Here is a 72089-nt window from a genome sequence, read left to right on the forward strand (position 1 = left end):
AGTACTTCGAAATTTATATCATATCCGAAGGGTGTCCCGGAATGATGGGGATATTCTTATATATGCATCTTGTTAATGTCGGTTACCAGGTGTTCACCATATGAATGATTTTTATCTCTATGTATGGGATGTGTATTGAAATATGAAATCTTGTGGTCTATTGTTACGATTTGATATATATAGGTTAAACCTATAACTCACCAACATTTTTGTTGACATTTAAAGCATGTTTATTCTCAGGTGAATACTAAGAGCTTCCGCTGTTGCATGCTAAAATAAGGACAAGATTTGGAGTCCATGTTTGTATGATATTGTGTAAAAACTGTATTCAAGAAACTGATTTCGATGTAACATATTTGTATTGTAAACCATTATGTAATGGTCGTGTGTAAACAGGATATTTTAGATTATCATTATTTGATAATCTACGTAAAGCTTTTTAAACCTTTATTTATGAAATAAAGGTTATGGTTTATTTTAAAATGAATGCAGTCTTTGAAAAACGTCTCATATAGAGGTCAAAACATCGCAACGAAATCAATTAATACGGAACGTTTTTAATCAATAAGAACGGGACATTTCAGTTGGTATCCGAGCGTTGGTCTTAGAGAACCAGAATTTTGCATTAGTGTGTCTTATCGAGTTTGTTAGGATGCATTAGTGAGTCTGGACTTCGACCGTGTTTACTTGAAAAATGATTGCTTAACAAATTTTGTTGGAAACTATATATTTTTAACATGTGAATATTATGTGATATATTAATCTCTTAACGTGTTTGATATTATGTGATAGATGTCTACCTCTATAACAAGTCCCATTGACTCACCTAATAATAATGAAGAGTCAAATATAAATTGGAATGATTCGTGGACTGATTCACAAGTTCCCGAAGAGGAACCGGAAGAAGAGTCGGAATCGGAAGAAGAATCAGAACCGGAAGAGGAACCGGAGGAGGAAATAGAACCGGTAGGGGAAATTATAAAACGGTTAAGTAAAAGATAATCCTCAACCAACCGACCAAGGTTAATTATGGTCAATGGTGTTTCCGCCAAGGAAGCAAAATATTGGGAGGATTACCAATTCTCCGATGAATCGGATTCCGACGAGAATTCCGATAATGTTATAGAAATTACCCCAACTGAATTTAAAAAGGCAAAAGAAAATAATAAGGGAAAGGGCATAAAAATAGAGAAATCTAATTCCAACCCCAATGAACTTTATATGTATCGTCAACCCCCGAAGCCCTTAAGTTGTAACAATGACCCGGGAACCTCTAAACCACCAGGTTTTTCTAAACCAATGTGGAAAATGACGGCTCATATTAGGGGAACATCATATATCCCTAGAAACTTGGCAAAACGAACCAAAACCGAAGAAGAAGAAATGAGAGAGTCGGAATAAGATAGTTGTATTCGTGTGGTGTAATATATGTAATATAGTGTGCTTATGCTTTATTATATATGTAAAAATTGCTTGTATTAATAAGTAATTTTTTTTATGAATCTAACTCTTGTCTATTTTACAGTTTAAAAACACATAATGGATAGACAACCCAATATTTTAAGAGACCTACCCGGAGACATGATTGATGAAATCTTGTCTAGAGTCGGCCAGAATTCCTCGGCACAACTATTTAAGGCGAAATCAGTTTGTAAGACATTCGAAGAACGTTCCAAGAATGTCTTGGTTTATAAGAGACTTTCGTTTGAAAGATGGGGGATATCACATTGGGAAACCCATAAGTTACGATGTGTTTACTTTGACGCATATATTGCGGGGAACCCAAATGCTATTTTACGCAACGGGTTAAGAAATTATTTTGACTCAATGTATCCGAATGTAGGACTTCATGATTTAGAAAAAGCGGCTAATATGCAACATAAAGAAGCATGCTATGCTTACAGTTTAGTAATGTTCGCTTCTCACCAAAGTGAGAATAAGAACATCGGGCTATAACTATTAAACAAAACGTTCCCACAAGTAACGGAGTCGGTAATTGGGGTAAGAAATGAGATTTTTAGATTGTTACGGGACTGTTGGACATTACGTAACCCTCGTCCCTTTGACGACGTTACAACACGCTGTCTTATCAACGACCATAACGGTTATGTTCCACAAGACCAAGGATGGGAAGTAGTCCTAGTAAAACCAGAATGCATGACTTGTTTCTGGACGTATGAATTACGTGTCTTTATTGCCTTTGCTGAACGACTTGTGTACTAGCTAGAATTATCTTCACAACTATCTTGTATCAAAGTTATTGTATGCTATATTTCATGCTTTATGTAAAATAAGCGGTATTGTAAGTTTGTAAAATATTGTATAAAAGTTTGAACGCGAAATATTATTATAATCAGTTTTTCATATAGAATTGTAGTAGTTGAATTGCATATTAGCTACTAAGTATGAACTTAACGGGTAGGTACTACCCGAATTTAAACTTATAAAACGCTAATATGAAGAAAAAGCTTTTATAAATGAGTTCATATTATGCTACGAAATACTATTAACTACTCTTAATATTCTGTATGATTAACTTGTTCCATTTGATTATTTTGAAGGAAATGGCACCGACTACTCGACACACCGTGAATATGAATGAAGAGGAATTCCGTACTTTTCTAGCTTCAAACATAGCCGCAGTACAGGCTGCGCTACATACCAACAATAACCTTGGATCTAGCAGTACAGGAAGTCGTGTAGGATGCACCTACAAAGAATTCACTGCCTGCAAACCTTTGGAATTTGATGGAACCGAAGGACCGATCGGATTGAAACGGTGGACCGAGAAGGTCGAATCGGTGTTTGCCATAAGTAAGTGTACTGAAGAGGACAAAGTAAAGTACGCTACGCATACCTTCACAGGTTCTGCGTTAACATGGTGGAATACCTATCTAGAGCAAGTGGGACAAGACGATGCGTACGCACTACCGTGGTCAGCATTCAAGCACTTGATGAACGAGAAGTACCGTCCCAGAACCGAGGTCAATAAGCTCAAGACAGAACTTAGAGGGTTACGAACCCAAGGATTTGATATTACCACGTATGAAAGACGATTCACAGAATTGTGCCTATTGTGTCCGGGAGCGTTCTAAGATGAGGAAGAGAATATCGACGCGTTTGTGAAAGGATTACCGGAAAGAATCCAAGAAGATATAAGTTCACACGAGCCCGCCTCCATACAACAGGCATGTAGAATGACTCACAAACTAGTGAACCAGATTGAGGAAAGAATTAAAGAACAGACGGCTGAAGAGGCCAATGTGAAGCAAGTCAAAAGAAAGTGGGAGGAAAACGGTGATAAGAATCACCAATACAACAACAACAGCAATTACAATAATAATCGCAACAATTATCCCAACAATCGCAACATCAATCGCAACTACAACAAACGGCCCAACAACAACAACAAAAACAACAACAACAGCAACTGCAACTACAACAATCATCCCAACAACAATAACAACCGCAACAACAACAACAATCAGAAGCAGCTATGCCAAAGGTGTGAAAAGTATCACTCGGGGTTCTGCACCAAATTTTGCAACAAGTGTAAAAGAAATGGTCATAGCACGGCGAAGTGTGAGGTCTACAGACCAGGGGTTAACAGAACGAAAGGAACAAATGGTGTCGGAATGAGTAATGGCAGAGCAAGTAGTGTCGGAGCAAGTTATGCCAATGTAGTTTGTTATAAATGTGGAAAACCGGGCCACATTATTAGAAATTGCCCCAACCAGGAGAACACGAATGGACAAGGCCGCAGAAGAGTTTTCAATATTAATGCGGCAGAGGCACAGGAAGACCCGGAGCTTGTTACGGGTACGTTTCTTATTGACAATAAAACTGCTTACGTTTTATTTGATTCGGGTGCGGATAAAAGCTATATGAGTAGAGATTTTTGTGCTAAATTAAGTTGTCCATTGACGCCGTTGGATAGTAAATTTTTACTCGAATTAGCAAACGGTAAATTAATTTCAGCCGATAATATATGCCGGAATCGAGAAATTAAACTGGGTAGCGAAATATTTAAGATTGATTTGATACCAGTAGAGTTAGGGAGTTTTGATGTAATAGTTGGCATGGACTGGCTGAAGAAGGTAAAAACAGAGATCGTATGTTATAAAAATGCAATTCGCATTGTACGAGAAGAAGGAGAACCCTTAATGGTGTACGGAGAAAAGGGCAACATGAAGCTACATCTTATTGGTAATTTGAAGGCACAAAAACTAATAAGAAAAGGTTGCTATGCTGTTCTATCACACGTCGAGAAAGTACAAACTGAAGAAAAGAGCATCAATGATGTTCCCGTCGCAAAATAATTTCCCGATGTATTTCCGAAAGAATTACTGGGACTACCTCCACATCGATCTGTTGAATTTCAAATAGATCTTGTACCAGGAGCTGCACCAATAGCTCGTGCTCCTTATAGACTCGCACCCAGCGAGATGAAAGAACTGCAAAGCCAAGTGCAAGAACTATTAGAACGTGGTTTCATTCGACCAAGCACATCACCATGGGGAGCTCCTGTTTTGTTTGTCAAGAAGAAGGATGGTACATTTAGGTTGTGTATTGACTACAGAGAGTTGAACAAACTTACCATCAAAAACCGTTATCCACTGCCGAGAATTGATGACTTATTTGATCAACTACAAGGCTCGTCGGTTTATTCGAAGATCGATTTACGTTCTGGATATCATCAAATACGAGTAAAGGAGGATGATATTACAAAAACTGCTTTTAGGACGCGTTATGGTCATTACGAGTTTATGGTTATGCCATTTGGATTGACTAACGCACCAGCTGTGTTCATGGACCTTATGAACCGAGTGTGTGGGCCATATCTTGACAAGTTTGTCATTGTTTTCATCGATGACATACTTATTTACTCAAAGAATGATCAAGAGCACGAGAGAAAAGTGCTAGAAGTATTGAGGAAAGAAAAACTGTACGCTAAGTTTTCAAAGTGTGCATTTTGGTTGGAAGAAGTTCAATTCCTCGGTCACATAGTGAACAAAGAAGGTATCCAGGTGGACCCGGCAAAGATCGAAACCGTTGAAAAGTGGGAAACCCCAAAAACTCCGAAGCATATACGTCAATTTTTAGGATTGGCTGGTTACTACAGAAGATTCATCCAAGATTTCTCCAAAATAGCAAAACCCTTGACTGCATTAACGCATAAAGGGAAGAAATTTGAATGGAAGGATGTACAAGAAAAGGCGTTTCAATTATTGAAGAAAAAGCTAACTACGGTACCTATATTGTCATTGCCTGAAGGGAATGATGATTTTGTGATTTATTGTGATGCATCAAAGCAAGGTCTCGGTTGTGTATTAATGCAACGGACGAAGGTGATTGCTTATGCGTCTAGACAATTGAAGATTCATGAGCAAAATTATACGACGCATGATTTGGAATTAGGCGCGGTTGTTTTTGCATTAAAGACTTGGAGGCACTACTTATATGGGGTCAAAAGTATTATATATACCGACCACAAAAGTCTTCAACACATATTTAATCAGAAACAACTGAATATGAGGCAGCGTAGGTGGATTGAATTATTGAATGATTACGACTTTGAGATTCGTTACCACCCGGGGAAGGCAAATGTGGTAACCGACGCCTTGAGCAGAAAGGACAGAGAACCCATTCGAGTAAAATCTATGAATATAATGATTCACACTAACCTTACTACTCAAATAAAGGAGGCGCAACAAGGAGTTTTAAAAGAGGGAAATTTAAAGGATGAAATACCCAAAGGATCGTAGAAGCATCTTAATATTCGGGAAGACGGAACCCGGTATAGGGCTGAAAGAATTTGGGTACCAAAATTTAGGGATATGAGAGAAATGGTACTTAGAGAAGCTCATAAAACCAGATACTCAATACATCCTGGAACGGGGAAGATGTACAAGGATCTCAAGAAACATTTTTGGTGGCCGGGTATGAAAGCCGATGTTGCTAAATACGTAGGAGAATGTTTGACGTGTTCTAAGGTCAAATCTGAGCATCAGAAACCATCAGGTCTACTTCAACAACCCGAAATCCCGGAATGGAAATGGGAAAATATTACCATGGATTTCATCACTAAATTTCCAAGGACTGCAAGTGGTTTTGATACTATTTGGGTAATAGTTGATCGTCTCACCAAATCAGCATACTTCCTACCAATAAGAGAAGATGACAAGATGGAAAAGTTAGCACGACTGTATTTGAAGGAAGTCGTCTCCAGACATGGAATACCAATCTCTATTATCTCTGATAGGGATGACAGATTTATTTCAAGATTCTGGCAGACATTACAGCAAGCATTAGGAACTCGTCTAGACATGAGTACTGCCTATCATCCACAAACTGATGGACAGAGTGAAAGGACGATACAAACGCTTGAAGACATGCTACGAGCATGTGTTATTGATTTCGGAAACAGTTGGGATCGACATCTACCGTTAGCAGAATTTTCCTACAACAAAAGCTACCATTCAAGCATTGAGATGGCGCCGTTTGAAGCACTTTATGGTAGAAAGTGCAGGTCTCTGATTTGTTGGAGTGAAGTGGGGGATAGACAGATTACGGGTCCGGAGATAATACAAGAAACTACCTAGAAAATCATCCAAATTCAACAAAGATTGAAAACCGCCCAGAGTCGACAAAAGAGCTACGTGGACAGTAAAAGAAAAGATATAGAGTTTGAAATTGTAGAAATGGTCATGCTTAAGGTTTCACCTTGGAAAGGCGTTGTTCGATTTGGTAAACGGGGGAAACTAAATCCAAGGTACATTGGACCATTCAAGATTATAGATCGTGTCGGACCAGTAGCTTACCAACTGGAGCTACCTCAACAACTCGCGGCTGTACATAACACTTTCCACGTCTCAAATTTAAAGAAATGTTTTGCTAAAGAAGATCTCACTATTCCGTTGGACGAAATCCAAATCAATGAAAAACTTCAATTCATTGAAGAACCCGTCGAAATAATGGATCGTGAGGTTAAGAGACTTAAACAAAACAAGATACCGATTGTTAAGGTTCGATGGAATGCTCGTAGAGGACCCGAGTTCACCTAGGAGCATGAAGATCAGATGAAGAAGAAATACCCACATTTATTTCCAGAAGATACGTCAACACCTCCAACTGCTTAAAATTTCGGGACGAAATTTATTTAACGGGTAGGTACTGTAGTGACCCGAACTTTTCCATGTTTATATATATATTAAATGAAATTGTTATTTACATGATTAACTGTTTCCAACATGTTAAGCAATCAAACTTGTTAAGACTTGATTAATTGAAATAGGTTTCATATAGACAATTGACCACCCAAGTTGACCGGTGATTCACGAACATTAAAACTTGTAAAAACTATATGATGACATATATATGGATATATATATAGTTAACATGATATTATGATAAGTAAACATATCATTAAGTATATTAACAATGAACTACATATGTAAAAACAAGACTACTAACTTAATGATTTTGAAACGAGACATATATGTAACGATTATCGTTGTAACGACATTTAATGTATATATATATATATATATATATATATATATATATATATATATCATATTAAGAGATATTCATACATCATAATATCATGATAATATAATAATTTAAAATCTCATTTGATATTATAAACATTGGGTTAACAACACTTAACAAGATCGTTAACCTAAAGGTTTCAAAACAACATTTACATGTAACGACTAACGATGACTTAACGACTCAGTCAAAACGTATATACATGTAGTTTTTTAGTATGTATTCATACACTTTTGAAAGAATTCAAGACACTTATCAAAATACTTCTACTTAACAAAAATGCTTACAATTACATCCTCGTTCAGTTTCATCAACAATTCTACTCGTATGCACCCGTATTCGTACTCGTATAATACACAGCTTTTAGATGTATGTACTATTGGTATATACACTCCAATTGTAGTGACCCGAACTTTTCCATGTTTATATATATTAATTGAGATTGATATTTACATGATTAAATGTTTCCAACATGTTAAGCAATCAAACTTGTTAAGACTTGATTAATTGAAATATGTTTCATATAGACAATTGACCACCCAAGTTGACAGGCGATTCACGAACGTTAAAACTTGTAAAAACGACATAACGATATATATATGGATATACATATGGTTAACATGAGATTATGATAAGTAAGTATCTCCATAAGTATATTAACAATGAGTTATATACATATAAACAAGACTATTAACTTAAGGATTTCGAAACGAGACATATATGTAACGATTATCGTTGTAACGACATTTAAATGTATATATATCATATTAAGATATATTAATATATCATAATATCATGATAATATAATAATTTAACATCTCATTAGATATAATAAACAATGGGTTAACAACATTAATTGAGATCGTTAACTTAAAGGTTTCAAAACAACACTTACATGTAACGACTAACGATGACTTAACGACTCAGTTAAAATGTATATACATGTAGTGTATTTAGATGTATTAAAATACTTTTGGAAGACTTCAAGACATATATCAAAACACTCATACTTAACGAAAATGGTTACAGTTACTTTTCCATTCTTTTCTTTCATCAAGAATTCTAGTCGTATTCTTACCCGTATTATACACAGCTTCAAAACGTACTTACTATGAGTATATACCAATAGGAACTAGCATGGGATTCCACTCTTGATTATTTCATGTATGACTAATAAATTTTAACTTCTACCATGAGCTAGTCAACTAACTAGAACTCCTTTTAACCCCACTCACCACTCACCAATTACCACTCATCATTCACTCCATTTCACTTCCAATTCTCTTTCTAATTCTCTCTCAACACACACACACTATTATGAACGTATTTTTCCAGTAGTTAATCATCATCTTCATCAAAAATCACTTCAAGAATCAAGCTATAATCATCATAGGAAGAACACTTCAAGAACACTTCAAAAATCCCTTCAAGTTTACTAATTTACTTCCAAGCTTTCTAATTCATTCCAAGTAATCATCTAAGATCAAGAAACCTTTGTTATATACAGTAGGTTATCTTTCTTATTCAAGGTAATATTCATATTCAAACTTTGATTCAATTTCTATAACTATAAACTATCTTAATTCGAGTAAAAATCTTACTTGAACTTGTTTTTGTGTCATGATCCTACTTCAAGAACTTTCAAGCCATCCAAGATCCTTTGAAGCTAGATCATTTCTTGTCACTTTAAGTAGGTTTACCTACTAAACTTGAGGTAGTAATGATGTTCATAACATCATTCGATTCATATATATAAAACTATCTTATTCGAAGGTTTAAACTCGTAATCACTAGAACATAGTTTAGTTAATTCTAAACTTGTTCGCAAACAAAAGTTAATCCTTCTAACTTGACTTTTAAAATTAACTACACACCTGTTCTATATCTATATGATATGCTAACTTAATGATTTAAAACCTGGAAACACGAAAAACACCGTAAAACCGGATTTATGCCGTCGTAGTAACACCGCGGGCTGTTTTGGGTTAGTTAATTAAAAACTATGATAAACTTTGATTTAAAAGTTGTTATTCTGAGAAAATGATTTTTATTATGAACATGAAACTATTTCCAAAAATTATGGTTAAACTCAAAGTGGAAGTATGTTTTCTAAAATGGTCATCTAGACGTCGTTCTTTCGACTGAAATGACTACCTTTACAAAAACGACTTGTAACTTATTTTCCGACTATAAACCTATACTTTTCTGTTTAGATTCATAAAATAGAGTTCAATATGAAACCATAGCAATTTGATTCACTCAAAACGGATTTAAAATGAAGAAGTTATGGGTAAAACAAGATTGGATAATTTTTCTCATTTTAGCTACGTGAAAATTGGTAACAAATCTATTCCAACCATAACTTAATCAACTTGTATTGTATATTATGTAATCTTGAGATACCATAGACATGTATACAATGTTTCGACCTATCATGTCGACACATCTATATATATTTCGGAACAACCATAGACACTCTATATGTGAATGTTGGAGTTAGCTATACAGGGTTGAGGTTGATTCCAAAATATATATAGTTTGAGTTGTGATCAATACTGAGATACGTATACACTGGGTCGTGGATTGATTCAAGATAATATTTATCGATTTATTTCTGTACATCTAACTGTGGACAACTAGTTGTAGGTTACTAACGAGGATAGCTGACTTAATAAACTTAAAACATCAAAATATATTAAAAGTGTTGTAAATATATTTTAAACATACTTTGATATATATGTATATATTGTTATAGGTTCGTGAATCAACCAGTGGCCAAGTCTTACTTCCCGACGAAGTAAAAATCTGTGAAAGTGAGTTATAGTCCCACTTTTAAAATCTAATATTTTTGGGACTGAGAATACATGCGCTGCTTTTATAAATGCTTTACAAAATAGACACAAGTGATCGAAACTACATTCTATGGTTGAATTATTGAAATCGAATATGCCCCTTTTTATTTAGTCTGGTAATCTAAGAATTAGGGAACAGACACCCTAATTGACGCGAATCCTAAAGATAGATCTATTGGGCCTAACAAACCCCATCCAAAGTACCGGATGCTTTAGTACTTCGAAATTTATATCATATCCGAAGGGTGTCCCGGAATGATGGGGATATTCTTATATATATGCATCTTGTTAATGTCGGTTACCAGGTGTTCACCATATAAATGATTTTTATCTCTATGTATGGGATGTGTATTGAAATATGAAATCTTGTGGTCTATTGTTACGATTTGATATATATAGGTTAAACCTATAACTCACCAACATTTTTGTTGATATTTTAAGCATGTTTATTCTCAGGTGATTATTAAGAGCTTCCGCTGTCGCATACTTAAATAAGGACGAGATTTGGAGTCCATGCTTGTATGATATTGTGTAAAAACTGCATTCAAGAAACTTATTTTGTTGTAACATATTTGTATTGTAAACCATTATGTAATGGTCGTGTGTAAACAGGATATTTTAGATTATCATTATTTTATAATCTACGTAAAGCTTTTTAAACCTTTATTGATGAAATAAAGGTTATGGTTTGTTTTAAAATGAATGCAGTCTTTGAAAAACGTCTCATATAGAGGTCAAAACCTCGCAACGAAATCAATTAATATGGAACGTTTTTAATCAATAAGAACGGGACATTTCAGTTGGTATCCGAGCGTTGGTCTTAGAGAACCAGAAAATTTGCATTAGTGTGTCTTATCGAGTTTGTTAGGATGCATTAGTGAGTCTGGACTTCGACCGTGTTTTCTTTAAAAATGATTGCTTAACATTTTTGTTGGAAACTATATATTTTTAACATATGAATATTATGTGATATATTAATCTCTTAACGTGTTTGATATTATGTGATAGATGTCTACCTCTAGAACAAGTCTCATTGACTCACCTAATAATAATGAAGAGTCAAATGTAAATTGGAATTATTCGTGGACTGATTCACAAGTTCCCGAAGAGGAACCGGAAGAAGAGTCGGAATCGGAACCGGAAGAAGAATCGGAACCGGAAGAAGAAATAGAACCGGTGGGGGAAATAATAAAACGGTTAAGTAAAAGAGAATCCTCAACCAACCGACCAAGGTTAATTATGGTCAATGGTGTTTCCGCCAAGGAAGCAAAATATTGGGAGGATTACCAATTCTCCGATGAATCGGATTCCGACGAGAATTCCGATGATGTTATAGAAATTACCCCAACTGAATTTAAAAAGGCAAAAGAAAATAATAAGAGAAAGGGCATAAAAATAGAGAAATCTAATTCCAACGCCGATGAACTTTATATGTATCGTCAACCCCCGAAGTCCTTAAGTTGTAACAATGACCCGGGAACCTCTAAACCACCAGGTTTTTCTAAACCAATGTGGATAACGACGGCTCGTATTAGGGGAACATCATATATCCCTAGAAACTTGGCAAAACGAACCAAAACCGAAGAAGAAGAAACAAGCGAGTCGGAATAAGATAGTTGTATTCGTGTGGTGTAATATAAGTAATATAGTGTGCTTATGCTTTATGATATATGTAAAAATTGCTTGTATTAATAAGTATTTTTTTTTATGAATCTAACTCTTGTCTATTTTATAGTATAAAAACACAAAATGGATAGACAACCCAATATTTTAAGAGACCTACCCGGAGACATGATTGATGAAATCTTGTCTAGAGTCGGTCAGAATTCTTCGGCACAACTATTTAAGGCGAGATCAGTTTGTAAGACATTCGAAGAACGTTCCAAGAATACCTTGGTTTATAAAAGGCTTTCGTTCGAAAGATGGGGGATATCACATTGGGAAATCCATAAGTTACGATGTGTTTACTTTGACGCATATATTGCGGGAAACCCAAATGCTATTTTACGCAATGGGTTAAGAAGTTATTTTGACTCAATATATCCGAATATTGGACTTCGTGATTTAGAAAAAGCGGCTAACATGCAACATAAAGAAGCATGTTATGCTTACGGATTAGTAATGTTCGCTTCTCACCAAAGTGAGAACAAGAACATCGGGCTACAACTATTAAACAAAACGTTCCCACAAGTGACGGAGTCGGTAATTGGGGTAAGAAATGAGGTTTTTAGATTGTTACGGGACTGTTGGACATTACGTAACCCTCGTCCCTTTGACGACGTTACAACACGCTGTCTTATCAACGGCCATAACGGTTATGTTCCACAAGACCAAGGATGAGAAGTAGTCCTAGTAAAACCAGAATGCATGACTTGTTTCTGGACGTATGAATTACGTGTCTTTATTGACTTTGCTGAACGACTTGTGTACTAGCTAGAATTATCTTCATAACTATCTTGTATCAAAGTTATTGTGTGCTATATTTCATGCTTTATGTAAAATAAGCGGTATTGTAAGTTTGTAAAATATTGTATAAAAGTTTGAACGCGAAATATTATTATAATCAGTTTTTCATATAGAATTGTAGTAGTTGAATTGTATATTAGCTACTAAGTATGAACTTAACGGGTAGGTACTACCCGAATTTAAACTTATAAAACGCTAATATGAAGAAAAAGCTTTTATAAATGAGTTCATATTATGCTACAAAATACTATTAACTACTCTTAATATTCTGTATGATTAACTTGTTCCATTTGACTATTTTGAAGGAAATGGCACCGACTACTCGACACACCGTGAATATGAATGAAGAGGAATTCCGTACTTTTCTAGCTTCAAACATAGCCGCAGTACAGGCTGCGCTACATACCAACAATAACCTTGGATCTAGCAGTACAGGAAATCGTGTAGGATGCACCTACAAAGAATTCACTGCCTGCAAACCTTTGGAATTTGATGGAACCGAAGGACCGATCGGATTGAAACGGTGGACCGAGAAGGTCGAATCGGTGTTTGCCATAAGTAAGTGTACTGAAGAGGACAAAGTAAAGTACGCTACGCATACCTTCACAGGTTCTGCGTTAACATGGTGGAATACCTATCTAGAGCAAGTGGGACAAGATGATGCGTACGCACTACCGTGGTCAGCATTCAAGCACTTGATGAACGAGAAGTACCGTCCCAGAACCGAGGTCAATAAGCTCAAGACAGAACTTAGAGGGTTACGAACCCAAGGATTTGATATTACCACATACGAAAGACGATTCACAGAATTGTGCCTATTGTGTCCGGGAGCATTCGAAGATGAGGAAGAGAAGATCGACGCGTTTGTGAAAGGATTACCGGAAAAAATCCAAGAAGATATAAGTTCACACGAGCCCGCCTCCACACAACAGGCATGTAGAATGGCTCACAAACTAGTGAACCAGATTGAAGAAAGAATTAAAGAACAGACTGCTGAAGAGGCCAATGTGAAGCAAGTCAAAAGAAAGTGGGAGGAAAACGGTGATAAGAATCACCAATACAACAACAACAGCAATTACAACAATAATCGCAACAATTATCCCAACAATCGCAACATCAATCGCAACTACAACAAACGGCCCAACAACAACAACAACAACAACAATAACAACAACAACAACAACAACAACAACAACAACAATAACTACAACAATCATCCCAACAATAATAATAACCGCAACAACAACAATCAGAAGCAGCTATGCCAAAGGTGTGAAAAGTATCACTCGGGGTTCTGCACCAAATTTTGCAACAAGTGTAAAAGAAATGGTCATAGCGCGGCGAAGTGTGAGGTCTACGGACCAGGGGTTAATAGAACGAAAGGAACAAATGGTGTCGGAACGAGTAATGGCGGAGCAAGTAGTGTCGGAGCAAGTTATACCAATGTAGTTTGTTATAAATGTGGAAAACCGGGCCACATTATTAGAAATTGCCCGAACCAGGAGAACACGAATGGACAAGGCCGCGGAAGAGTTTTCAATATTAATGCGGCAGAGGTACAGGAAGACCCGGAGCTTGTTACGGGTACGTTTCTTATTGACAATAAATCTGCTTACGTTTAATTTGATTCGGGTGCGGATAGAAGCTATATGAGTAGAGATTTTTGTGCTAAATTAAGTTGTCCATTGACGCCTTTGGATAGTAAATTTTTACTCGAATTAGCAAATGGTAAATTAATTTCAGCAGATAATATATGTCGGAATCGAGAAATTAAACTGGTTAGCGAAACATTTAAGATTGATTTGATACCAGTAGAGTTAGGGAGTTTTGATGTGATAATCGGTATGGACTGGTTGAAAGAAGTGAAAGCAGAGATCGTTTGTTACAAAAATGCAATTCGCATTATACGAGAAAAAGGAAAACCCTTAATGGTGTACGGAGAAAAGGGCAACACGAAGCTACATCTTATTAGTAATTTGAAGGCACAAAAACTAATAAGAAAAGGTTGCTATGCTGTTCTAGCACACGTCGAGAAAGTACAAACTGAAGAAAAGAGCATCAATGATGTTCCCATTGCAAAAGAATTTCCCGATGTATTTCCGAAAGAATTACCGGGATTACCCCCACATCGATCCGTTGAATTTCAAATAGATCTTGTACCAGGAGCTGCACCAATAGCTCGTGCTCCTTACAGACTCGCACCCAGCGAGATGAAAGAACTGCAAAGCCAATTACAAGAACTTTTAGAGCGTGGTTTCATTCGACCAAGCACATCACCGTGGGGAGCTCCTGTTTTGTTTGTCAAGAAGAAAGATGGTACATTCAGGTTGTGTATCGACTACCGAGAGTTGAACAAACTTACCATCAAGAACCGCTACCCACTACCGAGAATCGACGACTTATTTGATCAACTACAAGGCTCGTCTGTTTATTCAAAGATTGACTTACGTTCCGGGTATCATCAAATGCGGGTGAAAGAAGATGATATTCCAAAGACTGCTTTCAGAACACGTTACAGTCATTACGAGTTTATGGTCATGCCGTTTGGTTTAACTAATGCACCAGCTGTGTTCATGGACCTTATGAACCGAGTGTGTGGACCATACCTTGACAAGTTTGTCATTGTTTTCATTGATGACATACTTATTTACTCAAAGAATGACCAAGAACACGGTGAACATTTAAGAAAGGTGTTAGAAGTATTGAGGAAGGAAGAATTGTACGCTAAGTTTTCAAAGTGTGCATTTTGGTTGGAAGAAGTTCAATTCCTCGGTCACATAGTGAACAAAGAAGGTATTAAGGTGGATCCGGCAAAGATAGAAACTGTTGAAAAGTGGGAAACCCCGAAAACTCCGAAACACATACGCCAGTTTTTAGGACTAGCTGGTTACTACAGAAGGTTCATCCAAGACTTTTCCAGAATAGCAAAACCCTTGACTGCATTAACGCATAAAGGGAAGAAATTTGAATGGAATGATGAACAAGAGAAAGCGTTTTAGTTATTGAAGAAAAAGCTAACTACGGCACCTATATTGTCATTGCCTGAAGGGAATGATGATTTTGTGATTTATTGTGACGCATCAAAGCAAGGTCTCGGTTGTGTATTAATGCAACGAACGAAGGTGATTGCTTATGCGTCTAGACAATTGAAGATTCACGAACAAAATTATACGACGCATGATTTGGAATTAGGCGCGGTTGTTTTTGCATTAAAGACTTGGAGGCACTACTTATATGGGGTCAAAAGTATTATATATACCGACCACAAAAGTCTTCAACACATATTTAATCAGAAACAACTGAATATGAGGCAGCGTAGGTGGATTGAATTGTTGAATGATTACGACTTTGAGATTCGTTACCACCCGGGGAAGGCAAATGTGGTAGCCGATGCCTTGAGCAGGAAGGACAGAGAACCCATTCGAGTAAAATCTATGAATATAATGATTCATAATAACCTTACTACTCAAATAAAGGAGGCGCAACAAGGAGTTTTAAAAGAGGGAAATTTAAAGGATGAAATACCCAAAGGATCGGAGAAGCATCTTAATATTAGGGAAGACGAAACTCGGTATAGGGCTGAAAGGATTTGGGTACCAAAATTTGGAAATATGAGAGAAATGGTACTTAGAGAAGCTCATAAAACCAGATACTCAATACATCCTGGAATGGGGAAGATGTACAAGGATCTCAAGAAACATTTTTGGTGGCCGGGTATGAAAGCCGATGTTGCTAAATACGTAGGAGAATGTTTGACATGTTCTAAGGTCAAAGCTGAACATCAGAAACCATCAGGTCTACTTCAACAACCCGAAATCCCGGAATGGAAATGGGAAAACATTACCATGGATTTCATCACTAAATTGCCAAGGACTGCAAGTGGTTTTGATACTATTTGGGTAATAGTTGATCGTCTCACCAAATCAGCACACTTCTTGCCAATAAGAGAAGATGACAAGATGGAGAAGTTAGCACGACTGTATTTGAAGGAAGTCGTCTCCAGACATGGAATACCAATCTCTATTATCTCTGATAGGGATGGCAGATTTATTTCAAGATTCTGGCAGACATTACAGCAAGCATTAGGAACTCGTCTAGACATGAGTACTGCCTATCATCCACAAACTGATGGGCAGAGCGAAAGGACGATACAAACGCTTGAAGACATGCTACGAGCATGTGTTATTGATTTCAGAAATAGTTGGGATCGACATCTACCGTTAGCAGAATTTTCCTACAACAACAGCTACCATTCAAGCATTGAGATGGCGCCGTTTGAAGCACTTTATGGTAGAAAGTGCAGGTCTCCGATTTGTTGGAGTGAAGTGGGGGATAGACAGATTACGGGTCCGGAGATAATACAAGAAACTACCGAGAAGATCATCCAAATTCAACAACGGTTGAAAACCGCCCAAAGTCGACAAAAGAGCTACGCTGACATTAAAAGAAAAGATATAGAATTTGAAATTGGAGAGATGGTCATGCTTAAAGTTGCACCTTGGAAAGGCGTTGTTCAATTTGGTAAACGAGGGAAATTAAATCCAAGGTATATTGGACCATTCAAGATTATTGATCGTGTCGGACCAGTAGCTTACCGACTTGAGTTACCTCAACAACTCGCGGCTGTACATAACACTTTCCACGTCTCGAATTTGAAGAAATGTTTTACTAAAGAAGATCTCACTATTCCGTTAGATGAAATCCAAATCAACGAAAAACTCCAATTCATCGAAGAACCCGTCGAAATAATGGATCGTGAGGTTAAAAGACTTAAGCAAAACAAGATACCAATTGTTAAGGTTCGATGGAATGATCGTAGAGGACCCGAGTTCACCTGGGAGCGTGAAGATCAGATGAAGAAGAAATATCCGCATCTATTTCCAGAAGATTCGTCAACACCTTCAACAGCTTAAAATTTCGGGACGAAATTTATTTAACGGGTAGGTACTGTAGTGACCCGAACTTTTCCATGTTTATATATATTAATTGAAATTGATATTTACATGATTAAATGTTTCCAACATGTTAAGCAATCAAACTTGTTAAGACTTGATTAATTGAAATATGTTTCATATAGACAATTGACCACCCAAGTTGACCGGCGATTCACGAACGTTAAAACTTGTAAAAATGACATGACGATATATATATGGATATACATATGGTTAACATGAGATTATGATAAGTAAGTATCTCCATAAGTATATTAACAATGAGTTATACACATATAAACAAGACTACTAACTTAAGGATTTCGAAACGAGACATATATGTAACGATTATCGTTGTAACGACATTTAAATGTATATATATCATATTAAGATATATTAATATATCATAATATCATGATAATATAATAATTTAACATCTCATTATATATAATAAACAATGGGTTAACAACATTAATTGAGATCGTTAACTTAAAGGTTTCAAAACAACACTTACATGTAACGACTAACGATGACTTAACGACTCAGTTAAAATGTATATACATGTAGTGTATTTAGATGTATTAAAATACTTTTGGAAGACTTCAAGACATATATCAAAACACTCATACTTAACGAAAATGGTTACTGTTACTTTTCCATTCTTTTCTTTCATCAAGAATTCTAGTCGTATTCTTGCCCGTATTATACACAGCTTCAAAACGTACTTACTATGAGTATATACCAATAGGAACTAGCATGGGATTCCACTCTTGATTATGTCATGTATGACTAATCAATTTTAACTTCTACCATGAGCTAGTCAACTAACTAGAACTCCTTTTAACCCCACTCACCACTCACCAATTACCACTCATCATTCACTCCATTTCACTTCCAATTCTCTTTCTAATTCTCTCTCAACACACACACACTATTATGAACGTATTTTTACAGTATTTAATCATCATCTTCATCAAAAATCACTTCAAGAATCAAGCTATAATCATCATAGGAAGAACACTTCAAGAACACTTCAAAAATCCCTTCAAGTTTACTAATTTACTTCCAAGCTTTCTAATTCATTCCAAGTAATCATCTAAGATCAAGAAACCTTTGTTATATACAGTAGGTTATCTTTCTTATTCAAGGTAATATTCATATTCAAACTTTGATTCAATTTCTATAACTATAAACTATCTTAATTCGAGTAAAAATCTTACTTGAACTTGTTTTTGTGTCATGATCCTACTTCAAGAACTTTCAAGCCATCCAAGATCCTTTGAAGCTAGATCATTTCTTGTCACTTCCAGTAGGTTTACCTACTAAACTTGAGGTAGTAATGATGTTCATAACATCATTCAATTCATATATATAAAACTATCTTATTCGAAGGTTTAAACTCGTAATCACTAGAACATAGTTTAGTTAATTCTAAACTTGTTCGCAAACAAAAGTTAATCCTTCTAACTTGACTTTTAAAATTAACTACACACCTGTTCTATATCTATATGATATGCTAACTTAATGATTTAAAACCTGGAAACACGAAAAACACCGTAAAACTAGATTTACGCCGTCGTAGTAACACCGCGGGCTGTTTTGGGTTAGTTAATTAAAAACTATGATAAACTTTGATTTAAAAGTTGTTATTCTGAGAAAATGATTTTTATTATGAACATGAAACTATATCCAAAAATTATGGTTAAACTCAAAGTGGAAGTATGTTTTCTAAAATGGTCATCTAGACGTCGTTCTTTCGACTGAAATGACTACCTTTATAAAAATGACTTGTAACTTATTTTCCGACTATAAACCTATACTTTTCTGTTTAGATTCATAAAATAGAGTTCAATATGAAACCATAGCAATTTGATTCACTCAAAACGGATTTAAAATGAAGAAGTTATGGGTAAAACAAGATTGGATAATTTTTCTCATTTTAGCTACGTGAAAATTGGTAACAAATCTATTCCAACCATAACTTAATCAACTTGTATTGTATATTATGTAATCTTGAGATACCATAGACACGTATACAATGTTTCGACCTATCATGTCGACACATCTATATATATTTCGGAACAACCATAGACACTCTATATGTGAATGTTGGAGTTAGCTATACAGGGTTGAGGTTGATTCCAAAATATATATAGTTTGAGTTGTGATCAATACTGAGATACGTATACACTGGGTCGTGGATTGATTCAAGATAATATTTATCGATTTATTTCTGTACATCTAACTGTGGACAACTAGTTGTAGGTTACTAACGAGGACAGCTGACTTAATAAACTTAAAACATCAAAATATATTAAAAGTGTTGTAAATATATTTTAAACATACTTTGATATATATGTATATATTGTTATAGGTTCGTGAATCAACCAGTGGCCAAGTCTTACTTCCCGACGAAGTAAAAATCTGTGAAAGTGAGTTATAGTCCCACTTTTAAAATCTAATATTTTTGGGACTGAGAATACATGCGCTGCTTTTATAAATGCTTTACAAAATAGACACAAGTGATCGAAACTACATTCTATGGTTGAATTATTAAAATCGAATATGCCCCTTTTTATTATGTCTGGTAATCTAAGAATTAGGGAACAGACACCCTAATTGACGCGAATCCTAAAGATAGATCTATTGGGCCTAACAAACCCCATCCAAAGTACCGGATGCTTTAGTACTTCGAAATTTATATCATATCCGAAGGGTGTCCCGGAATGATGGGGATATTCTTATATATATGCATCTTGTTAATGTCGGTTACCAGGTGTTCACCATATAAATGATTTTTATCTCTATGTATGGGATGTGTATTGAAATATGAAATCTTGTGGTCTATTGTTACGATTTGATATATATAGGTTAAACCTATAACTCACCAACATTTTTGTTGACGTTTTAAGCATGTTTATTCTCAGGTGATTATTAAGAGCTTCCGCTGTCGCATACTTAAATAAGGACGAGATTTGGAGTCCATGCTTGTATGATATTGTGTAAAAACTGCATTCAAGAAACTTATTTTGTTGTAACATATTTGTATTGTAAACCATTATGTAATGGTCGTGTGTAAACATGATATTTTAGATTATCATTATTTGATAATCTACGTAAAGCTTTTTAAACCTTTATTGATGAAATAAAGGTTATGGTTTGTTTTAAAATGAATGCAGTCTTTGAAAAACGTCTCATATAGAGGTCAAAACCTCGCAACGAAATCAATTAATATGGAACGTTTTTAATCAATAAGAACGGGACATTTCACCAATGATCAGCTCTTAGCAGCCCATGTGAGTCACCTAACACATGTGGGAACCATCATTTGGAAACTAGCATGAAATATCTCATAAAATTACAAAAATATGAGTAATCATTCATGACTTATTTACATGAAAACAAAATTACATATCCTTTATATCTAATCCATACACCAACGACCAAAAACACCTACAAACACTTTCATTCTTCAATTTTCTTCATCTAATTGATCTCTCTCAAGTTCTATCTTCAAGTTCTAAGTGTTCTTCATAAATTCCAAAAGTTCTAGTTTCATAATATCAAGAATACTTCCAAGATTGCAAGTTTACTTCAAAGTTTTCTAAATCCATTCCAAGTAATCATCCAAGATCAAGAAACCTTTGTTAATTACAGTAGGTTATCTTTCTAATACAAGGTAATAATCATATTCAAACTTTAATTCAATTTCTATAACTATAACAATCTTATTTCGAGTTGAAATCTTACTTGAAATTGTTTTCGTGTCATGATTCTGCTTCAAGAACTTTCAAGCCATCCAAGGATCCTTTGAAGCTAGATCTATTTTTCTCATTTCCAGTAGGTTTATCCAAGGAACTTAAGGTAGTAATGATGTTCATAACATCATTCGATTCATACATATAAAGCTATCTTATTCGAAGGTTTAAACTTGTAATCACTAGAACATAGTTTAGTTAATTCTAAACTTGTTCGCAAACAAAAGTTAATCCTTCTAACTTGACTTTTAAAATCAACTAAACACATGTTCTATATCTATATGATATGCTAACTTAATGATTTAAAACCTGAAAACACGAAAACACCGTAAAACCGGATTTACGCCGTCGTAGTAACACCGCGGGCTGTTTTGGGTTAGTTAATTAAAAACTATGATAAACTTTGATTTAAAAGTTGTTATTCTGGGAAAATGATTTTTATTATTAACATGAAACTATATCCAAAAATTATGGTTAAACTCAAAGTGGAAGTATGTTTTCTAAAATGGTCATCTAGACGTCGTTCTTTCGACTGAAATGACTACCTTTACAAAAACGACTTGTAACTTATTTTTCCGACTATAAACCTATACTTTTTCTGTTTAGATTCATAAAATAGAGTTCAATATGAAACCATAGCAATTTGATTCACTCAAAACGAATTTAAAATGAAGAAGTTATGGGTAAAACAAGATTGGATAATTTTTCTCATTTTAGCTACGTGAAAATTGGTAACAAATCTATTCCAACCATAACTTAATCAACTTGTATTGTATATTATGTAATCTTGAGATACCATAGACACGTATACAATGTTTCGACCTATCATGTCGACACATCTATATATATTTCGGAACAACCATAGACACTCTATATGTGAATGTTGGAGTTAGCTATACAGGGTTGAGGTTGATTCCAAAATATATATAGTTTGAGTTGTGATCAATACTGAGATACGTATACACTGGGTCGTGGATTGATTCAAGATAATATTTATCGATTTATTTCTGTACATCTAACTGTGGACAACTAGTTGTAGGTTACTAACGAGGACAGCTGACTTAATAAACTTAAAACATCAAAATATATTAAAAGTGTTGTAAATATATTTTGAACATACTTTGATATATATGTATATATTATTATAGGTTCGTGAATCAACCAGTGGCCAAGTCTTACTTCCCGACGAAGTAAAAATCTGTGAAAGTGAGTTATAGTCCCACTTTTAAAATCTAATATTTTTGGGATGATAATACATGCAGGTTTTATAAATGATTTACAAAATAGACACAGGTACGTGAAACTACATTCTATTGTTGAATTATCGAAATCGAATATGCCCCTTTTTATTATGTCTGGTAATCTAAGAATTAGGGAACAGACACCCTAATTGACGCGAATCCTAAAGATAGATCTATTGGGCCTAACAAACCCCATCCAAAGTACCGGATGCTTTAGTACTTCGAAATTTATATCATATTCGAAGGGTGTCCCGGAATGATGGGGATATTCTTATATATGCATCTTGTTAATGTCGGTTACCAGGTGTTCACCATATGAATGATTTTTATCTCTATGTATGGGATGTGTATTGAAATATGAAATCTTGTGGTCTATTGTTACGATTTGATATATATAGGTTAAACCTATAACTCACCAACATTTTTGTTGACGTTTAAAGCATGTTTATTCTCAGGTGAATACTAAGAGCTTCCGCTGTTGCATACTAAAATAAGGACAAGATTTGGAGTCCATGTTTGTATGATATTGTGTAAAAACTGCATTCAAGAAACTGATTTCGATGTAACATATTTGTATTGTAAACCATTATGTAATGGTCGTGTGTAAACAGGATATTTTAGATTATCATTATTTGATAATCTACGTAAAGCTTTTTAAACCTTTATTTATGAAATAAAGATTATGGTTTATTTTAAAATGAATGCAGTCTTTGAAAAACGTCTCATATAGAGGTCAAAACCTCGCAACGAAATCAATTAATATGGAACGTTTTTAATCAATAAGAACGGGACATTTCATGTACCAGGCCGACAACTGTCTCAGGAAGCACGTGGTCTCCCTTTTCTTCTTTGATAGCTAATAGCAGGTACACCCCTTTGGACATTCGTTTTAATTAAACAAATAGAATGTGGGGTTCCCTAAGCGTTGACAAAGCTTTTACGATGAACTGCACATGGTTAATCTCCTGCATTCCTTCGTTGTCATGTAAGGTCACTTGTCAGCCGCCGACTCGTGTCCTTCTCTGTTCAACTTCTTCTTCAATGTCAGTTGAATAGTGCCAATTAATGTAGACAACACAGATTACGATCATGCTTATAATGGAGCACGGTTTGTGTATGTGTTGCGTGTTGCTCCAGCCTCCTGCTGGTTCTTCTATGATTGATCTTGTTGGTTCTGCATACATCCTATGATGGTTAGAAGTAACCTTAAAACTTGAACTATTTGTGCTGATAGTGAAGGCAATATAGTGAATACTTAGACACAACAAACATTGCTGTTAACAAATAAACAAACTTATGTTGGTCTGCACATTACAACTAGTGTTTATAACTATGTTTTGTCATAATTAAATCCTTAATACTACAGGGGAGTGATCAATCTACTTTCTTATCTCTCTCTTCTAATTTTATTTATTTTCATTTTTACAAATCTCCTAAATTTAGGATATTACATGGGGTAAACTAATACGGAATATCAGAACTCAAATTATCTCATCAATTACCTTAGATTTCGGATATTACATGAATACTTTTAAGACATACATGTTGCAATAAAGCAATAAAAACTAAAAATCAAGAAGAAAAGTTAAAGATAGAAAAGGAATCAAGTCTAAAACTTATTCACTTTTTTCCTTTTTCATCTTTTTCTCTCTTTCTTTTCCTACCCCCACGTCCACATAGAGAAATAAAAGGCCCCCACCACCACCCGTCTTCAACTGTCTTTATCATACATATAGACTATACTTCACATACCTTATATACAAATACACCCATACCTTATTCTCTCAATCTAGCTTCATCTTTCACCTTTAAACACAAAAACCCCATACATATCTTGATTATAAACCTAACAACTTTGAATCAAGATTCAAGATCAAGAAAAAAGTTCACACCTTTACTTGTGAAAATGGATTTCTTTCCACCACAACCAGACCTATCTCTCAGAATTAGCCCACCCAACACACAACCCACTTCAAAATCATGGATAACATCAACCCCAAATGATCAAAATCAAGACTTGGATTTGGGTGATCATTTCTGGAACAAAGCTTTAACCTCTCAAAACCCAACTCATTCAAATGAGTCTGATTTGACCCACATCACAAACACACCAAATATTCAACAACAAGGACTAAATTCACAACTAGGGTTGTTGTTGACACCAATTAGAGGAGTTCCTATATGTTACCAAAATACACATAATCCTAATAGTTTCCAAATACTAACTCAATATCATGATCATCATCAAAAAATCCAGCAGCCTGCTAGTAGTAGTTCTTCTTCTTTAAGTTATAGCAATCGTATTAATAACAACATAGCGCGATCTAGATCGATCTTTTCATCGCGGTTTCCTTCGAAGCGTAACGTTCGAGCTCCTAGGATGCGATGGACTACAACCTTACATGCTAGATTTGTACATGCTGTTGAGCTTTTAGGTGGCCATGAAAGTATGTTTAATTAGCTAGAGCTAATTAGTCTTACTTAATTAAACAAAATAATATTATATGTGAAAAAATTCTTTGGCTTTTGTTATTTTATTTCTATTTTTCATTTAATCAATTAGTAATATTGTAGGAGCAACACCCAAGTCAGTTCTTGAGCTAATGGATGTGAAGGATCTCACATTAGCACATGTTAAATCTCATTTACAGGTAAATTTGATAACCCTAATTTCTTTTTTCTTCCAATTATTCAAATAGGGTTGTATCACAATTTATCTTATCTTTTATAATTTTATAGTCACTTTCAATATTTGCCATTTTTGAGACTTTTATTTGACAGTTTGTTGCTATTCAATGAAAAAAGCACATCGGTGTATATAACATTAGCTAATTAGCTAATAACTCCATTTGAAAACAAATCGTCTTATTTATCACCGTTTTTAGTCCATTAACTTTAGGATTTTGATAACCAACAATCCTTAGGGATGTGTTAGTGTGCATAAATTTATTGTACCGAACGGTCTTACAGACCCAAAAAAAAAAAAAAATTTAAAATGTACTCCGTACAAATATTTTATGTACGTTAACTATCGTCATAAGAACTGTAATTAGCAAAATCCTATTAACTTTAGTCAACGCATGGAAGGTACTAATTTTCATTCAATTTCGGTTGATCCAGTATAACATCTGCCATTACTATACTAACTGTCATCAGCTCTAGTGTTTATCTTCTCATCTTTTAACAATTTTAGAACACATTCATTGTTATGAAAAGTAAAATACAAAAATGCCTAATCTTTGTTAGCTAATGAGATATAGTTTACTCCCTCCATCCAGAAACTTTTGTTCATTATTCCTTTTATGAATATCCCAATTTCATTGTCCATTATTAAATAGATAAGAATACAAATTTAATTATACACTTATAACAAAAGATCGGTAAAAGATAAATGATAAAACTGTAAAGAAAAGATAAATGATAAAACTGTAAAGAAAAGAAAAGCTGAAGTGTACCTTTTTTAAAATGTTTTTTAATTTATGAACAATAGAATTGAGACGGAGAAAGTATAGTTTTCTGGATTGATTGTCTATGAAATATAACTTACATATAGTATAATACATAATATAATATAATATGTATATGTATATAATATGTATGTTAATATATATACATAGTGCTAAAGGGGAACCTTCAAATTAACTGAAGTCTGTAAAATTATATGCAGGCAAAGACCTCTTTTGATGTATGTTCACTTTTGACTTTTTGATTGCAACAGCAACTTTGTATTATCAGAATAAAAAAAGTACTCTTAATAGAAATATTTATTCAAATGAATTCAGAAAATACACATCTCTAATCTTTAATACTTATTCTTGTTCTTCTTTCTTCTCCTCTGCTGCTACTAGATCAGATAGTTCTGTATAGCTATAGCTATGATAAAATTGATATCCAGGATACATGTTTTTATATTTTATTTCATCTCGTACATAAATAATATAATGTACGTGTATCCAGTATTACACTATTATACATATATAAACCTAATACTCCCTCCGTCATTAAATTATTGTTCGCTATTTTATTTTAAGATATCTCAAATTAATTGTACACTTACACCAATACATAAAAAATAAAATGTAAAGTTTATTATATCATGGCTTAATATTATATGTATATAAGATAAAAAGATAGTAAAAATTAAGGGTAAAACATGAAAGATGACAAGAATTAGACAATCACTTTTAGTTAACTATGTGATTTTTATTTAGGAATGATAAAATTGAGAAGTAGAAGTAGTTGAATAAATAAAGAGAGAGAGCACAAGTTATATATATAGAATATAATTAATCCAATGTGTAATTGTGCAACATTATTAATAATTCTCTCCTTTTCAGAGGGAAACTTAATATGATGGGAAGTACAAAAAAAAACTATCATTTCTCAATGATATGTGTATGTGTATATAGAATGGTCATCACATGTGGTTTCTTAACCTCATATGTTAACTATGGTTAAAATCCAGCGGTTAAACAGTTTTTCACTCATATAGACATGCAGCCTACAATAGATTCGATTTTTAATATATGCTTTCTTTATGCATGGTCACATATATTCACAGTCTGTGTTCATTTATTCATATTTGTACTTCACCTTTTCATGATTCATCAATTATCAAACACCTTCACTTTTTTTTTTTTCTTCACTGCCACACTATGGTAAAATATTACAGTACTTGTTAGTACCCCTTATATGGAGTAATATATACGGAGTAATATATGATTTATATCATACTTACTTATATATTATATTATATAGTATAATTATAATTATAATACAAAAAATTATACTACGTAGTACTTATTTGGAGACGATGTAGTCTTACATTGGTTTCGTTAGACTCTTCTAGTAATAGCACTAATTTGTATCATACTGTTGATGAAATTGTATAGAATAATTAAAGCATTTAAACTATAATGAAATAAGTAGTTTATAGAAATATATAAGAGATTTTGTTTTGTTACTTCCTATTTGACAGATGTATCGAACTGTAAAAACAACTGACAAACCGCTAGATGTTGGCATTCATAATCAAAGCAGAACGGAATTATCAGCTGAACATGAAGGACATTGTTCTAGTATTTGTCAAACTAAAGATTTTCAGCATTGTCGTTGGAGCAATTCGTCAAGGTGAATACTTATACTGATTAAGTTTTTCAATGCTATGGTTTCTTTGATTGAAAACTGTAAATAGTCACACATCAAAATGATATCCAATCTGAAACATACATGTATATATGGCAACTGGGTCGGGTTCAAATTGGGTCGGATTCAAAGGGGTTTGGAGACAAACGGGTTTTGGTTCAAATAGGTCAGATTTTTCAATGAAGTTATTTGCCTATTTGTTTATTTTTAAAATCGATACTAATGAAAATGCTTGTCACCGGTAATTTTGGAACTTTTTAAGCAATATATTTTAACTTGTTTACAACATTAAAATTAACCACATTTTGCGCATGAAATTCAATCCAGTTTGAATGTCACATTTTTATGAATGTCACATTTTTATATTTACACAATTAAAATAATGAAGAATGGTAAATTTTGTAGAATAAAAGTTTTCCCAACTCTCGTGCTTTTAGAGTTTTCCAAGAAAACAAACTCCCTTTCAAGTGGCTTGAAAAGGGGCTTTAGGTAACTCAAGAAAAGTCCATTTACTCTTGCCATTACATGTAAAAAGATGAAAGCAAAATTTCAACCTCTTTTTCCCTTTAACCTTGTGGTTTTCAATGAAACGTGACAATTCAAAAGGGACCCACTTGGTTTTAAAACCTATCTTCTTTAAAACATCTTTGTACCTTGTGTCTAAACAATTATGTGTATTGTGATTGTTCTCCCTCCACCCTAGCTATTCTTTTCTTGTGTACAATGGCATGGGTGATGTGTATGGAATACACATGGGCTGAATTTAGCTTTTATCTCAAAAGAGAATCCTAAAGTAAGAAGCTATAGCTATAAACTATGTATTGAAAGAAAGCTTTAATTTTTCTATAAGGGTTTGCTTTTGCTATCTCTTATTTTCTTTTGGTATGGGCTTTGCACTGATTAATTGGAGTTATTTAATTTTCTTGTAAATCTTGTCCATGGATTTTTTAGCAGGGAAGATTTGTTGCATGATAAACATGGAAATATTGAAGCAAACATACTATATCTTGAGGTAGATTTGATACTTCTAATCTTATTTAAAAGGAGCGGATACTCACACATCAAATTTTGATCCATATACGCTTAAGTTACTATTATACTCTTACTTACAAATTACAATAATGAAAATTCAACTCCTAAGATAAATTTAGGGATATAATTGTAAGTTTTATAATCAAAAGTGTGTACGGATCAAAACTGGGCGTGTGTGAGTATTACTTTCCTTATTTAAATAATTACAACACTTCACAAATATAATGATGCTAGCTTTCAAAAAAAAGAAAGTAGTTTCTAAAGGAACACACATTAATTTACTATACCTTATATTTCTTCCGTCGCGAAATAATTGTCCAATCAAAGGTTTTTTTTTCTTCTTTTATTTAAGATAGGTTTGTAGATATCAGTTTTACTCTTATAAACTCTTATATTCACTGTACATTTGATGAATTTACTTAGAAAAATTAAATAATTAGTATAATGAATAAGAATAATTTGAAGAGTTTAATTACATTCAACATTATTTTTGAAAGTCAATAATTATTTTAAGAAAGGTTAACATGATCACCATAAACGCAATTTGCGAGTTACAAGGAAAGAAATATTTACATCTATACTTGTTAGGAATTATGAACACAAGAAGATGAGTGATTGTGGTATCGATCAATCACAACTCACAACGACAAACAAAATAGCTAAAGCATACGAATGATAAATAAATGTATAAATAATACGGGATTTAACATGATTATATCCTAACTTCAAAAAGCGAAAAAGAATATACTCAACGGGCGCAAACCAGATATTTTCCATTATAATTTTAGTGCACACAATTATAGTTTACATATGTATGTATTTATAGTGCTAAACTAAGATGAATCAAATACAAACGAGGAGTCCTGATCGCGTATGAATTCTACCCGCCCAACACCACTTCGCGACTGCATTGGGAATCTCGCTGTTGCAAGATTACATTAGACAGGAAATCCAACTCCAACTCAACTTTTGATTGCATCTTCGTTTCCTTGTTTAATTCGAACTTCACAGTCAAAAAATCTTCCACTTGAAGAAGATATTAAACAAACCCCATACCGTTCTCCATTCAACTCTGGCAAGAAACCTACATTACCGCCAAGATCTCTTGGGACACGCACACTCCAACCTACGCAGGGCTAGCAGACTTTCGATTAAGAGTTCTTCAACCATTAGTCGAAATAAGATATCAAAACCACCTTAATTGTGTTTATATCATTCACAATAACTCTAAATTAGCCGATTACCACTCCTTTTGATACCACCATATAAAACCCCCCGAAGCACGCCGCACTTCCACATCATGGGAAGGAAGTCTTTCAATACCAGATAATCCAATCTGATAGTTACTAGCTTGGGACATCTTGATTTCTTTCGCCTCCATATTCTCAAACCTAGAGGATTATCTTCTAACACAAGAAGATCAATTAAAGCAAGCAAGACTTCAGTTATAGGATTCTTTCATGAGATAACATCGCCTCACCCATCGCTCTAGACACGTCAAATCCTAAACCCACAGGTCAATAATCAATCGTACAGATTGTTCCCTTCTATCTATGATTTCCTTTATCAACAGACGTCTTTGTAGATCATGTAGCAAAGTACCCTTGTGAGAACATAATTACCACCTTTTTAAACTTTCCATTTTCTCGTTGCTACAATAACCTCCTCATAGCGCTATGAATTTCACAAACCTCATCTTCTCTCCTAAGCACGTTCTCACTATACGAGTAAGAAATAAACCATAACTTCTTCAGAAGAAACTTGGTTCGTACCACCGGTCAGTCGCAAATTGCTTTTCCATCGGAGAGTAAAACAAGTATTCGTAGCTCTAGTGTTACCCAGAATCATCACACTAATCTTGAGAACATTGGAGAAAAACATAGCATAACCATCCCCACAACTACACTAGTCGACTACCTCCCACTAGCTCAATAACTTTCGTCGGTTACCAAACTCATATCGAGTTCTCGACACCCTCAACAATCATAGAAAGCTCAAGTTCTAGAACTTACAAGATTATCTGCCTCACCATCACTTAAAGATTCATAACTGATCACCTTCGAAGAAAAAACTGCTCCCTTTGTTGAAACATCAACCAATCCTTAACAACAATTTCGAATGCGTTCTATCTGACACCCTTCAGCAACCAAATTCCCTTAGTGACAAAGAACACTAACCCTCCCGCATATTCCATAGACCTGGAATATCCGGCCATACACTTGGTCCCCCCCCCTTTTCAAAATACGCAAGCACCATACTTCCTAGATAACTTCCACTGTCGACTTTCAAACCGATGCACCTCGTTCATTACAATACTGCTCGAACGAATTTGAGTTAAACCACCCTACTGAGCTCCCGTAACAAATCAATATTCTTGAGAACACAGCTCGTATCGCTCGAAGTATCACGAGACAAAATTGTCTCGCACTTGCGTCATCAAATCCGAAAAGTCCATCATGAAACTGTCCTAATTCTAAAATTTGTATCTGAAATTTGAACAGTCCGATTAGCCTCAAAATTTACCACATGTAAAACCATGTGTCTGCTACCTACAGTCCAAAATTTAAGGAGATCCAACGGTTAACGAATCCTCTAAGAATTTTCCCCTATAGTTGCGCATGAACATCCATCTTTTGCATAATCATTCCTTCGCACGGGATAACGAGGACAAAGAACTTAGACATGTCACCCGGATCTTACAGAAAATCTCTCCGCAACGAAACCATCGACCCCACCCCTACCTCTGTAACCTCTCGCGTACAAACTACAATCACAATGAAATCGCGCACACCATTACGTCATAACTTGACAAGATCGTTGCCCGAATCTTGGTGTGATCAACTTCCCCAGATACATTGACATATCCTAAGTTTATCGCGACCAACTGAATCACTTGGTCTCAATACATGTTGCAAGACAAATCCTTAAGCCCGTCGTTTAATAACTTGTGATTATATCAACTTCATCAAAAATCTTGCTTTCAGATCGTCATCGTGCCCGATCTTCAAACCTTGAAGTTCTGATACCACTTGTTAGGAATTATGGACCCAATAATACTAGTGATTGTGGTGTCGGTCAATCATATAACCTACATACAACAAACGAAATAGCTAAAGCATGCATGCGATAAATAAATGCATTAACGACACAAGATTTAACGTGGTTATATATTCCAACTCTAAAATGTGGAGAAAGGTTTACTCCGCGGACGAAAACAAGAGATTTTCCTTCATTATTTTCGTGCACACAATTACATGTTACATGAGCCTCACCCGAGGGGTATTACCACACGCGATTCCGATCCCATGTGGATTCATTGTGGGGGTTTATTCTTGAGGTGTAGCACTGTATCGGTTCGTCTGGAAAAATGATCGGGTGGGTGGATTCGGCCATTGCGTTAGACTCTGTCAGTGACTATTAACTATCTTTTAAAAAGATAATTATAATAATAATATCACTTAAAATGCATTTTTTTAAGTAAACAATAAAATTGAGACGGATTGTTGCATGGGAATATATTGAATAAGGTTTTCATGGAGAGTGGAAGGAAGGGAAAGATACGCTATAACAAAAAGACAAGACATTGGAACTAGGCAGATTATCCATTAGTTGTTAGTTGATATATATGTAAATGTTAAAATTACCATAAATAAACACTTAAATTCAAATCAAATAAAAAAAAAGAAGCTAATATTGAAAAGCAATATATTGTGTTTATAATTTAAACACAATAAGTTTAATAACTCTTAGAACTATGGTTAGCAACCTAAAGACAATATTAATTTCTTTTTAACCAACTCCAAATCTTGATTACATTGTCCTACCAAAAATAGGATGAAAGATAAACAATCAAATTAGTTGATGGTGGATCAGTTTGTTATTATTACAGAAGGAAATACGTTCAAGAGGCATGAAGCATGAAAGATTAACAGAAATTAGCTCATCCAGTCACTCAGAGACTAGCTTAATTAAGAAGCCCAAGTTAGATTTCACTTTGGGAAGAGCACATTGATAGTGATGTTTGTGTGTTTCCATACATAAGATATAGTATTACTCATTTTGACATCGTTCAATTTTATTAAAGGATTATAAAAACAATACTCCGTATATAATATAATATGTTGATATATAATATGCAGAAGATCTTGAATTGGTATATAATAAAAATTAATTATTACTTTATTAGTGAGATAGTATGTTAGGTTTATTTTATTACACATTATAAAGTGTATATACTTGGAAGTCTTTTGATGATTAATAGATAATAACAGGCCAAGAGAAGGTGGCGTGCACTGTGTAGGTAGGAGTGTAGGACAACTTAACAGAGCCTCCATGTTCAAAGCGCATTTTTCAGAATAAATTCTATTGCATCCATCTATCAAAAATATTTTTTAGATTAATTTAGGTATCCTGAAACATTCTGATCCTACTAAATTTAACATACTACCATTTCTTACAATTTGATAGCAAAGAAAAATAACGATATGACCCTGAATTTTCGTAATTGCTCAAATTCCCTCCGATCACGACGGCGCGTGTTGGTCCATGCATGGTGCATGGTGCCTTAGTCGTTACTCGTTTTATCGGCTACATTCTTACATCCCCGCACCACGCAACACGCACGGTGCATGTTGGTCTGTGTGTGGTACATGTTACCCCAGACAAGATTATATTTTCAGAATAAGATTTTCTGACATTTTCCAAATTTTTTAGCATAACATTTTATCTCTTTAAAAAAAACTGCCCAATAAACACTTAGTTTCACCATTCCAACAACCAGATTCCTACATAAAACATAAAAAATGTCTATCAATACAAGGCAAATTATAAGGGCCGAATGTTGTCTTGTTGATCTTGATAACACCAACCTTTATGCTGAGCGAGAGTTTCAAATGTTTGAAAAATTGCATTTCTTCAAACAATTAGATGCAATTCTTCAACCTATCTGTAATAAAACATTCTAGGTGCAATTCTTTAAAAATTTGGAACTCTCGCTCAGCATATAGGTTGTTGTGATAAACATCAAAAACATTAACACTCGAGACATGTTTTATATAGGAACTTCGTTATTAAAATGGTGTTAACTGATCATAGAGGAAGTCTTTTTAAAGAGATCAAACGCTATCCAAGATCTAGAAAATGTCAGAAAACGTTATCTAAGATCTATTATAAGGGATAGGTGTGGATCACCATGAGATTGAAAGAATTGCTAAGTGTTTCGATTGCAACATTGAATTGCTAAGATGAGTAGTTGAAACCGATAATCGAAAAATTTGAAAAGCGGCTTTCGGATTGGAAGGAACGTTTGATTTCATTTGGTTGTCATGTGACACTTGTTAAATCGGTGATAAATAGTCTCCCATTGTACTTCTTCTAGCTCTACAGTGCCCCGCCTTGTGTGATCAAAAAACTTGAAAGTGTGAGACGTTATTTTTTTGGGGGGAGGGTCGGGAAAAGATTCAAAAATTGTGTGGGTTGAATGGGATGAGGTGCTACTACCTTACGGGGAGGGAGGGTTAAATTTGGGTTCCTTAAAAAGAAAAAATTATGCTTTGATTGGCAAGTGGTGGTGGAGGTTCAAAACCGAAACCACTTCCTTGTGGGTCAAAGTAATTTCAAATATCTATGGATCATCGGGTGGGTTGGAAGAATTTGATAATTTATCTTTTTTTGGGTAAACGAGGAAACCCTCCTATGAATGAGCACATTGGCTCCCCCATATAAGGTAAAACCTCTGGTAATCAAGCCCCCCGAGCGCGAGACCTAGTACCGGGTGAATTGCGCATTATGTGGACCCACTAGTCACACTCCCTTTTTGAACAATTTGGCATAGCCATGAATTGAACCCGGGTGGTGTGCTTCACAGAATTCTACGTGGGCGAATATCATTAAAACAAGTGTGAAGATTGACGAAACAGGAGTATCGTTTTCCAAGTCATTCACGAAAGTCATCGTTAACGGTTCGAATACTTCATTCTGGTTCGACTCGTGGGCAGGTGGCTCGTCTTTTAGCAGCAGGTTCAAGAGATTTTTTAAACTAGAATCAAACCCTAATGTGTCGGTTGTGGATAGAAGGTGTTGGAACGGTTCAAAGTTCTAACGACCCGTCCTAATCCATCTGGACGAATACATTACATTTGGTTACATCGCGAGGTACTTGACCTCTATATGATACATTTTACAAACATTGCATTCGTTTTTAACAGGCAAACTTTCATTTCTTCGAAAATTGACGGCATGCATACCATTTCATAATATATCCAACTATAGTTAACTTAATAATAATCTTGATGAACTCAACGACTCGAATGCAACGTCTTTTGAAATATGTCATGAATGACTCCAAGTAATATCTCTAAAATTAGCAAATGCACAGCGAAAGATTTCTTTCATACCTGAGAATAAACATGCTTTAAAGTGTCAACCAATAAGGTTGGTGAGTTCATTAGTTTATTATAATCGGTCATTTTCATCATTTTAATAGACCACAAGATTTTCATTTTCATTTCTCATAAAAATACGTCCCATGCATAGAGACAAAATTAATCATTCATATGGATTGAACACCTGGTAACCGACATTAACAAGATGCATATAGAATATCCCCATCATTCTGGGACACCCATCGGACATGATAAAATCGAAATACTAAAGCATTCCAAATTCCAGAATGGGGCTTGTTGGGCCCAATAGATCTATTTTTAGGATTCGCGTCAATTAGGGGTTCTGTTCCCTAATTCTTAGGCTACCAAGTTTAAAAGGGGCATATTCGGCTTCGATCCATACATCCATATAATGTAGTTTCAATTACTTGTGTCTATTTCGTAAAACAGTTATAAAAATAGCGCATATATTCTCAGTCCCAAAAATATAGATTGCAAAAGCATTTAAAAAGGGAGCAAATGAAACTCACCATACTGTATTTTGTAGTAAAAATACATATGACGACACTTAACAAATGTAGGGCTGGCCTCGGATTCACGAACCTATATCATTTATATATATATATATATATATATATATATATATATATATATATTAACACATATAATTGAAGTCGAATAAATTTATATATTATTATTAATATAACTGTTAGTTTTAGTAATTCATGTGTTTCATTATTAACTTAAATATATTTACTTTATATACTTTAAATAAATAATTTAAAAAAATGTAGTTTTATTAAATATAACTAACTTTTATAATAATAATATTAATAGTAATATAGATAATAATAATAATAACATAGTTGTAATAATAATAATGGTAAAAGTAATAATAATGATAGTAATAATACTAAAAATGATAAAGATTTAAATAATAATGTTAATACTAATAATAATAATGATAAAAATAATAATAATAATGATAATAATAAAAATATTAATTTTAATAATAATGATAATAAATAATAAAAAGTAGTATTATTTTTATAATAAAAATTATAATTTTGATCCTAACTCTTAATACTAATAATACTTATTAATAATACTTGATAGTAATTAATGTTACTAATAATAATAATAACAACAATATTAATAATAATAATAATAATAATAAAATTTAAGTAATAAGTAAACTACCTCAAGAAGTAGTCCTTAAAAAAATGCCCAAGTCCGGGTTTGAACCCGCGACGTCCCGCTAACCCGATAACAACCTAAACCAATGATCTGTTTATTGTTTTTCTTGTAATAATTCGCCTATTTAATTATTTATCATGTACCAACTGTTTTATCATCTTCATACTTACAACCTAACGTAATCATCTTGTCATTATCTTGACAAAATCATCATACATCATCTTAAACTCTCCATTATGATATCATCATAATCATTTTTATCATAGTATTATCATACTCATCAATATCAACTCGGTTTATCCTCATCATCGTAAACCGGTTATAAAATCATCGTGATATCATAATCTAAATCATGTCAAATTATCGTCATCCTCATACTTAATCTTATCATCTTTATGAGTGTCATATATCATCAAAGAAAAAGTAATTCGAACGTCTCTTCCCTATTTTGATCGGCCATTATGTAACCACTAGTTCCACTTGCATCGATTTATCATGGAGATTAAATAAAGTGTTGTATTATAATATCCAATACCTCCCACCACTGGACAAAGTTCTAAACCTATCGACCCATTATCAACAAACATTACGTATACCCATCATTAACTTTCGGTTTGCAGTGGAATACAAACACAACCGCAGTGGCATTCGATCAGCCCAACAGAAAAGAAACCCAAGTTTTGTCACGGCCCAATAATAACACACTTTTTCACGGACTAATTTCCTTTGGCCCATCTCCAACCTCCAGCCCATGTTTACTAAATCAAAACAGAAACTACAGCAGTAGCTGTGGTTCGATCAAGGGAGGGATAGAATTGCAACAGGTTCGCTTTCATGTTTAACGATTTTCATTATATTATCAATCATCCCCTTTCATCTTAGTCATCATCTATTTCAAGTATCATTATCCTAATCAATACTATCAATATCAAATCATTATCTTCTTATTATTTACGATCGTAGGTGGTATGTGCAAGGTAAACCGACTCAAAGGTTATATTACGAAGACCTTACCAGATTCGTAGTCCTTGCCAGGTGGCAGGCTAACTCCCTAACCCGGATTGTTTGCAGAAGTATAAGTATACGATAGATTATCCATTTTTGACGTGGGACCGCCCCTAATATTCATAGAGCATGTTGAACGAGATGTGACAGGCCACTTGCATTTGGATTAATTTCAAGTCCTTTATTAAAAGGCAAAAGTTGTTAGCCAACTTGTGTCTCATACGACTTTGAGACAATTAGTTTGTCTGCCACAATTATTTATTTATTTATTTTTATTTTTTTTCTTTTTGGTGCATAATGCTTCAAGACATATACCCTACTATATACATTTATTCACAACTTGTTCGTCTTTGGAAGTAGTGGTCAAATAAGCACAACAAACGAGGGACAATATCGATTACTGCAAGAACACGTCATGTATTTATAGCCACAGCAGCTCACCATTGATGATGATGGTTGATTGTGACTAGAACCGAAAACAGAAACAATGAATGGCGGTAGCAAAGATTTTATTTTCTTTTTTTTTTCTTTTTTTTTCTTTTTTTTTTTGTTCATGAAGAATTATTAAAAGAGAGGAAGAGAAAGGTGGTAATAAGGGTTTTCAAGTGGTGGGTTTAAGTGATCAAGTAGGAAAGGGTGAAGAAGGTGATGAAAGGTGATTTATTGGTGATTGAGATGTAATTAAACAATGAGCAAGAAGGTGAGCAGGAATTCTGTTGGGGTTCGAATTAGAACAGAATTATGTAGCATTATGTGGTAGTTTGTATCGTAATAGAAAAGCAAGATGGTTAATGGTTATGGCAAGTTTAAGAAAAATAGAAGAGAGGGAGAGAGATGACTTACGATTGTGGGATGGTGGATAGTGGCTGTAACCGGAGGTGGCGATGGTTGTTGATATGGTTGAGGGTGGCGGAGATCACCATGGTGGTGAACGATGGTTGAAGTTGGTGATGGGCGGTTAAACAAAATAGAAATAAATAGGGATGGTTGTGGTGAGGTGATCGTTTGATATGATGAAGATGGATTCGTGATGAAGAAGTAGGAAAAAGATGGTTGTGTGCTTGAATTCTCTGTAAATGTATATGGGTGTATATATATAATAGATATTAATTAAAGAAACAATTACACAATATCAATCATAATAATCATCTACAGTGGTGAACAGTGAATCTTCCTTTAATAATTTTACTCACGGATCAGTTAACTGATTCCTTGTCGACATAATTAAATAAGTAAATATAATAATAACAACTAATGAGGTCAAGAAAAGCTCTTTTAAAAGAAAGGAAACGACGTGTGTGTGGGATTCAAGTTGTTAATTAGGTGGGGTTTGACACAATGAACTCCTTAATATAAGGGATTTATGTTTCATGTCCCAGACTGATTAATCAAGTACACCATATTTGTATTAAAGTTTCATATATTATAAATATTAATCGTGATTGTGAAAATGAAATCGTGAACCATACCTATCAGCAAATCATTCTAGATAGCTTTTGATAATCAATAATATCAATTAATAACTAGGATTAATTTGTGATCACAATATTTAAAAGGTCACAATTATAAATTAGACTTTTAATTTAAATTTTGTAATTACGTCATTAAATGTTACATATATATATAATGTTCAAAAACCATTAAGTTTTTGTTATGAAAATGTATATAGATATACATTAGTTAATATATTTCAAGTTATTATATATATACATATATTTATATGTACATATCTATTTACAATTAGTTGTTCGTGAATCGTCGAGAACAGTCGAAGGTCAATTGAATATATGAAATAGTTCAAAATTTTTTGAGACTCAACTTAACAAACTTTCCTTTCGTGTCAAAACCATATAAGAATTAAGTTTAAATTTGGTCGGAATTTTTCGGGTCGTCACAGTACCTACCCGTTAAAGAAATTTCATCCTGAAATTTGATCAAGGTCTTCATGGATAACAATAAAAATGTTTTCATGACGATTATGAGTTGATAAATAGAGTTTTATCATTATTGAGTAATATAAATAAAACAATTTGATTATGTTAAGCGTACGAATGAAGCTATCACAAAGAGTGAAATGAGAAAATAAAGATTCGCCTTAGCTTTTGACGTAGTCACGTTTGAATTTCGGAATTCAAGGGATTTAAAAGAAAATCTTGGAAATCTATAAGATCTTATTCTTCGAGATTTAAGGAAATTAGGATCTCTTTAATTAAATGCGATGATCTGTCCCGATTACTACGTCTGATATTTCCATTATAAATTTACCTTTTCCGTTCCATTAGTTTTCACCACTTCTATACTCAATTCACAAATTCAAAAGATTGTGAAAATGCTTAATCCAGTTCTGATCCTTGTCCTTATCCTGACTATCGCAGCAATTATTCTCCTTTTCCAATTACCATCGGGGGAATCTGTTTTCTTCTACTTCGCCCTTGGTGTTATAATGTTTTTAATTCTCCCGTGTCTTTATGTTGCAATTAACATTGATGTACATTGTTTGTAATTTATGTGTTGATATCGGGCTTTATATTTTCTCTTATATTTTGGAGCTCTTTGCCTTTTTATTCTCTTCTCGACTTCTAGTAAAGTGAGTAATGGTCCAGAACTTGTAGGTATAGAGTTTTGAATGATTATAACGTTCTAAGCACGAAAGAACGTAATAGCACGATATGATTTGGTAAATTACCAGAATCACAGAGGATAGAACTATCAAGAATATATTTTCTTGATATGTTCAGAGGTTAAATAGAATGAAAGATTTATGTAACATGGCACACGATGACGGTATGATCTGTGAATCATCACGTTCCATTAGAACTCAGCATGACTTACTGTAATATAATCACGTTGGCCAAGCGTCATTATATTATACTAACTCATGCTTCAATTCCCAACACTTCTCTAGTAATCATTCATAATTTTAAACTCAAATTTATAGAAGGATAGAAACTAAAATAGTTTCTTTTATGATGTAACATAGATAGCACGAGGAGATAGATAATTTCGGCTGAAAATATTTATGAAAATATCTTCAGAAATATCGAAGATATTTATGATGATATTTTGGGAATTCCTAAGTTCGAAGGTTTATGAAGAAAAATTTTCCGCAAGATTTTAACATGAATTCGGGGCAAGATATATGCTGAAGACTTCATTGGATACAGAATTACCTGGATTCTTTGAATATAGAGTATGATCCTTGTATATGTCCTTGGTCTCCTTCATGGTTTGCCCAATCCGTTTTTCAGTACAAAATTTTCTATCGAGTGTTCCCAACACTCTATTCTTTTATCATCACCTTTGGCCATTAAGACCATTTACTACATGCTGCTTCGTCAGCATTTTCAAAGTTAACAGATCTGGATCTTTGGTTATTAAACCGAGGAGTTTCAAGAGAATTGTGTTTTTAGATGATTAAACGCTGATTTCTGGTAATTGGTATGGCAATTCTCGTTACAAGGTGCGGATGAGTTCATGATAAGGCTTTAATAGATAAATATAGTGATTTGTCGGAGAGATTTAAGCCAAGGAGCAACGAGGTCGCTGGTACGTGTGCTGGTGATGTGGTGGAATATAAAGGTTCTCCGATAACAATAAAAGAGCACGCATATATATCAAGGTTATAATAAGGTTGTTTCGAATGAAAAGTCGAAGTTAACTTGCTGAAGCTGTGACAAAATTGGCTAATTTGAAAAGGGATTGCAAAGTTATTTTTGGTAATAACAACTCCCAAAGAGTTAGCACAGATACGTTTTAAACATTTACTAAGGTTCCGAGTGTTTTCAGGTGCATAACTATATGCATCAATCTTTTCTTCCGTAGATGAAATGCGGTTAGTTCATCCACTCGATTGAAGTGTTTTCAAGAATTATGAAATGTTTGAACGTAGATTGGAATCGTCAAGATACAAATGAGGTTTAAGATGAAATCAAGTGGCAGACTTGAAGAATTGCTTAGTTTCATATGTTATAATTAATATTTTAATTCATTTTAATTGTCCAATGTTTTCTTAATTATGCCACTTGTTGGATTTTGATAAGTCAAAATCCAAATATGAAATCGAATAAAAATGGTTATTCTGTGGTGAATGGATTCGTATATCTGTGGATGTAAGTAGGATAGTAAATGACTGTTGAATCAGATTCGAAGAATGTACAGTGTAACTTATTAATGTGAAACTAAATATTCCTCGGGTATTACCTACCCGTTAAAATATTTTCACCATTATCAGTTTGTACAAAAAAAATTTAATTACAATCTTTATGAAAACATATATACATATATATTTTCTTCAGATGCAATCATGGATTTAATGAGTTAATATGATATTAATCTCATTTGCTTTTCGGTTTGATCTAGAATAAATAATCTCTAAAACATTTAGAAACCACATATTCTTCGCAGAATATTTCTTCAATGAAGTTATGAATTAATACTTCATCGTTCATTGTTGTTGGTACTCCTTGGTATCTATGGTGCTTATGACGTTGATGTTCGTGTGACAGATTGTGAAGTTAAGGTTTGCGATGCGGTTGTTGTTGGTGGTGGTAATGGTACTGTTGGCGTTGATGATGGTGGTACTGGTTATGTTGCTGGTGTTTACAACCTTTGCACCATATTCTCCAAAGCCACTACCCGAGCACGAAGCTCGTTGACTTCTTCTATTACACCGGGGTGATTGTCGGTTCGGACGAGCGGATAAATATGATCTAGAATTTAGTATAGTATATAATCGTGACGAGATACTCTGGAAATGAGAGAGAAAATGATGTTTCGGACAGGTTCACCGGTAAGTGCTTCAGGTTCTTCGCCAAGAGGGCAATGTGGTGGATGAAAAGGATCACCTTCTTCTTGTCTCCAATGATTGAGAAGACTACGAACCCAGCCCCAATTCATCCAGAATAGATGATGGCTAATCGGTTGATCCATTCCGGTTACACTGCTTTCGGAGCTCGAGTGAAAATCCATATCGGAATAGTTATCAGAATCCGACGAACTTGAACTGGTTGCGGAATTCATCTTACACGGTTAGATAAAGGATTTTATGAAATGATTTTCGGATATCGGATGATATTCTGATTACATAGAATATCTATGTATAGTACAGAAGATCCCGTAGATTACGGAGAAAATTAAGGAAACGTGTCAGATAAAGTCTACAGTTACATATACGCTAAGATCTGAATTTTGTCTCTACACTATTCATGCAATCAATGCAATAAGAAGTGTCTAGACTAAGAATGATAAGCAGGTAATTTTCTAAGGATGATAAGTAGATGATTTTCGACACGAAATGATAAGCAAAACTTTTGACATGCAGACACGGTCGAAGTCCAGACCCACTAATGCATCTAAACAACTATCAGTTAGACACACTAATGCAAGACCTGGTTCGCTAAGACCACCGCTCTGATACCAACTCTAACGACCCGTCCTAATCCATCTGAACGAATACATTACATTTGGTTACATCGCGAGGTACTTGACCTCTATATGATACATTTTACAAACATTGCATTCATTTTTAATAGGCAAACTTTCATTTCTTCGAAAATTGACGGCATGCATACCATTTCATAATATATCCAACTATAGTTAACTTAATAATAATCTTGATGAACTCAACGACTCGAATGCAACGTCTTTTGATATATGTCATGAATGACTCCAAGTAATATCTCTAAAATGAGCAAATGCACAGCGAAAGATTTCTTTCATACCTGAGAATAAACATGCTTTAAAGTGTCAACCAATAAGGTTGGTGAGTTCATTAGTTTATTATAATCGATCATTTTTATCATTTTAATAGACCACAAGATTTTCATTTCCATTTCTCATAAAAATACGTCCCATGCATAGAGACAAAATTAATCATTCATATGGATTGAACACCTGGTAACCGACATTAACAAGATGCATATAGAATATCCCCATCATTCCGGGACACCCATCGAACATGATAAAATCGAAGTACTAAAGCATTCCAAATTCCAGAATGGGGCTTGTTGGGCCCAATAGATCTATTTTTAGGATTCGCGTCAATTGGGGGGTCTGTTCCCTAATTCTTAGGCTACCAAGTTTAAAAGGGGCATATTCGGCTTCGATCCATACAACCATATAATGTAGTTTCAATTACTTGTGTCTATTTCGTAAAACAGTTATAAAAATAGCGCATGTATTCTCAGTCCCAAAAATATATATTGCAAAAGCATTTAAAAAGGGAGCAAATGAAACTCACCATACTGTATTTTGTAGTAAAAATACATATGACGACACTTAACAAATGTAGGGTTGGCCTCGGATTCACGAACCTATATCATTTATATATATATTAACACATATAATTGAAGTCGAATAAATTTATATATTATTATTAATATAACTGTTAGTTTTAGTAATTCATGTGTTTCATTATTAACTTAAATATATTTACTTTATATACTTTAAATAAATAATTTAAAAAAATGTAGTTTTATTAAATATAACTAACTTTTATAATAATAATATTAATAGTAATATAGATAATAATAATAATAACATAGTTGTAATAATAATAATGGTAAAAGTAATAATAATGATAGTAATAATACTAAAAATGATAAAGATTTAAATAATAATGTTAATACTAATAATAATAATGATAAAAATAATAATAAAAATGATAATAAAAATATTAATTTTAATAATAATGATAATAAATAATAAAAAGTAGTATTATTTTTATAATAAAAATTATAATTTTGATCCTAACTCTTAATACTAATAATACTTATTAATAATACTTGATAGTAATTAATGTTACTAATAATAATAATAACAACAATATTAATAATAATAATAATAAAATTTAAGTAATAAGTAAACTACCTCAAGAAGTGGTCCTTAAAAAAATGTCCAATTCCGGGTTTGAACCCGCGACGTCCCGCTAACCCGATAACAACCTAAACCAATGATCTGTTTATTGTTTTTCTTGTAATAATTCGCCTATTTAATTATTTATCATGTACCAACTGTTTTATCATCTTCATACTTACAACCTAACATAATCATCTTGTCATTATCTTGACAAAATCATCATGCATCATCTTAAACTCTCCATTATGATATCATCATAATCATTTTTATCATAGTATTATCATACTCATCAATATCAACTCGGTTTATCCTCATCATCGTAAACCGGTTATAAAATCATCGTGATATCATAATCTAAATCATTTCAAATTATCGTCATCCTCATACTTAATCTTATCATCTTTATGAGTGTCATATATCATCAAAGAAAAAGTAATTCGAACGTCTCTTCCCTATTTTGATCGGCCATTATGTAACCACTAGTTCCACTTGCATCGATTTATCATGGAGATTAAATAAAGTGTTGTATTATAATATCCAATACCTCCCACCACTGGACAAAGTTCTAAACCTATCGACCCATTATCAACAAACATTACGTATACCCATCATTAACTTTCGGTTTGCAGTGGAATACAAACACAACCGCAGTGGCATTCGATCAGCCCAACAGAAAAGAAACCCAAGTTTTGTCACGGCCCAATAATAACACACTTTTTCACGGACTAATTTCCTTTGGCCCATCTCCGACCTCCGGCCCATGTTTACTAAATCAAAACAGAAACTACAGCAGTAGCTGTGGTTCGATCAAGGGAGGGATAGAATTGCAACATGTTCGCTTTCATGTTTAACGATTTTCATTATATTATCAATCATCCCCTTTCATCTTAGTCATCATCTATTTCAAGTATCATTATCCTAATCAATACTATCAATATCAAATCATTAACTTCTTATTATTTACGATCGTAGGTGGTATGTGCAAGGTAAACCGACTCAAAGGTTATATTACGAAAACCTTAACAGATTCGTAGTCCTTGCTAGGTGACAGGCTAACTCCCTAACCCGGATTGTTTGCAGAAGTATAAGTATACGATAGATTATCCATTTTTGACGTGGGACCGCCCCTAATATTCATAGAGCATGTTGAACGATATGTGACAGGCCACTTACATTTGGATTAATTTCAAGTCCTTTATTAAAAGGCAAATGTTGTTAGCCAACTTGTGTCTCAAACGACTTTGAGACAATTAGTTTGTCTGCCACAATTATTTATTTATTTATTTTTATTTTTTTTCTTTTTTTTGCATAATGCTTCAAGACATATATCCTACTATATACATTTATTCACAACTTGTTCGTCTTTGGAAGTAGTGGTCAAATAAGCACAACAAACGAGGGACAATACCGATTACTGCAAGAACACGTCATGTATTTATAGTCACAGCAGCTCACCGTTGATGATGATGGTTAATTGTGACTAGAACCGAAAACAGAAACAATGAATGGCGGTAGCAAAGATTTTCTTCTCTTTTTTTTTTTTTTTTTTTTTGTTCATGAAGAATTATTAAAAGAGAGGAAGAGAAAGGTGGTAATAAGGGTTTTCAAGTGGTGGGTTTAAGTGATCAAGTAGGAAAGGGTGAAGAAGGTGATGACAGGTGATTTATTGGTGATTGAGATGTAATTAAACAATGAGCAAGAAGGTGAGCAGGAATTCTGTTGGGGTTCGAATTAGAACAGAATTATGTAGCATTATGTGGTAGTTTGTATCGTAATGGAAAAGCAAGATGGTTGATGGTTATGGCAAGTTTAAGAAAAATAGAAGAGAGGGAGAGAGATGACTTACGATTGTGGGATGGTGGATAGTGGCTGTGACCGGAGGTGGCGATGGTTGTTGATATGGTTGAGGGTGGCGGAGATCACCATGGTGGTGAACGATGGTTGAAGTTGGTGATGGGCGGTTAAACAAAATAGAAATAAATAGGGATGGTTGTGGTGAGGTGATCGTTTGATATGATGAAGATGGATTCGTGATGAAGAAGTAGGAAAAAGATGGTTGTGTGCTTGAATTCTATGTAAATGTATATGGGTGTATATATATAATAGATATTAATTAAAGAAACAATTAGACGATATCAATCATAATAATCATCTACAGTTGTGAACAGTGAATCTTCCTTTAATAATTTTACTCACGGATCAGTTAACTGATTCCTTGTCGACATAATTAAATAAGTAAATATAATAATAACAACTAATGAGGTCAATAAAAGCTCTTTTAAAAGAAAGGAAACGACGTGTGTGTGTGGGATTCAAGTTGTTAATTAGGTGGGGTTTGACACAATGACCTCCTTAATATAAGGGATTTATGTTTCATGTCCCAGACTGATTAATCAAGTACACCATATTTTTATTAAAGTTTCATATATTATAAATATTAATCGTGATTGTGAAAATGAAATCGTGAACCATACCTATCAGCAAATCATTCTAGATAGCTTTTTATAATCAATAATATCAATTAATAACTAGGATTAATTTGTGATCACAATATTTAAAAGGTCACAATTATAAATTAGACTTTTAATTTAAATTTTGTAATTACGTCATTAAATGTTACATATATATATAATGTTCAAAAACCATTAAGTTTTTGTTATGAAAATGTATATAGATATACATTAGTTAATATATTTCAAGTTATTATATATATACATATATTTATATGTACATATCTATTTACAATTAGTTGTTCGTGAATCGTCGAGAACAGTCGAAGGTCAATTGAATGAAATAGTTCAAAAATTTTTGAGACTCAACTTAACAGACTTTTCTTATAGTGTCGAAACCATATAAGAATTGAGTTTAAATTTGGTCGGAATTTTCTGGTCGTCACAAAAGTGGTGTGGGAATTGGGAATGGGTGCGGGATCCAGTGGACGAACAGGCCGAACAGCTTCTGAGCTCTCGGCTCTAATTGCAGCAGGCTTCCAATTGTAATCTTCATCCGGATAAAAGCGACTCTTGGCGTTGGGAAGGCTCGAACAATGGGTTTTTTACAACAAAAAGGCTCGCTTTTTTAATTGATTCAAAGACTTTAATGGTAGGTTCAAATGTGGTGGAATCATTGAGAAACAACTTGGTACCAAAAAAGGTGGAAATTTTCATTTGGAGATTGAGAAAAAAACGTATTCCAACTTTAATTGAGCTTGACAAACGTGAGATCGATCTTCACTCCGTTCGTTTCCCTCTTTGTGACGGCGGGGTGGAATCGGTTGATCACGCCTTGCTCTTTTGTAAGCATGTGCTTGAGATTTGGGAAAAAGTGTTCAATTGGTGGGGTTTTAATGTTTTCTCTTCGGCTAGTTTATTCGAGATTCTTCAAGGTTCAACAAGTGTTACAATGTCGGATTCGTGCTTCAAGATTTGGCAAGCGGTCTGATCATATACATAGCATTATATGTGTATATTTTATTTACCAAAAGCCAAGAGCAGAGTTATGCAGACTATAATGCAAAGATATGAAATGTTCGCTGAAAATAAATACAGCGGTTGTGTTTCCACGCAAATAGATAACTGCGGTTTAACCCGCTGAGTTTCCGCGGATAGTTAAATGACTCACAAACCGCGGATATCTCGAATACTATAAATAGGGAGCTTGGCCTCTCATTTATAGGTTGTTGATTCTCTGCCATTTTGCCTAAGCCTTTGTAATTTCCACTTGTGATCTTGCCCAAGGGATTTTTACACCGCGTAAAGGTGAATTAAGCTAATTAACAATCAAGACCGGGTCGGGTGGTTGATCACTTGATAGTTAAAGTGAAAGACGATCATCGGGCCCAAAACAAACAACAACACCCCAATCCTCCTCATTGCACTCGATCCTAGATCCAATTCCGTAAGGAAGACGGATCTAGGATCGATCAATTGGCGCCATCCGTGGGACACGTTTTATGAATTAAACTGGAAATTTTTTGTTTTATTCTGTTAAACAATTAATTCGACGGTTTAATTTCAATCGTGTTCTTTTTGTTGTGATGATTTGAAGGTGCTTTTACAATACGCAATCAGTCGATCTGCTCGACAATCATGATGACAAATGCAAAGCAAACTGGTGGTTCTGCGAATGCTGATGCACTGCCTGGTGATTCGCAGAACGTTGTGATATTTCCATTACAAACAAATGCTAGTATAACCGCGGGAAAATCGGTTCAAGAACCGATCGCTAAAACATCTGCTGAAAACAATGCTAGTGACTCGCAGCCAGAAGTTGCTGCTGAAAAAATGATTGCGCGAAGAAATTTGCTGCAAAATCGCAGTGAAATAATCGTTGATGGGAAGCGACCAAAAGCTTTGGCTGGAAAATCTAGTCTGAAGACTGACAAAATTGTTGGTACTGCAATCGAGCAAGCTAAGCGAGATGCTAAGCGTAATTGCGAATCTCGCATGCCGCGCACTTACTTATGGCCATTAAATAATTCAGGATCACAAGTTGATCGTCTAGTTATTGAGCATAATGATAGCGATAGTGATAATACAGAAGATCGCAATCATTTGAACTCTGCGTATAAATCAAAAATGGCAAAAACGCCAAGAGAAGAGAGCGAATTTTCTGATGATTCGGACAGCGTGGAAGAGTTTGTTAAAAATCCACAAATTAAGCGAAAACGACCACCAACACCTTTCCCTCGCTAAGGGGAAGAGGGCGACGCATCTGACGCTGCTCGCAGAGAAAATGCCCAGAATTTTTTGGCGGATGCTTTCAGAAGCATTGCGCCAAAGTCAATGCAACATAAGTTTGATCAGCCAAATTTTTTGTAAGACATGCTTACCAAATTTTGTGTGGAGAACGCAGATACTTGCACAAAGAAGGCAATAGAAATCACTACTGTTGCGGATAAATTTGCCCAGCATATTTCTGACTATCCAATTGTTTCTCCGCCGATCGTGCCGGCAACTCTGGGAGCCTATTCATGTCTAACTGATCCTTTGGATTTTCTACAATACTTCGAAGGCGTAGTAAGCACTTATAACTGGGATGAACCAGTCGCGTGTAGAGTATTCCCCATGGCCTTGCAAGGGTCAGCAAGGGAATGGTTTCATAGTTTGCAATCTCGCAGTATCATTGGCTTTGTAGATTTGCGCGAAATTTTTTTGCTGCAGTTTCAAAATCTATTACCGCAGAAAAAGACGCACATAGAATGTCATGATATTAAGCAAGGCAACAAGGAGACTTTGAACGCATTACTTACGCGGTACATTTATGAGTGCCAAAAAATCCCACAATTGAATGAAGATCAGAAAATTTCTGGTTTTTTGCATGCTATTAACCCACAGCGACATCCTACTCTTGTGCGGAGATTGCGAAGAGACGTTCCGCCGACTTTTGCAAAAGTACAACAGGAAACATATGATTATCTCTGCGGTGAAGAGGATAGCAATATAACCCCTGCATGTGGATGGGGTAGAGACAAAAGTTGGCGAGATGACAATGACTCTTTTCGCGATGGTAACAGTGATAATTACCGCGGATCAGGTTTTCTGCGAAGAAATGGCGGCGGTGGATACCCGCGAAATGACAGGTTTCAAGGCCAAAATGACAACCATGGATATGGCCGCCGTGATCGCTATTCTACGCGAAAGTGGAGCAATAAATCATTCAACATCATTCAGATGCTAACAAAAACGCCCAAGGAAATTTTGTTGCAAGAAAGAGTTGCTAAGTCTTTTCCTGATCCGCAGCCTTTGGGAGAAAATAGCAGGGGCGATAGATCAAAATTTTGTGTTTTCCATGATGATTACGGTCATGACACCAATCGTTGCAGAGATTTGGCGGAATTCATTGCAGAAGCGTACGAGCAAGGCAAGCTGGACCATTTAATCGCACAAAACACCGCGAATGCGATTATAATGCCTACAGAAGCTAACACCTTGAACGCGTCAAACGCGGTTGAGCGAAAGGCTCCCGCGGTAAAAAATTTGGGAGTAAAAATGGTGAGCAAAAACGAAAATCAGCGCGGAGTACAGGTGATCAACGTGGTAGAAGTGCAGGGCGAAACGTCGGTAATGCAAATTTCAAAGCAGATTATTAGTTGGAAATGTCCTTCTATTGCGTTTCCTCCTGCAAGTTTGACCGCGGATGATGATAAACCTGTAGTGGTTTCATGTCGCGTGGCAAATACTGGAATAATGATAATGAAGGTTCATGTGGACACTGGTAGCAGTGTCGACGTCATGTACGAACAATGCTTTAGCAAGTTGTCCGCGAACATTCAAGCTTTGATGAAACCTACTGCGGTTTCACTTGCCGGGTTCTCAGGAGAGTCATCCTGGCATGTTGGTCAGTTGGAGTTGCAAATGGAGTTAGTTGATGACAATGATGAGTAGCTAAGGCGCCAAGCTTTATTGAATCTGTATATAATGCGAAATCAATCGCGGTTCAATATGATACTTGGGCGCACAGCTTTACACATGTTTGGCGCTATACCATCTACCAAACATGGTATGCTAAAATTTTCTGCCAACAAGGGCATTGGCACGCTGATTTCTGTGGGGAAGTGGAGCCATTCTGCGCTATGATTATGGCAAATGCGAATTTGGGTATTGAAGGATGATCAGTTAATCCTGAATAGTGCGAAAATTTAAAAAGTTGTAATAAGATGCTAAGGCAAAATTCATAAATGCATGATATTAAGATTCGAATTTGATAGTTGTGTTTATGTTTCGAATGCGAAATAATAATGAATAAAGCAAAGTTAATTTTAGTGTTAGTAATTGTTTCTTTACAAAGCGAAAACACTGCGTGTGGCCACGCGTAGTGCTTATTTCGCAGAATGCAATTATTTGTCTTTTACAACACTAAGTTAATGTTTGTTCTGCGGATATTTTAAGTAAGGTGGCATGATTTTCGCTAAGCGTGGCCTACTTAAATGTTATAATAATGCAAGAATGCATTGTGACATAATTTGTTAAAAACAAAGTGATGAAATTGCCCACTTGTGTTAATTTGAAAATAATTGCGAAAGGATAACACTTCCTAAGTATTTGATCTTGCCAATACTTAGATGCTTCGTAATGCTAAATTTGCCTAAGGATCGTTATGGCGGACTTAGAAGATTCATAACGTATAAGTATATACGCATACAGATTGTTTCGCAAAAGTACACATTTATTATGTGCACAATAATAAAAGTTGAAAATTATAAAGGACAAGTCCGTGTTATGAATATTGATAATAAAGCGCTATATAAATAAAATAAGTTGCAACTGCGAACTGTGAAAAAAGTGATTAATATTAAGCGCGTACGCAACGTTGATTTTTACAACAAACGCAATTTGTAATTGCGAAAATACATTCAAAAACAAATTAGTTAAGGCAAAACTAAAGTTCTAATGCTTTAATATCTGCAAATGAAACGCCTTCCCGCTGACTGAGCTCCTCAAGAACAGGTATGCTAATCTTCTCAACCTCCTTCTTCGCCCTCTCGAGTATTTCGCGAGCATCATCGGTGGCGCATATTTCTTTCGCCATGTCAGAAGGAAGAGGTTGCGAAAGATCACCAAGTTTGCATAATAAATCATACCACTCGCAGTGAGTGGCAAGCTTTGCTGCTTGAGCATATGTTTGAAATTTTTCAGTGACTGGCTCGGAGTCCATCACTTTATCCGCGAATGTTGGGAGATACTTGACTAGCTGTGCGAACTCATGTTCCGCGACTTCTGCCCTTCTTTTAAGTTTGGCGTTCTCTTCCGTCACCTTTTCAAGATGCGTCTCAGCCTTTCGCGCCCTTCTCTCTTGTGCATTGGCAGTTTTCACTGCTTTATCATACTCGTCTGACATCTCGGTGAAGCGCTCCATGCTGTCGACTGTCAGATAAATTGCATTGTAGTAATTATGTAGTCGTTGTCTGGAAGCCTCGGGATAAGACAATTTGCGATATTTCTCCCTTGTTTCTTCAGGAACAAATTTATAAAGCCTTTGGTATAGTCTAAAGGCCCGATTTGCTGCGGCAGTTTCTTCCGCATCGGCTTCTCTTTCCTCTTCCTGGTTGGACGCTTCTGCGTCAGATGAAAGAGATAAATCTTCATTCCCGGGTTCATTAAGAACATTTGTAGGGATTCTCCCTCTAATGTTGTAAAGCAGTGTAGCTTCAGCGGATGACTCTGGAAGAATAGCTATAAACAGATAAGCAAATATAGCAAGTTTATGCTAAAACAAACAATGCGTAATCAAATAAATACTGTGAAATAGCATTTGCTTACTTGCTTCTTGTTCAGAATGAGAGCGTAGACGTTTCTTGCGTGGAGTGGGGGTAGTTTCTGCAACCTTACGCTTACCGCGGTCCTCGCCTCCAGCAATATAACATGTATTGATGATCGGTTCATCAATAAGAATAATGTCACCGTCGCCATTCTTTAGGCGACGGGCAGGGCTAATCCTGCTTATATCAGCGGACCTCATGATAAGGTCAAGTGCAACCGCTGAAAAAATAAAAGCGCATAGTGTTATGCAAAGCAAAAATATTGCGAAAAATGTAAGTGTATTATGTTAATATACTGCCATAAATTTCAGCGGCATACCATTTTTTGATTGGTCAACCAAAAGCGCATCATGGTCGCTCCATGGCCATTGGATTGACACTCTGCCAATGTACAGTGGTACATTCGAATAAGCTCGTACAAATATGCCTGCGTTTTTTAGTGTCTTGAGAGTGTCATTCTCAAGATCATCGAGTACAGGCCTCTCATTAAGGTCGGGATTAAGCTCTGTACACCACGTTTTATGTATGTTGCTGTCCACATACGCGGTGTCGTTGATGTAAAAGAACGAACTGCGCCAATTGCCTATTGAGTCTTTGGGTGAAGTCATTATGCCAAGTTTACTGCGGAAAGAAAACCACCCAACATCGTATAGCACTAGGCTATTGCACATACGAAAAACGTTCAGCAGTAGTGGTTGGCCGGTGGCATTGCAGTACATCTCGAACAGCACAATTTTGTTAATCGCGTTAGGATGCAACTGTGCCATAGAGATATTATAGTATTCGCAAACACTGCGGAAAAAGCGGGTAAGTGGAAATCGAAGGTTGCCTTGAGAAATGGCAGCCTCGTAAACAGAAATCATCCCTTTAGGGGAAGTATCGGCTCGTTGTTCTGCCACAGGCGCGGTAGGAACAAATTGAGCAAGTGGCGGATACCATTCATGTAGGGTTTGAACTTTTGTTTCCGTCATATAGGAAACATAACCTCCGGGGATATGCATAGATGAAGACGACGCCATTTGCAATAAGGAAAATAAATTGGATGATAAAATTGAAGAAATTAAAGGTTGGAATTGTTAATTGCACGGTACGATTGTGATTCGATGAATTTGATTGCAGATGAAGTTGAAAGAGAAAGAGTAAAGTTTTATGCGGATTATTGCGTTATTTATAATTGGAAGTAAGGCGAGTAAGATGGAAAGGTAATGATTACATTTAAACGGCTAAAATTACCGCAACGTGTAAACGGTAATTTTGTAGCCGTCACAGCGTATTGATTTGACAGAATGGCGAAAAATTACCGTTGTAATTACGTGTTGAGCCTACCAAAAACAACGGTAATAAATGGGCAGTAAAAAATATTAAATATTGTTTGCGAAATATTTTAAGAAACACTTCTTTATTTTTAGAGTTTATCATGATGCATTGGCTTCGCGAGAATGTATCATAATAAACTGGGGGGACTTGATCATATACATAGCATTATATATGTATATTTTATTTGCCAAAAGCCAAGAGCAGAGTTATGCGGACTATAATGCAAAGATATGAAATGTTCGCTGAAAATAAATACAGCGGTTGTGTTTCCGCGCAAATAGATAACTGCGGTTTAACCCGCTGAGTTTCCGCGGATAGTTAAATGACTCGCAAACCGCGGATATCTCGAATACTATAAATAGGGAGCTTGGTCTCTCATTTATAGGTTGTTGATTCTCTGCCATTTTGCCTAAGTCTTTGTAATTTCCACTTGTGATCTTGCCCAAGGGATTTTTACACCGCGTAAAGGTGAATTAAGCTAATTAACAATCAAGACCGGGTCGGGGTGGTTGATCACTTGATAGTTAAAGTGAAAGACGATCATCGGGGCCAAAACAAACAACAACACCCCAATCCTCCTCATTGCACTCGATCCTAGATCCAATTCCGTAAGGAAGACGGATCTAGGCTCGATCACGGTCCTTTGGTTTTGTTGTTATCTCATATGGTGGAACCGAAACCAAACAGTTTTCAACAAAAAATGTTGGACCTCTCCGATTGCGCTATGTGAAATTCAAATTAAATCTTTCGAGTGGATCGCAAAAAGATGCAAGACAATACATATCAATTGGCATTCTTGGCTTCATAATCCTCAATCACTAATTATGTAATTATTCGTGTATTTTTGCTTATGTTGGCCTAACGGCTTGTTTGGTTAACAATGAACATTCGTGTTGTAATTTCGCGGTTTCATAATAAATTGTTGCTTTTCAAAAAAAAAAAAAAAACACATAATTTTTATTTTTATTATTCTTCGACCAAACATATTTATAATCTATGCACAATACTAACGATTTGATTATATGATTTTAGTGAATTTTGTAATAAATTAATTAGGTCTTACCCTCTGTTTTTTGTATGTTTTTTATTGTTCAAGTAGTAAAGATATTACTTTAGGGCTATAAGATATATATTGTTTTTTGTTTGTTTTGGATACCTTTAGCCCTTTAGGCTTAGCAAGGTAGTAAAGGTACGAATATTGGTTTGCTAGTATCGTGTTTTATAATTTACGAGTATGGATTATTTTAGAAGTGAACCTTAGAAACATGATTTGATGTGATGACTGATGAGTTTTCTATTTAACTTTGTGAGGATTGTATCTTAAAACTACTCTATTTTTTTTTTTTTACTCGATATTTGAATAAAGAAACAATTGCATATCTAACGTTTATGTATAGTCAAATAATTCATTAACAAATTCTAAGACCAAATGATATACAAGGTTAAAATGGTAATTTTATGTCATTCGGAGTATTGATACATTTTTCTTATCAAATAAATAATTTTTATTCAGAACAATAATGATGCAGAGCCTTTGAACTGTTCAGACCTCTGAATCATTTAGTGTTAAATCGTTCAGTTTTATCAAATACACTCTTGCCTTTTATTACCTAGCTGTCGGTTGGACAGTGTCTTTGTAAGTCTTTGTAAGTCCATCTTGATACAATTTGTAACGGTGTAGATTTTTCACAACTTCGTGAAAAGTCTTTATATATTTAATATCTATTTTTACCACACACAAAAATCAAATAATAATAACATTTAACTTATTAAAAATATGTTTTAATTTTAAAATAAATGTCCACTTGAAAAGTGGCACACAACTTTCATTAAAGCACTTTCTAGTCAGTTTTGTCTTTACTTTATACATGAAAATTTGTGTGAAAGCATAAATATTACTGGTAGTAGATAAATATGTATAATTATATATTTACACATACTGTCTAAAATAAATAATTATGTCAAGGAATCAATCGATCAATTAAATTCCCAAAACTAAAAGAAAAATACAACTCTGCCGTTTTGTCGTGATTATTTACCTGTTTACCAATTGCAATCATTGTTGTATCATTAAACTACGAAAAAGATAATTAAAAATTTAATATGGAGTCATAGTTTTCATAACAAAATCTTAAACATTAAAAATAAATAAAGATGTTTTCAGGTTTTACTGATGAAACAATAGAAATTGAATACTGCTGTCCAAAATTACTCTGCCCAGAAGTGCTTGATGTTCCACCAATGCCACCTGTAAAAAAATGTTCAGAAACGTAAGTGAATTTTACATAGGCAATTATTATATGAATGAATTTCAAAAGGATATATTATATATTATGCATGGAATCTAGAAACTTAAAATGCATTGGATCACCTGCTGGTGCTGCAAAGCCAAAACCACCAGCACTCTGATTAAATCTCAAGCTTGTACTAGGGTTGATTGAGAACATGTTTCCTCCAAATGCACTTGATTGACCAAATGCTGGAGTACTCTGCCCAAGCCCAAACACTGGGCCAGCCTGCCCAAAAGGAGAACTTGTTTGTCCTAGAGTTGATGTATTGGGTGTACGAAAAAGACAAGTAGAAGTTGTAGATCCAAAACCAGGAGTTGAACCAAATACAGATGGCGTCGGAGATGGTGTTGCAGTAGCAAAGGGCGAAAAACTAAGAGCATGAGTATAGTTCTGAAAACCTGGAGTACTGAAAGTTGATGTCTTAGGGGCAAATGGGCCACCTGAAAAAGGGTTTGGTGCTATATATAGTTCATGTGTGTCGTTACTATTGAAGCCCATTCCACCAGAAGACTCACCTGCTGCAGGATTTGGGCCCCCTGTAGTAAAAAAATATAATAATACTAATTATTAATCAGGGAATGAATAGACAGATTATTAAGAGAAACACTACAATGATTATCACCTTTATCTCCAAGTTGATAGTCTTCCCATCTAAGTTCTTCATGACTTTTTTCTATGTAAGTGGGCATAGCTGATATAGACTCCGGTATCTCATAAGGGATCACTCTACTTCCCCCACGACCTCCGAAAAACGATTGTAGGAACAAATTGTCAGGAACAAATTCGGTTAATCTTCGTGACTTTTGTCTTTGTATGTGAACAATGGGACTCCCAAATGTTGGTGCTGCAGCCTGAGCTCCTACATGTTTGTATGAACAAATTGTCAGAAAACTAAATATTATCCATGACCAGTGAAAAGTTTTGAGTTTCTACCGATGCCACAGACAGCTCAATGTGCAATGAATTCAAAATTGTAACACAACTACAAAAGATTTGTACCAAATGGAGAGCTTTGAGCCCCAAAGGATGAGGTGGCAGTGGCAAAGGGGCTGATGCTACCAAATGTAGACGACGATTGACCAAAAGCGGTACTTGATCTAAAGCTGAAAGGAGCACTAGTAGAACCAAAAACAGGGGTGGATGAAGAGCTAAATGCTAGTGTACTTAAGGCACCAGATGCGGGAGTGCTTGAAGCGCTAAATGCTAGTGTACTTGAGGCACCAAATGCGGTAGCGCTTGAATAACCAAATGTTGGTGTACGTGAGGCACCAGATGCAAGAGTGCTTAAAGAGCCAAACGCGCTTAAGGAACCAAATGTTGGTATACTTGGGGCACTAAATGCAGGTTTGCATGAAGAGCCAAATGCTGGTGTACTTGAGCCAACTGCTGGTATAACTGAGGCACCAGATGCAGGAGTGCTTGAAGAGCCAAATGCTGGTGTATTTAAGGCTTTAGATGCAGGAGAGCTTAAGGAGCCTGGTGCCTTGCCAGAGTAGGCGGGTTGCTTCCTCTTATTTTTTCGTCGTCGTGGAGTTATTGGCGTACTTGAGGAACCAGATGCAGGAGTGCTTGAAGAGGAAAATGCCGGTGTACTTGAAGTACTAGATGCATAAGTGCTCGAAGAGCCAAATGCAGTACTTGAAGAGCCTAATATTGTTGTAGTTGAGCCACCGGATGCAGGAGTACTTGAAGAGTCCAATATTGGTGTACTTGAAGAGCCTAATATTGTTTTAATAATATAATATTATTAATGACGAATTATAGGTGCAACAGAGCTCAAATATTACTATTACAAGCAGAACATATATGAAACTGGTATGACAGTAGTCATGACCTAATGTTATTACTAGCAACCTCAATTGTTCGAAATAGCTTCAACTAGTTATCGAACTCTCGCTTCGCGCCGGGGGTTCGGTTTTCAATGTATTTTATTGCGTTTAGTAAAATTATTTTGTGACTAACGATGATGTCGTTGAACCGCAACTCGAGTCGAACTAAAAGGTATAACCCTTGAGAGATTTAAATGTTATTTTAAATTAACAATATATGTGCATCTCCGCGTTTCGCTATGGAATTGTCGACTTTAAAAAATTTAACGCAAAATCAACGTGTATGAAAAGTACCCCAAATATTTAACGTTTTTTAAAAAGCGCCCGTTTTGCCTATAGCTAGTGACATTGTGTTCCTAAAATTATTTCGAGTTTAACAATGGTGTCGGAAAAATTTAACTCGTTGCGAGCGAGAAGATATGACCCGTTGAATATTTGAGTGGAGTTTATTTAAGATTTTTTATGAAAATGATTATTTGACACTTTACCCCCTGTTTGGGGGTCGATTTAAATTGTTCAAAAAAGTATGCGGGACTTTGTTGGTAAAATGAAATTTAGGTAAAATTATATATAAAAAAAAAAGGGTGAAAAGTCATAAATGCCCCTGAGTACTATTCATAACTTTTGTCTATTAGTTAATTGGTAAATTTAACTAGCTACATCACATCATATGTGCAACATAGATCATATATTATTCACATAACCAGTATTGTTATTAATCTGCATTTTTCAAAATAACTCCATCTTAACTAGCTACAACAAATCATATGTGCAACATAGCTCATATATTATTAACATAGCCAGTATTGTTATTAATGACCAAATCAAAGCTACGTTGAGCAAAATTTTGAGATTTAAACCTACAAAACGTTCATAGTTGTGCCTACCACTAAACAAAGAAGATGAAGCACCAAACGCAGGGCCTAATGAAGCTCCAAAAAAAGGCATTGTAGTCCCAAAAGCAGGCGCTGATGATGCACCAAAAACTGTTGAGGATCCTATTGGTAACGAAGACTGGTTACCAAATACACCAGTAGAAGTGCCACAAAAAAATAGAACCATCTGTTTGAGGACCAAAGGGAAATGTGCTACCAAATGGTTTTTGAGCAAATGGAGTGTTATTTGCATTATTGGTCTCACCAAAAACTGATGGCGACTCAAGCGCGCTATTGGATGACTGCCCGAATGCTGTTACACGCAATCAGAAACAACTACTTTAGTTTATTTTAGTCGCTGACCACATAAACAAAAAGGGATAAATGAATGTTCCAAAAAAATCAGGCATCCACCACAGCACAATCAAACATAAATTTAATAAACCCAAGTCACATTATTACTTCAAATCTTCAAGTGACAAGATAATACAACTTTATGATGAATTCATGAAGTTTTGATTAAATATTTGCATACTAAAGAGTTTTAAAACAAGGTAGTACTCCACTGCCAGTTTTATTTATGTAAAATTCATTACGTATGAAAGTTCCAAAACCAACATTTTTATTCAATAAATTATAAAAGTAAATACATAAATACATAACAATACGAATATGCATATAAACATCAAGTCATATAGCAATAAAGAAAAGAGCGAAAACAACTTACGGTTACTAGAACCAAACATTGTTCCTTCCTTATTATCAGTGATCATAATAGAAGTCCAATAACAATCACCTTATCTCAAACTCTGAAAAAAATTGATACATTAAATTAAAAATTATCATAAATACAAATAACTACACACACAGCCATCTATGAACAAACTTACAAATTACGCTAAAACAGAAAGCAGGCTTGCACCTGATGCGGGAGCGCTTGAAGAGCCAAATGATGGTGTTCTCCAGCCACCTGATTCGGGAGCGCTTGAAGAGCCAAATGATGGTGTACTCCACTCACGTGATGCGGGAGCGCTTGCAGAGCCAAATGATGGGGTACTCCACGCACGTGATGCGGGAGCGCTTGAAGAGCCAAATGATGGTGTACTCCAGCCACTTGATGCGGAAGCGCTTGAAGAGCCATATGATGGTGTTCTCCAGGCACCTGATGCGGGAGCGCTTGAAGAGACAAATGATGGTGTACTCCACGCACGTGATGCGGGAACGCTTGAAGAGCCAAATGATGGTGTACTCCAGGCACCTGATGCGGGAGCGCTTGAAGAGCCATAGGATGGTGTCCTCCAGGCACCTGATGCTGCAGCGCTTGAAGAGCCATATGATGGTGTCCTCCAGGCACCTGATGCGGGAGCGCTTGCAGAGCCATATGATGATGTACTCCAGGCACGTGATGCGGGAGCGCTTGAAGAGCCAAATGATGGTGTACTCCAGGCACCTGATGCAGGAGCGCTTGAAGAGCCATAGGATGGTGTCCTCCAGGAACCTAATGCGGCAGCGCTTGAAGAGCCATATGATGGTGTACTCCACGAACGTGATGCGGGAGCGCTTGAAGAGCCAAATGATGGTGTACTCCAGGCACCTGATGCGGGAGCGCTTGAAGAGCCAAATGATGGTGTACTCCACGCACGTGATGCGGGAACGCTTGAAGAGCCAAATGATGGTGTACTCCAGGCACCTGATGCGGGAGCGCTTGAAGAGCCAGAGGATGGTGTCCTCCAGGCACCTGATGCGGCAGCGCTTGAAGAGCCATATGATGGTGTCCTCCAGGCACCTGATGCGGCAGCGCTTGCAGAGCCAAATGATGGTGTACTCCAGGCACCTGATGCAGGAGCGCTTGAAGAGCCATAGGATGGTGTCCTCCAGGCACCTGATGCGGCAGCGCTTGAAGAGCCATATGATGGTGTACTCCACGCACGTGATGCGGGAGCGCTTGAAGAGCCAAATGATGGTGTACTCCAGACATCTGATGCGGGAGCGCTTGAAGAGCCAAATGATGGTGTCCTCCGGGCACCTGATGCGGAAGCGCTTGAAGAGCCATATGATTGTGTTCTCCGGGCACCTGATGCGGGAGCGCTTGAAGAGCCAAATGATGGTGTACTCCAGCCACCTGATGCGGGAGCGCTTGAAGAGCCAAATGATGGTGTACTCCAGCCACCTGAAGCGGGAGCGCTTGAAGAGCCAAATGATGGTGTACTCCAGCCACCTGATGCGGAAGCGCTTGAAGAGCCAAATGATGGTGTACTCCAGCCACCTGATGCGGAAGCGCTTGAAGAGCCAAATGATGGTGTACTCCAGCCACCTGATGCGGGAGCGCTTGAAGAGCCAAATGATGGTGTACTCCAAGCACCTGATGCGGCAGCGCTTGAAGAGCCAAATGATGATGTACTCCAGCCACCTGATGCGGAAGCGCTTGAAGAGCCATATGATGGTGTCCTCTAGGCACCTGATGCGGGAGCGCTTGAAGAGCCATATGATGGTGTCCTCCAGGCACCTGATGCGGGAGCGCTTGAAGAGCCAAATGATGGTGTACTCCAAGCACCTGATGCGGGAGCGCTTGAAGAGCCAAATGATGGTGTACTCCAGCCACCTGATGCGGGAGCGCTTGAAGAGCCAAATGATGGTGTACTCCAGGCACCTGATGCGGGAGCGCTTGAAGAGCCAAATGATGGTGTACTCCAAGCACCTGATGCGGGAGCGCTTGAAGAGCCAAATGATGGTGTACTCCAGCCACCTGATGCGGAAGCGCTTGAAGAGCCATATGATGGTGTCCTCCAGGCACCTGATGCGGGAGCGCTTGAAGAGCCAAATGATGGTGTACTCCAGGCATGTGATGCGGGAGCGCTTGAAGAGCCAAATGATGGTGTCCTCCAGGCACCTGATGCGGGAGCGCTTGAAGTGCTAAATGATGGTGCGTTCCACGCACCTGATGTGGGAGAGCTTAAAGAACCAAATGATGGTGTACTTGAGGCACTAGATGGAGTGCTTGAAGAGTCAAATGCTAGTGTACTTGAAGGACCTGATGCAGAAGTGCTCGAAGAGCCAAATGCAATACTTGAAGAGCCCAATATTGGTGTACTTGAGGTACGAGATGCATGGGTACTTGAAGAGCCTAATATTTGTGTACTTGAGGCACCAAGGGTACTTAAAGAGCTCAATATTGGTGTACTTGAGGCACCTAATGCATGAGTACTTGAAGAGCCCAATATTGGCGTACTTGAGGCTCCGGATGTAGGGGTATTTGAAGAGCCCAATATTGGTGTACTTGAGGTACGAGATGCATGGGTACTTGAAGAGCCTAATATTTGTGTACTTGAGGCACCAAGGGTACTTAAAGAGCCTAATATTTGTGTACTTGAGGCACCTAATGCATGAGTACTTAGAAGAGCCCAATATTGGTGTACTTGAGGCATTAGATGCAAGAGTGCTTGAAGAGCCAAATGCTAGTGTACTTGAGTCACCAGGTGTAGTAGTGTTTGAAGAGCCAAATGCTAGTGTTGTGGATCCCAAGCCACCAAAAGCAGGCTTTTGCTGAATTATAGCCGAACCTGTAAAGAGAACAATGTTGAAATAACTCATAAATGACAATAACAAGACTAACAAATAAAATGCATAATAAACGTAGATGCCACTATTACAAGCAGAGCATATATGAAACTGGTTTGACACTACTCAAGATGTGTAGTGGATACAATGAGTAAAAAGATGTTATTAATGACGAAATCATAGGTGCAACCTAGCTCAGATATTACTATTACAAGCAGAGCAAATTTGAAACTGGTATGACAGTAGTCAAGACCTAATTATATTACTAACAACCTGCATTTTTCAAAATAACTGCATCGTAACTAGTTTTCATCCAATCATATGTGCAACATTGCTCATATATTTTTCACATAATCAGTATTGTTATTAATGACCAAATCAAAGCTACATTGAGGACAATGTTTGAGATTTAGACCTATAAACATTCATAGATGTGCTTACCACTAAAAGATGAAGATGAAGCACTAAAGGCAGGGCCTGATGAATCTCCAAACGAAGGCATTGTACTCCCAAAAGCAGGCGCTGATGATGTACCAAAAATTGTTGAGGATCCTATTGGTGAAGAAGCCTGGGTGCCAAATACACCACAAAAAATAGAACCATCTGTTTGAGGACCAAAGGGAGATGTGCTACCAAATGGCTTTTGAGCAAATAGATTGTTATTTGCATTATCGGTCTGACCAGAAACTGAGGCAGACCCAAACGCGCTATTGGATGACTGCCCGAATGCTGTTACATGTAATCAGAAACAATTGGTTAGTTTAGTTTAGATGCTGACCATACAAACAAAAAGGGATAAATGAATGTTCCAAGAATCAGGCATCGACCACAGCACAATCAAACGTAAATTTATTGAAGCCAAGTACCATTATTACTACAAAGCTTCAAGTGACAAGATAATACATCTTTACAATGAATTTATGAATTTTTGATTAAATACTTGCATACATTTAAAACAAGATAGTACTCTATGTTCCTCGTCCCTAATATATTGACGGAAGGACAAGGAATGCATAAAAATGAGAAAAAGACGAGGAGTCAATTTTGATGTAAACATCGAGGACGAGGAGTGAAAATTTATCTTTATTTAATATAAATTCATAACGTATGAGAGTTCCACAACAAACATTTTTTATTATTCAATAAAAGTAAATACATAAATACATATACGAATATGCATATAAACATCAAGTCATATAGCATTAAGAAAAAAGCGAAAACAACTTACTGTTACTAGAACCAAACATTGTTCCTCCCTTATTATCAGTGATCATAATCATAATAGAAGTCCAATAATAATCACCTTATCTCAAACTCTGGAAAAAAAATTGATACATTAAATTAAAATTATCATAAATACAAATAACTACACACACAGCCATCTACGAACAAACTTACAAATTACGCTAAAACAGAAAGCAGTCTTACACCTGCATATTCGTGTCCACTATGCAATATCAATCAGCTCAGCGTCTATTCTAATTCAAATTGTTCCTCAGTACAACAATAAGAAGTTAAGAACGATGAACTGAAAACGGGATTCATTAAAGCTAGGGTAAATTAATATAAAAACGAACTTAATATGAGAATTTAATACGAGAATATTAGATATACATAATGTGTATGTGTGTTACTGAGTCAGGAACTCAAATCAACAACAATATAATTAAATCAGGAAGTCAAATCAAATTAGTGAGTAGCAATATAATTACATCACATGAGATTACTCAAGAAGTCAGGAACTTAAAACAATTACTCAAGAAGATTGTATTGTTTACAACAGATTCTGTATTTGTTACTCATAACCTTACAAAGTTACAATTACAATTACTCAAAACAATTACACAATTACAATTTACAACAGAAATTCAACAACATACAAAATTATGAACATTAAACATTTAAACCCTAAATTTGATTCAGGGAATTTTACACAATTTGTTACCTTAAACAAAATCATAAACAGAAAGCTGGAAGGAAGGAGTGGAAGCAGAGTAGCAGACAAGCAGTAGCGACTAGCGAATTAGCGATGGGCTTTTCTTCTTTTTATTTTTTCGTACGTACAGGAAGTCAGGGAGCAGAGAGGGTTATGGGATCGATGGTTTGGGAGGGAAAGGGGAGTGACGGTATTGGTTTTTTTTTTTATTAGGATTTACGGCCCAATTTTTAATGGATCATCAAGGCTTTTGGAGTTGGCCAAAAACATAATTGATTGGATTTTAAATTTGGGGGCAAATAGATTTTGGGTTGGAGCAAATGACTTTTGAATTTGGCGGAAATGTCTCTTGGGTTTGGGGTAAAATTAAAAAAAAAAATTCAAAAAAAAAAAATTCTACTGAATTTTCGAAATCCACTTGGGGCGGCCCTGTGACATGTAGCTTTTTTGTAGTTTCATGTCTTCCTCCTTACTTTTTACTATCATTTTGTCCTGTCCTACGTGAATAAAGTATGGGCACAAAAAAATTTTATTTTTGTTATAATTCAGTAGGCTTATAACTACCTTTAATGGTTATAAGAACAAAGAGAGAAAAAGAGAGAAGAAGGAGAGAATAAATATTGATATTGATATTTCAAGAGAAATGGTACACCTTAAATGGTTATCATACATGTCTATTTATAGTATAAAATATTACTATGCAAGAAATATAATAATAATAAAATTAACATCCAATCTAGATATTTTATAACACAATCTAGATATTTTATAACACTCCCCCTTGGATGACAATTTTATTAGAGAATAACTATTACTGCCTCGTTAAAAACCTTGCTAAAGAAAACCCATTGGGATAAAACTTTAGCTAAGGGAAAAAGAGTGCAGCATAGAGTTGACTCCCCCTCAAATAGGCAACGCCTGAGTTGTTACATCTTCTGAACATGTCTCATGCCAATATTATGAACGTGTGTTCTGAAAATAGCAGTTGGCAGTGCTTTGGTATAAAGATCAGCAGAGTTGTTGATTGAACGTATCTCATTTTAATCTGGTTTTCTTTTACGAGATCTTGAGTATATGAGAAGAATCTGAGGTTTTCATCTGAAACTGTATCATCTAAATCTTTTATGTACAAGTTTAGCCCTTGTGATTTGTCTACAGTCTCCTTCATGGTTTGCTCAAACCCTTGTTTCAATTCATATTCCTTTGTAGTCTTTTCTGAGTCTTACCAACATACCATTCTTTTCCATCAAACTTATGACCGTTAAGACCGTCTATGGCTTTGGCGCCTCGTCAGTATTTATATTTTGTTCAGTCACTTTTGATACTCTTCTTTCATTTGTATTATGCAAGCTGCATTATCTTCATATATAGTTGTTGGTGAAGATAGTTGTTAGTCTTTTATAGCGTTCTAGTCCACAAGAATCAATAATGATTTGTGTCATTGATCTTAACTAAAATCATTCCCGAGTAGCTTCATGTAATGCAATCACTTCGGCATGATTTGATGATGTTGCAACAAGTGTTTGTTTTGAGAACGTCATGATATTGCGGTGCCTCCATTAAGGAATACATATCCAGTTTGAGATTTAGCTTTATGTAGATCAGATAAATAATCTGCATCTGTATAACCAAACAAATCTTGTTTCGAGTTGTTAGAATAAAATAATTATAAATCAGTAGTTCCCCGAAGGTATCAAACTATTTGTTTGATCCCATTCCAATGTCTTTTGGTAGGGGCTGAGCTGAACCTTGTCAACAAATTAACTGCAAAAGAAATGTCAGATCTTGTATAATCTATAAGATACATAAGAACCTCAATTGCACTAAAATATAGAACTTCCGATCTGTTAAAATTTTCATGATCTTCGCAGGGATGAAATAGATCAGTGTCAATATTGAGTGATCTAACAACAATGAGTTTGTCTTTAAAAAAAATGTTTTAAAATCTTTTCGGTATAAGTTGTTTGATGTACAAGTAAACCATTAGGCATATGCTCAATTTTCAATCCAAGGTAATACTTGGTTTTTTCAAGATCTTTCATTTCAAAATAATTCTTTAGAAGTTGAATGATTTCATAGATCTCTTTATTTGTTCATATGATGTTAAGAACATTGACATAAACAACTACGATCTCATATCCGAACATTGTTTTTATAAAACATACGTGCAAAATAAGTTTATATTTATACCCTTTTTTTTATCAAGTAGTCATTTAATCGGTTATACCACATACGTTCCGTTTGTATAAACCCACTTAGAAATCTTTGTGATTTAATGGAATATATTCCCTTGGGTTTTACATTAGATGCTTATGATACCTTAACCCTTTAGGTATATTCATATATATCACTATTAAGTGATCCATACAAATAAGTAGTAACAACATTCATGAGATGCATTTAAATAACTACCAGGTTGATTAAGTATCTAATAAGTAATTGTATCCATTACAGGAGGATAATTTTTCCTCCTAATTCATTTCTGGTCTTTGTGGGAAATATTGAGTTACAAGTTTAGTTTTGCCTTGTAACTTCATTTGCACATTTCTTTTCGGATAAAAATTCATTTGTATCCCATACGTTTCACATCTTTAAAAGTGATAACGATTGATCCGAAAACTTTTCTTTTATCGAGCGATTCTAATTCAGCTCTTATTGCTCCTTTCCATTGAGCTCAATCATGTCCATTTTGTATATTCAATGACAGATTTTAGTTCCAGATCATCATCTTTATTCATGATGTCATTGTAACATTATATGAAAATATCTCATAGAGATTTTAGTTTCATTTCGGTTCCATAATATTGCATAATTTATCGCAATTTTAGTATTTACATTTATCAATATCCTCTGCAGAAGGAATATTGATTTGTGGTTCTTCTTGAACACTTTCTCTTACCTCATTATCAGCTGATTTTCTTTTTCGAGGATTTTTATCTTCAGAACCAATTGATCTTCCACGTTTGATGCGTGGCAAAGACTCAACAGTGACATTATTGCCAGCTTTTGGAATTTCAGTTCGAGCTGGAACATTTATCGCTGGTATATATGATTTAGTCACTTTTTTTATATCTGTAAATGCATAAAGTAATTAATTTGCAAGTTCTTGCATATGCATTATTTTTGAACTTTCGTTTCACATTCTTTTGTGCGAGTTCAATATACCTTAATTGATGTTCACATCATGAAGCATCATTTTATTTTTTATTTTTATTTCTCCCCCTAATATAGGGAACAATGTTTTATTAAAATGACAATCAGCAAAACGTGCTGTAAAAATATCACCCATCATGGGTTCAATATATCTTATGATTGAAGATGTTTTATATCCAAAATATATTATCATCTTTCTTTGAAGAACCATTTTATTGTGTTGTGGTGATACAATTGGAACATACACTGCACAACCAATGTTTTAAGGTAGAAAATATTTGGCTCTTGGCCAAAATCAAGTATTAAGTGAAAATATTTACGACTTCCACATGGTATAATGCGAATTAATGTCGCAGCATGTAAATTTACATGTCCACATATAAATATTGAGAGATTTGTACTCATTATCAATTGTCTAGTTATTAGCTGTAAGCGTTTATCTATTGATTCAGCTAAACCAATTTTGTGTATGCACATGAGCAACTGGATGTTCAACAACAATCCCTGTAGATATATAATGATCATTAAATGCTTGAGATGTTAACTCACCAGCATTATCAAGTCTCATCCTTTTAATGGTGTAATCAGAATAATGTGTTCTCAATTTAATAATTTGTGCAAGAAACTTTGCAAATGCCATATTACGGCTTGATAACATACAAATATGAGACCATCCGCTAGATGCGTCTATTAGAACCATGAAATATCAAAATGGTTCACATGATGGATGAATTGGTTCATATATCTTACCTTGAATTCTTTCAAGAAATATTTGTGATTCTTTTTCACAATATACTTTTCATTAATCACCATATGTGCTTTCCATTAATCACCATATGTGTTTTTTTTTTTTTTTTTTTTTTTTTATAAATCACCATATGTGTTTTTTTTATCATATATCCTTTTCACCATATACGCTTTTAATCATATGCGCTGTGTTTTTCACCATATGCGCTTTTAATCATATGCGCTTATCATATGCGATGCGCCTTTTATCATATGCGCTTTTTTATGTGAATAGTAAATTAATTAATTTCGTTTTACTATTCATATGAATTAATTTAGATTTACTATTTTGTTAATTGAGTAATATATATATATACATCATATACTTGTGACTCCGAAGGCTCAAATGAATTTGACCATATAGTTATACGTTGTACCTTGCACATTAATTTTCAGTAGAAGCTTTAGATGCATATTATTTTCAGTAGAAGCTTTAGATGCACTTTTTTTTTTTTTTTAATCACCAAATACCACAAACACTTTGTTTGCGTTTGTTCATAGTCATCAATGAAAACCATTTTCTTTAATTTTATTTTATACAATAAAATTAACGCATCATTATTCTTTTCAAAAACAATAATCTATTGTTATTGTTCACTTGTGCCATGTTTAACAACAAAAGTCAACAACCTCTGTCTTGTTTGTTGTGGCAACCAAAAACAACCTTTGCTTTTGTTACCGAGAATCCAAGACCAAAAAAATAATTAATTTTTAATTAATCTTTTATCAAAACCATAAATGATTTTATTGATCTACGTTGATATGGCCATAAAGAATTGACGGCTGACCTACTTTTGTAAGTGTATTTCGGCTATCATCCCGAAAACGCACAACGACCTTTTTTTTTTTTTTATGAACTATTTGTTTCATATCTAGCTTAGGCAATTATTGTGAACATTTGGTCCCTATAAGAGCATTTATTTTTTAGACTTTTAGTTGATTTGTACTTGTCACAATTAGGAATAGCACCCGCGGGTCGTGGATGCGGATCCATTGGATCCATCACCCGTACCCGCAGATTTTTTTTAAGAGACATCCAATTGAACCCTTGTTCGTTGAAACAATTTGACTATATTTTTACTCCCCATTATTAAACGGGCCATTTTGATGCACACTCTTAAAAAAATAATTTGTTTTTTAAGTTTTATTATTCAACCTCCTTTTTTCAACGGTCACGTTTTTAACAAAACATTTGACAAGTTTGGAAAAAAATTTTTTATTGATTATCATCAAAAGTTTTCTATTGTCACTCTACTGGATGGAATTATGGCATACAACCAAAATTGCAACCCAACACTACATAAGAACAAAAAGGTTGTTTTTAATTAACATATGTATATGTGTTAAACTCGGAATAATAATAACTTATTTTAGAAAATTAACATAAGACATGTTGAAACATTTTTGTCACATTTAGCTCATCAAGTCTAATACTTATCATTGATAGATTTTATCACGTCTAGGAGATGTTTACTTTTTTCTTATATTAAGTCCTACTTTCATTTACCTTTGTTTGGAAAAAAGTTTTTTTTTTACTTTGTTTTCCCCCTTTCTGCAAAACTCATTTAAACACTTTCTTTGTTTTTTTTTTTTTTTTAAAAAAACTTCCTTTTTTTTTACGTTACCCGTAAATTATAAATATATAAAAAAAACTTTTTGTTTAAATTTTTTTTTTCTAGTTTTTAAAAGGCTACTTGACCAATTTTTTAATTCTTTCACAACACCTGATATCGTGATCGTGACCTTTCACCAAAGCAAGAGATATTCTTGATAAACTAAACACGGACTCGTGTTTGAAATTGTCGGCCACAAAAAAATTCATTTGATAAAAGTATATATATTTTTTTTAGTTATAGAAGGAGACCACTTCATTTTCAATACTTCATTTTTGACAAAAAAACTATTCCATTTTATCATCCCCTTTTTTTTTCTTACTTTAACTTTTAAGATATACTTTTAATAAAAATACAAACTACTTTTTCTTATTTTAACTTTTAAGATTTACTTTTAATAAAAATACAAACTACTTTTTATATTTTAACTTTTAAGATTTACTTTTAATAAAAGTACAAACTATTTTTTCTTATTTTAACTTTTAAGATTTAATTTTAATAAAAATACAAACTATTTTTTTATTTTAACTTTTAAAATTATAAATTTAAGAATAAACATTAGTATGCATGAAATAAATAATAATTAATTGCATAAGTAATCATAAATGTTAGATAACATATAAAGACCCCGTCGTATTCGTATTGATCGGAATTAATCTCGACCCATGGTACCGTGTTGTCAAATGACGTGTTGCGTACATAAAGTACCGTGTTGTCAAATGACGTGTTGCGTACAATCATGAGGTCTTATTAACATAAATATAAATGTTAGTGAAGTTAATAAGAGTTAGATTACAGAAAATATAATTCAGGTGGTATAACCTACCATATATAACTTAAATAACATAAATATAAATGTTAGTGAAGTTAGTAAAAGTTAGATTACAGAAATATAATTCAGGTGGTATAACCGACCATATATAACTTAAATAACATAAATATAAATGTTAGTGAAGTTAGTAAAAGTTAGATTACAGAAATATAATTCAGGTGGTATAACCGACCATATATAACTTAAATAACATAAATATAAATGTTAGTGAAGTTAGTAAAAGTTAGATTACAGAAATATAATTCAGGTGGTATAACCGACCATATATAACTTAAATAACATAAATATAAATGTTAGTAGTCTAAAATTTGATATATTCGAGTCTGAAAATTATTAATAATTTCATACCTTGATTAGTGATTCGTGATCGTTTGAGATATCTTTTAATTACACTAAGCTTTTCGTGCTGATAACGTGTTATAATTCAGTAGGCTTATAACTACCTTTAATGGTTATAAGAACAAAGAGAGAAAAAGAGAGAAGAAGGAGAGAAGAAATATTGATATTGATATTTCAAGAGAAATGGTACACCTTAAATGGTTATCATACATGTCTATTTATAGTATAAAATATTACTATGCAAGAAATATAATAATAATAAAATTAACATCCAATCTAGATATTTTATAACACAATCTAGATATTTTATAACAATTTTTTCGGTTACAGAAGGGAACAATTAATTTAAAACATGGTAATATAAAAGCACTATAGATTATAGATTTAGGACAGAAGAAGTATATAATATTAATATACTTTTTTCTCAAATATAAACTGTAAGGCGAGATAAATCACCACCCTAATTACTGTTTTCATTTTTTTAATAATTAAAAAATAAATAAATGTAAGCCATACTCATTTTTTCTCTATAATAATAATAAATGCCATAAAAATACCTTCTCGTCACCTTCATCTTTTCATCACCTTCACCTTCTCATCAACACCACAACTTAACGCTGCTATAGAAGTCAAAGTCGTTCCAGATTTACACCGGAAAAAAACAGAGGCTGCCGGAAACAAATAATTTTGACGGAGGTACGATGAGTTTCTTGCGAGAGGTTAGACGGGTTCAAGATTAGTTTCTTTAGGTTCTTTAAAAGATTTCGAGTTTAATGGTAATGATATGGTGATGTCTACATTCACACTCTAGAGCAATCGAGATTTTTTAGTTATGGTGGTTTTGGTTGTTAGAGAAATAATTAAATAAAGAACATTGGTGATGA

At 34.8% G+C, this 72089-nt stretch overlaps 1 protein-coding gene and 1 pseudogene across 1 annotated transcript; one reads left to right on the top strand and one right to left on the bottom strand.

Annotated features, from left to right (window-relative positions):
• Positions 1-24638: 24638 nt before the first annotated feature.
• LOC139902051 (probable transcription factor KAN2) lies at positions 24639-46282 on the top strand. Its single transcript, XM_071884709.1, has 9 exons — positions 24639-25246; positions 25374-25450; positions 27778-27929; positions 28899-28956; positions 32320-32382; positions 32866-32957; positions 38121-38216; positions 45979-46074; positions 46180-46282. Exons 1-9 carry the CDS (start codon positions 24706-24708, stop codon positions 46280-46282), a joined length of 1278 nt encoding a protein of 425 aa, XP_071740810.1. The 5' UTR covers positions 24639-24705.
• Positions 46283-58832: 12550 nt separating this feature from the next.
• Positions 58833-64638, bottom strand: LOC139898580 (uncharacterized; annotated as a pseudogene).
• Positions 64639-72089: the final 7451 nt, after the last annotated feature.

Source organism: Rutidosis leptorrhynchoides, chromosome 3 (genome assembly GCF_046630445.1).
Source record: "Rutidosis leptorrhynchoides isolate AG116_Rl617_1_P2 chromosome 3, CSIRO_AGI_Rlap_v1, whole genome shotgun sequence".
NCBI lineage: Eukaryota > Viridiplantae > Streptophyta > Magnoliopsida > Asterales > Asteraceae > Rutidosis > Rutidosis leptorrhynchoides.

What these genes read in the sequence shown, in the direction of transcription:
- LOC139902051 (XM_071884709.1), top strand. Translation starts at nt 24,706, where the DNA reads ATGGATTTCTTTCCACCACAACCAGACCTATCTCTCAGAATTAGCCCA. An exon ending in CGGCCATTGCGTTAGACTCT is followed by an intron (nt 32,383 to 32,865) that starts GTCAGTGACTAT and finishes TTATTATTACAG; the next exon opens with AAGGAAATACGTTCAAGAGG. An exon ending in GGTGAAGAAGGTGATGAAAG is followed by an intron (nt 38,217 to 45,978) that starts GTGATTTATTGG and finishes TTGTTCATGAAG; the next exon opens with AATTATTAAAAGAGAGGAAG.